General features: G+C 40.9%; 1 protein-coding gene and 1 long non-coding RNA gene across 3 annotated transcripts; one reads left to right on the forward strand and one right to left on the reverse strand.

The window, feature by feature from the left end:
* Positions 1-13,068: 13,068 nt before the first annotated feature.
* Positions 13,069-47,419, reverse strand: LOC146007303 (uncharacterized). 2 transcript variants are annotated; one of them, XR_014444325.1, is made up of 5 exons: positions 46,585-47,419; positions 41,606-41,642; positions 19,622-19,730; positions 18,661-18,757; positions 13,069-13,640 (listed from the first exon to the last, which is right to left on the reverse strand). It is a non-coding gene; the product is annotated as an uncharacterized LOC146007303 (long non-coding RNA). The 2 variants fall into 2 exon arrangements; XR_014444324.1 differs by lacking the exon at positions 46,585-47,419 and adding an exon at positions 43,218-43,314.
* On the forward strand, positions 46,122-56,512 carry TBX3 (T-box transcription factor 3). Its single transcript, XM_083145642.1, has 7 exons — positions 46,122-47,306; positions 48,362-48,629; positions 49,794-49,940; positions 51,316-51,392; positions 52,927-53,084; positions 53,744-54,393; positions 55,259-56,512. The coding sequence occupies exons 1-7, from the start codon at positions 46,915-46,917 to the stop codon at positions 55,682-55,684; spliced, it is 2,118 nt and encodes a 705-aa protein (XP_083001768.1). The 5' UTR covers positions 46,122-46,914; the 3' UTR covers positions 55,685-56,512.
* The last annotated feature ends 15,577 nt before the right edge of the window (positions 56,513-72,089 follow it).

The following is a 72,089-nucleotide window of genomic DNA, read 5'->3' on the forward strand; positions in this document are numbered from 1 at the left end:
TATTTTGAATTGGAATCAATTAGATGCCAATATATCCTTACAAGCATGCCTAACACATGCATTGCACACATTAACCCTTACAGCAATTTAAGTGCAATGGTTTCAATTAAAGCACTGACAAGCGTCCTATTAGTGAGTAATGAGTAAAGGAGTCGATTCTATTGGGTTCAGGTGTTAATGCTTGTAGTCATTAGGCGGTCCGTTCGCCTCCCGCAGGAACGAGTGGTGTCCGCAAAGCAATAGTGGCCTTTTGGACACCGCACATTTCTTCCCTTTTTGTTCGCGTGCATTCGGAGTGCTATCCGAATGTACGCCCCCCAACATAAGTGTACTCCCCCGTGTCCGCCCATGTTTCCGCCCCGTTTTGCCCACTTTGAAACTACGCCCATGTGTCATTCCGCATGACGCCCATAATACGCCCATATTTCCCGACTGATTGCGGTGAACAGTTTTGTACGGGATTTGGCCGAACAGGTACGGAGTCAATGCGTGGCACATGCGCGTGGCGTTCGCCACGCATGCGCAGACGCCGTAAAGACGCGATCCGAAAGTATGCGGTAAAGTACGCGTCAATCAGAATAAGGGCCTATATTCTCTATCACATGTACATGCGCACACAGTCACTCTTGGGTTACTTTTGTTGGAAGCCTACCAGTATATTTTTTATTGTGGGAGGAAACCGAAGTACCCGGAGACAACCAACGCAAGCACTGGGAGAATACACACACTCTCCCTGAAAACACCTGGGCACACCAGCTTCCTGTCAATCAACTTGCAAATGGCCAGCAATTTGAAAAGATGCTGAATATTATTGCATGATGGCCTTGTGCATGCCTGCTGCGAGCCGCACACATGCGCATTTGATGAATTATCACCGGCCTGCAAATTCGCAGCTGTGCGATCAGGTCTGAATTACCCCCTAAATGCCGATGTGCATGTCATTCAACAGGATGTTCCAGAGTTCAAAGACATTGTTGATCGATTTAATTATAATACCATTGTGATACAAGATGTGTGCTTATGGATAAAGGACAGCGGAGTGATAGCGGAGGCCAATTGTATGACAGCATTGGGAGTAATTGCTGCAGTGGTAGTCTATGGATTCTGCAGTAAAAAAAAACAGATGGTTTGGTAAGCATCTGCATGAGCTTGTGCAATTGAGCTCTAATTGACCACCTAACCCCTTAGAACTGTTGAGCAAGTAATAGCTAAGATGCCAAATGCAATGATATTTATCCCCACAGGATGCCAAATGTGTATTCTGGCAGATCATGCTGGGCAAAGAATCATCAATGCGCACTGCATTATTGAAACCTGCGGGTAGAAACACCTTACTCTGAATGAGCTATGGCATACGCACTGCCAATGAAGCACTCCAACTCTTCGTAGACTACCCTTGTTTGATCATTATGGATGAAATCCTCCTTTGAGGTTGCACCATGGAAGAGTATGACATGTATCTCCGTAATGTCCTCCAAATAACCTGAGAAATCAACATGTAGGTAAACCCTGACAAGTGTTGTTTCCATAGTTGTGTTGCACCTCTTCTACCCCTTGCTCAGAGATATAGACTGCTCACCTGGGTCATTCCGGTAAGCTGTCTATGTTCGGAAGGGGGTGTAAGGGGGAGAGTAGTTCATAATGCAGTGGAGAGGGGTCTCAGAACTGCACCCCCTGTGTCGGCTCCTGCAAACACTAAAGGAACCCATACATTAGTCCGACTTGTCCTAAGGACAGGTTGGACCAGTTTGACCTCAAGTAAACATAGTCAACATCTCAAGTAAATATACACAATATGGGCTCCGGGGCGTTCAAGGGAAATCGCATAGTCAAAATCATACATAGCTAAAATCTCACTGTGTGTATGCACCTTAACTAAGACTGAGTCGCTTTATGCTCAGATTAAAAAGGGACCACAGTATAAACACTAGAAGATCAACATGGTCTAACAGTAACCATTGACATGTTCATGTTAATGGTTACTGTTAGGCTACAGGGTTGTTAGGATTATGTTGGGAAGGTTTAGGTTAAACACTGATGGGAGGGTAAGATGTAGTGATAGGGTAAAAATACTAATACCCTCCTTCAGAGGTCTGAGCCAAAAGTGATAGTCATATTACTGATGGGATTTCATAATCATTACTTTGCGCCAGTGATCTCGGGTGCAAGCGCACTTAAATGACTCCTGTTGTGACCCTGGGAACATGGGAACTGTGGACCGTACATACCAGCCTTGACATGGGGCTTGTAAGTAAAGAAAAAATCAACTGAGCAACCAGTTTCACTGCAGGTTGGACAGATGTAACATGTGCAGAGAGATTTAGACTTGGGAGGTGCATGTGCAAACTGAAATCCAAATTGCAGTGTAAAAAAAACACCTATCTAACATTTGTTGGCTACATGCCAAAGCATGCAATTATTAATAATAATTATGCTGCACAGAAAAATTATAAATGTGTTTGCTCCTGTTCCAGATACAAAGTGGGGAATTCAATTGTTATCATCAGCAGTTGTCTCTTCTTCGTGCCTGAAGGAGCTATTCAATTGTTGTTTCTGGTATTGGAACAAACAATTATAAGTGGAGTCTACACAGCGCTTGTGAATGATAAATAAAAAGTAAAGGTACACGTTATTTATCATTTGTGGGGAAGGTGATCCCCGATAAGTGTTAGAGTCAGACATAGCAGCTGCGCAAGGAGGAGAAGGAGTTGTGGCCACTTTGCACTACAATTGTTGTTTCTGTTGGGCACTACCAACTGCCAGCACTTTAGCTCATGCCCCAAGGGGTGACAAATTAAAATGTGTGAAAACTTACTTGTCTGAGTGCTCACTTAGGGGCAGATTTATTAAGCTTGGAGAAGAGATAAACTGGAGATAAAGCGGAGAAAAGGTAAAAGGAGATAAAGCACCAGCCAATCAACTCCCAACTGTCTTTTTCAAACACAGCTGATTGGCTGGTGCTTTATCTCCTTTTACCTTTTCTCCGCTTTATCTCCAGTTTATCTCTTCTCCAAGCTTAATAAATCTGCCCCTCATTGTTTTGTGCCCATTTGGTCGGGTTTAGCCACATTACGCGGTTAAACCTAACACTAATGAGCATGATTATCAAGATATCAAGTCACTTTAGACAGAACAAACAACAATAACAATTGAATCCCCCCCCCCCCAAAGTTACCTGCCTTTTTTACTTTACTTACAAACATAAATCAAGCCTATAGTACACATCGGCATCTATGTATCCATCAATAGAAAATAGACCCCTTATAATTAGAGATGACCAGTTCAGATTTACTCAGTTCTTATCGCCAAAATTAGCACAAGTTTGGAATTTTCCGATGACTATTGGCTATTGGCTGTCACATGTTTTGAATAGATTCCGCTAAGAGATCCGAGTAAATCCAGGTAAAACCAAATCAGCACATCTCTGCTTATAATCTACAAAATGAAAATGCTATAAAATATTAGTTATTGGTGGACTGATCAACTTAAATTGTCTTGGAAATTGTGTTTAAAAAAAAAAAATTGGCAAGAGCTTTATTTGGAGAAAATTTCCAGTCTAGCATATTTTCTGATTTTGTCCACCTGTACTCTATTTGGGAACATTCTATAAGCTTGTGTGTCCATATGTAATGTCTATGAGGAAATGACGAGTTAGAGGAATCAAATTGAAAATGCTAGAGTCTTGAAGGGGGATGTCATTTATTAGCTTCCAGGCCAGGAAGGAATAAACATTGATTTCATTGACCCAATTAGGATGTACGTGACCTTTCGTGTGGATCCATTGAACTACACCATAAAAAGGTGAAAGATGAGCATGTGTTTACATTAACTCCTTCTTGGCTGAAACTGATCAAATCATGTAACATATATATAATTATATAATTTGGAAAGATATATTGTATAGAACTATAAAGTACATGCTTGGCTTCATCAGTGTGGTTTACAATTGGACTTTCCACGTTTTATATCAATACCACCATGACCTTTCATCCAAAAATATTATAGACACATTTTTAAAGGGATGTGTTGGCACACAGAAAATACATAATGAACAGACACACTTTAAAAAGTACATTAATATGTTGAGCAGGAAGCTCAAAAAACATTTGTATCCCAGATCTGTACACATTGCAATAAATTAATCAAATTTCATATACACTAGAATGTCCTTACAATGTTAATAATTAGATGCTAGATCCAAGTAGGCAAAAGGACTTATGATGTCACTAACATTTGACCCGCGACAGTGGGGGGAGGAGCAAGGTTGTTGGGATAGCAGTTTTACATGGGCATCTATTGGGAATAGTAACCTGCTCAAACAGTGCCAAGCAAATCCATCTAGTGAGGGTACACATTTGGGTCCCATGTTCCCACCTTGCTCCTCCCACTGATGTCATGGGTCACTTGTTTGTGACATCAGAAGTCCTTAAGTCTACTTGAATTTAGACTCAACCAATGTCAATAATACATGTAAAAGTCACATGTTCCTCATAAAATGGGATTGAATACAAATACATTTTAAATTGATTCAGAATTAAATTCAAACATGTTGTTTTCTCTATTTTCTCCATTAAAATTTAGAAGGAAATCTTCTTTACTGTAGTTGCTCAAGTGAGAATATCAATTATGTAATGCGCAAGACAGACCAAAAGAGCTTATAGGGGCACTCACCAGACTTTATAAGAATACACTTTAATCGATCATCATTGAAGACATGTTATGCATCAAACAAAGTAATCACACCTCAACTTCTTGGTACACAATCAGCCTGTCATGAGCATCTATCCAGGATCAATCCACAAATGAGGAAATTGGAGAGCCTTGTCTCAGACATCACCCTTCTAGGAGTCTCATAGATGCAGGGTTAGATCATCAACAAGTTAGTGTAGGCAACCACCTAGGTCCTAGGTAGCCCATCATCCCCCTGATTCTGGCATGTCTCTTAATCCCATTTTCTGTAGGGGAGGTGGTTGTGATCAGTGCACCGATTTGCAACCTGTACCTTGATGCATGAGGCACCAGCCATTACACATGCATATACATATGGGTCAATCCTATTAAATGCAAAGGGTGCGAGGTGCCATTCTAGCGGTTTTTAAACATCAGCAACAGCACCCGATCTCGCATGTGGTGGAGTGTGTGCGGTGGAGCTGTGGGTGTGGGAGGGCGCAGAGAAGTGGGTACAGGACAGCTTCATACATAGCCACGTGGGTCAACTACATGCAGAGAGGAGAGATGGGAATATCACGTCACTCCCTTCAGCTGGCAAACAAACTGCAAGATACGTCTTGACGCTGCAGCGTCACATGACGTCAATATGCTAATGACACCATGGGTGGGGGACGCGGCGGTGCAGTCTTTACAGTCTTTTCTTTTTTACAGTCTTTACAAAAAATCGGCCCTTCTATAAATGGGGCGTTGCTTAGCAGAGTGGCACTCCTGCAAGCCACTCCCCCATTTTTCCTGCTGTGTGCCCAACGCTCTGTAAGCCTAGTATATTTGTGGAATTTTCATCAGGTCAAATATAAAATGAAAAAGCATACCTTTTAAGTCACAACACATGAATGCCTACTCCGGAAACAGGACACAGAACCCGGCCAGCTAGCACAGATCAAATTACATCACCATTAGGTGCGTCAATCCAGTGCTCCCCCATTACCATGGATACTGTCTATGGTATACGGTCATTAGGTCGACACATATTAGGTCAACATGCATTGGGTCGACCACTGAAGGTGGACATGGCTTAGGTGGACACATGAAATAGGTGGACATGGCTAAGGTCGGCAGGATTGGAAGGTCTGCACAAGCATTAGGTCGACAATGGCAAGGTCAACAGTTAAACGGTCGTAATATTTTTCACATTTTATTTGTGCTGACAACCAAAGCATGATGAACGCAGTGGTACACTTTGACATTGTCCATGTTGAAATTCGGGACAAAAAATGTGAGAAAACTTATGTCGACCATATACCGATACATATACATATATTATATATATATATATATATATATATATATATATATAAAGCAGTGGGTTCCGGCACTCACTAAAATATATGACTGTCCATGTTGCCCTCCGTAGTTAGGAAACATGCAGTTCCCAAATAGCAGCACGGTCCGGCGGCACTCAGGAAGAAAGAACTCACAACAGCAGCCTGTGTGTAGTCAACATTTCAATAAGCTTTACTTATTTTCGTCAGGTAGTGACAAAATAAGTAAAGCTTATTGAAATGTTGACTACACACAGGCTGCTGTTGTGAGTTCTTTCTGCCTGAGTGCCGCCGGACCGTGCTGCTATATATATATATATAATGTACAATATCTCCAGAGTTTGCGCTATGCTGTGTTGGTCGCTTGATAACACTTGATCCCCTACTAGAGAGACCGAAAAGCCAATATCCAAACCAGAAGTGTTATATAGCGCCCTATATATTTAGTCAGGATATTTCCTGTCTTTCCTTTACAATATCAGATGGACCATAAACAATTTTTAAAGTAGAAAACATTTATTTAAAACTTTTAAAACAGAAACCTCATAATATCATATGGAAGGTTTTTCTAGTACAGGTGTGTTCTTTGGTTTATGGATCACAATAGTAGTCAATGGTTACCCAACGCGTTTCGTCTCTTTATGAGACTTCATCAGGGGTGCAAAATAGTATTGTAGTAGATCTTCTTAGGTCTCTTAATCAATATTTTTGTACAATTGAGGTGGTGAATGGTCCGGTTATAGACTCAAAATAGTTTACTTAATAAGTCCTTTAATACCAATAAATTAGTTGATAGGTAGTGCAAGTTCAAGCTTTTTGGCTATAGTGGAATTGAACCCAATTGTCTTTGGTTTGAAAAATTATGATCTTAGGGCAATAGGCGATGCCCAATATGGGTTTTGTAGGACTTCTATTATAAACTTAGGATATTATAACACCGTTGATTGAGATGATTAGCTCTGAATCGATGGTAAGTTTTTGAGTATGGAAATGTAGTCCCCTTATGGTATAGTCAGGGATAAACTCCAATTTTCAATAAGCGATCTCCTTGATGCAAATTAGATTATCTTTAATACGGACAAAAATCTTTGGGCAATGGGCAATGCCCGATTGGAATAATTGTAGAACTTCTAATAGAAGGGTTCGGATTTTTATATACCTTAAAGTGAAATCACTAGCTTTATATCGATGGTGGGTTTTTTTATATAAAAGATTTGTAGTCCCTTAATGTAATCAGAGATATAAACTCAAATATCCAATATGCGATCTCCTTGTAGAATACAGGAGTATGGATGTGGTCTAAGTAGGGATAAAGACCTTTCTGGCTCCTATAGGTGTGTGCTCTCCTATGTCCAAACACCAAGGCTTGGTGTTACCAAATCTTATGTGCAGCCCCCCCGACCCCGACCCGATGCGCAAGGGACCACGCATGGGGTCGGATGGCCTGTCTGCACATACGATTTGGGCCGCTTTCACTGCCCGATCCATTCGAATTGGGTGAAATCGGGCCCAAATCGCACAGTGTATGGGGGCCTTAAGTCCCTATCTGCTCCTACCTACAATCTCTACACAGCTACCTCGCTCCATATCCAGGAAGTTTGAAACATATAATTTTGGTTTCACTTTCCATTAAGGAGTAAGTTTGCACCATTGAGCGGCCTCTAGTGGTCACTGGCAGCACCTCAAAATGGTGAGGAGGATTTAGCATTTTATATATAGTGATTACAGTACAGGACGTGCAACTGCACAGCCTTAGAGTGACATTCCCATCTCCCTATTTCTTAAGTAGAACAGTCTTTGGACATTATGGGGTGAACATATCAGTGAGTTTCTGTCTGGTTGCCATGTTTTAAAGGGGCAATCATTTGAAGACAAAACCAGGTAGTTTCTTGCATTTTAAATGATTGACATTTTAAAAACATTATGCAGACTCTCAAGGAACGCTCCAATGTCTAGCCTGTACGTTTACCCCTAGGTCTTGTCTTAAGCTCCCTTCTACATTTGGAGAAGCTTATTCCAGGCATAAGTTATGTATAAGATATTATCTCACAATAATAAGGTGTTTTATGTGCTGTATAAAAATTTTATGACCATTTCAAGTTATATAAACATACCCATGATGTTAAATGCCTCCAGGACACATACCTCTCCCAGATTTTTCCAAAATATTTGCTTTTCATCTTCATTAGAAAAGGACAAGACAGGGTTGTGTTCTGTCACTTCTTGTAATGACTGATTAAACTGCTATGGGCCATGGGCAGTTCTCAAGGCATGGGCTCAATGTTACATGCATTTTTATGTGCTTCATCACCCACTTAAACAGTCATAATTCTCTCCACTACAGACCACTTGAGTTTGAATTTATATTACAACAAGCCATCCCTCACTATCCTGCTACTTTGCTGACCCGGTAGTAATCTCTTTGTGCGATATCAAACAGCATTCTGCTTTCTCAACAATACACCTACGTTGATAAGAACAACTAGACCTGCTCCATGTGCCAGGGGCGTAACTAGATTTTTGATAGGCCCCATATCAAAACTTTTTAAGGGCCCCCTATTTAGCAACTGATGGTGATAAATGTATTAAACATATTACTTGGCAGTAAATGGGCCCCATAGCAGCTGCACCCCTTGAACTCATGGTAGTTATACCCTTGCCATGTGTCTTACACCTTTGCGCAGGGTTTGGCCCTTAGTGTTGGAGTGAAACTTAAGCTTAAGCTTAACTTAAGCTTTAATGCCCCGCATGCTGGGACTTGTGGTTCTCCAAGTCCCAGCATGCGGGGGAGGCTTGCTGGGACTTATAGTTCCACAGGAAAAGACAATAGGTTTTCATCTATTTTTTACACTGAAATCAGCTCGATGCCCACCACCCAGGGGCATCGAGGACAGCACCAGGCTTCAGCCTGGTCAGGTAAGTCCTGGAGGGGGGGACCCCTTTATTGGGGGGGGGCCCCACTCCCCCCGGACCCCTGGCCAGGCTGACCTGTCAGAGGGCTGAATGCTTTGGCCGCGGGACCTTATATAATAAGTGTCCCCCGGCTGTGGCATTACCCTGCTGGCTGGGGCTGGTTCTTAAAATACGGGGGACCCCTAGTCATTTTGTCCCCCGTATTTTGGGGACCCCACGCCGTTTTTTTTTTTTTTTAGTCAAAGCTGGAACGCCCACATGGGCGTTCCAGCTTTGACAGTATAGTCGCAAGGACGGCAGCATATCGATCGAACGTGCGTACACACTGCACTTTTGTTCCGATATGAGGCCGTCCTGTCGGATGAAAATTAAACAGCAAAGAACCGTCGACCGACCGAGTATAGACGGTCAAGACAGTTTTTTGCCGTTTATCGCTCGTACGGGACAGCGTACACACATATACAATTGAACGGCTGTCCGACCCAGAACGAAAGAACGGCCCGACAATTGTATATATGTGTACCCAGCTTTACAGTTACCATCTTACACACAATGGATGGGATTCAATTGTATGTGATAGCTGCAAAGTACTTCTGGAATGATTCGGCATTTCATAACCCATATCTTCACTCATTAAGCCTAATTCAGACTTGATCAAAGGGCATATTTCTTGTCAAAATGGGCAAAACCATGAGCAATGCAGGGGGGGCAAATGTAACATGCACAGAAAGAGTTCAGTTTTGGTGGGGTATGTTGAAACTAAAGTTTAAATTGCAGTGTAAAGCAAAAATAAAGCAGCCAGTATTTACCCTGCACAGAAACAAAATAACTCTCTCTACACATTTTCCCCACCTGCAGTGTATATGGTTTTGCCCATTTTGAGAACAAATTTCTCCTGCAATCAGGTCTGAATTAGTCCCATTTTTCCTCATATCAAATAGATGCATGATGAAAAGTTAAGGTATGATGTAGAGTTGCATGTAACTTGGCTACAAGTGCAGCCAGAGTGGGCAGAATGCATGAAAGCTTTAATTAATTCTTTTTTTTTTTTTTTGCAGCCAAACCTCCAAGAATGCTGTTTTCACATGTTTGGCTGATTTATGAATATGCACAGAACAGGATGTATTCTGAAGCATGGACCCAATGGGTTACATTACATTACCCAATGAAAGCCTATGAGCTTATCACAGTGCTCTCAGAGGGATCCAATTGGACGCCTCCCAGCAACCCCTGCAGCGCATGCATCATAGGGTCTCCAAGGTCTAAAATTTTGAAATCCTCACACCACCAAGGACAGCTCTCATCAGGAGACACTTTTATTAGTAATATTTTTTGTTCTTTTTTTATAATTATTATTTTTAACTTGTATTATTTATTATTATTATTATTATTATTATTATTATTATTATTCATGATGATTGCCAAGATGCTTCGAAATTCCTGTGCTTTCATCCTATTATTGTGACTTTGTTCAGCTGTTTTTACCTTTTGAGTGCCAACATCTCTGTGAGAGATGTCCATAATATCTGCTAAAAATGCCAGCTGCCTTATCTGCCCTCTATATGTTTGGGATGTTGCTATTTTGTTTTTGTGTGCAAAAACTTCAATAAAAATTATTGAATTAAAAAAAAAATGCCAGCGCCGCTCATATTTGTTATATAAATTCAAATTAAAAATGTTGTGTAAAAAAGATCATATTTCCTATATATGGTAAGCATTACAGGTCATTATGATGAATAAAATTGTTTGCTTGGCAATTTTCACACCAATTTTCCAACTGCCTCAACTTTGATTGCCAAATTCACTTGGCACTCAAAGGGTAATGTAATGCTTTTGCTGTCAAATTGTCCTTTCATGCATCAGGTCATGTTTGGAGGTAGAATAATTACTGTACAACTTTTCTTAATGATAATATTCTCAAAAAGATGCATATTTGAACAACAGATGCAATCTTTTTAATTAAAAAATATATAATAGTTAAAAAATGCATCTACCCATAATTCTAAAGATTGTGGCAAATGTATTAAGCCTGGCAAAGAGATCAACTGGAGATAAAGTGGAAGGAGATAACGCACCAGCCAATCAACTCCTAACTGTCATATTTCAAACAGCTGATTGGCTGGTGTGTTATCTCCTTCCACTTTATCTCCAGTTGATCTCCAGCTTATCTGCTTAATAAATCTGCCCCAATGTTAGCTGCTCAGAAACAGTTCAGTTCTGATTGACAAATAATGTAGAACTAGAACTGACTCAGAGGGACAGAGCTAGGGGGCGCTCACCAGGAGTGGAGTTTCCTGCAGCTGCTTTGTAAGCAGGATAGTTGGTCCCGTATAAGGAAATACAAAAAGGACAAATAAAGCAGCGCACAAACTTGAGAATGAATAAAAAAATTAGATTGGATGTTCTTTAACAAAATTTTAATAAAACATGATATTATTTAAAAAGTATTGCACATATAACATATATAATAAAACAATTAGTGGGCACCTCAATAGTTTTGCAATAGTATCGGAGAGTCCGTTCCTATTGTACCCCTGGGAATAATGGTTTTAGCAGAAATATTTACCACCCTTAGGGTATGGGAGTCTTCCACCAGTCCCCCATACGGTCCGTCCAAGATGGCACAAATTACCGATGACCACAGGGTATGATGGTAAATCCAATCCACAGATGTATTGGTGAAGCACCTTGTGCAGAGCAGTGTTTGCTGATGAGAATGAAGGTTTTTTTTATGAGATAAATGGATTCAAGGGGATGGTTCAGACTACAATCCGGCATAGATTAACAAATTGGGCGGAGTCCAAGCAGCTTCATGACGTATATTGCGCAACTCTGGGTGGCTTTATTCATTCTCAAAATTTGTGCGCTGCTTGACCCATGAGGGGGAGTCAGCCACAGAAGCGAAATCGACGGCTTTCAATTAACTGATTCAAACTCACAGGGGAGGAGAGGTGCCCCCCTCGGGGCAGGAGCCCGGTGGGAGATGACTCCCAGAGTTACGCCTCTGATTGATATCCTTCATGCTGTCCTATGTCATTTGCAATGAGAGGAAAAAACAGCAACCATAAAAATTATATTTTTTATAATGATATCCAACACATGGGTACTTGTCTATTTACTCTCAAGTCTATAGACCGGGTTTCAGGAACACTAATTGTCAGAACAAAGGGTGAGTATATTCATTATTGCAGAGGTGACTGTCGGAGGACCTATCTGGAAACTACTTTTCATCATTAGTTATGTGTGACCTCTATACTGTGTGTGTGATTCTGGCCTTTTTCCCAAGGATCTGAATACACAATAGATGACACATTGACATTGAAATAACAATTACCATATATACTCGAGTATAAGCCTACTTTTTCAGAACATTTTTTATGCTGAAAAAGCCCCCTCGGCTTATACTCGAGTGAGGTCCCACTTGAGTCAATAAGTTTTCACATTTTTTTTGTTGTAAAATTAGGTGCCTCGGCTTATAATCGGGTCGACTTATACTCGAGTATATACGGTATGAATATATTGCCAGGACCGGATTAAGGTTTCCAGCCACCCCTCATACAGTAATTATAAAAAAATTGAAATATGTGCTCGTTGTCAGGGAGTTACATGCTCGTTGCCAGGGGTTTCTTGCTTGTTGACAGGGGGGTTGTTGCTCATTGTCAGGGGAAGTTTTATTCTTATTACTACGGGGTTCCTGCTCAGAGCGAACCAGTACTCCCGGAATCCGCATTTCCAGGAAGCGCTGGGTATGCTGCCTTCCCTTAACAGACCGCTAACGTCTGTCATCTATAAAACGGCGACCATTTTTGGAGGGCTGTTTTTGCACTTTCTATGCCATCCGCATGATATCTGCACAGATCCCTGTAGGTCACTTCACTATGAGTCTTATCCATCCCTGATTATAGCCAGACTTTCTCAAACATGATTAGTGGTAATGTGTCCCCACTGAGGTGCAGCGATTTTGACTGCACTTTGATTGCTCTAATATAAAATAAGTGGAATTTAAGGAACACACTGCAGTGCAGGTGAAGCTCACATACACAAAGAAAGCATACATGGTTTTGTGGCACACTGATTTTTCCATCCTTATACATGACACCAGTGGGTACAGTATGTATTTGTTCTGAAAATCAAAAACTCTTTTATCACATGGGTCCCAGAAGCCAGTCTCAAAATATTTTAATTACTATATGAACCTAATATTAATCAGATACATGGAATCTCCTTTGTAATAGGTAATAAAAACAAAAAACACAGAAATGTATTGGATTTAGAGTCTGTTATATGTCAAAAAGGGTTATTGTGGAGCCACCCGGTGGTTACTCTGGTTTGACTGCTCTGGTGCCTGCCTCACATATCTGTCTCTCCTGTATTCAGAACCAGGCTGCTCTCCCAGCAGCTGGAAACTTCCCTTACACTGGTTCACATTTCATTCAGCCCCTCCTCTCCAATAACGAAATGTTTTATGTAAAACAGCTGGAATGGGAGGCTTGATACATGAGTGCATTTATGCAACCACTTCCTACCCCCTTCCTCTCTCATGTGGCTTGTCTCTGTTCTTCACAGCATTTGTAGTGTTTCTGTCTTATTTAGATGTTTATCCATGTTGAACTCTGCCCAGGACATGTCCGGTTGGAAGTTTGGTAGCACTCTGGTGGCATGGAAGTGATTTCCCTTTTCGTATTTGATCCTTGAAGGATGGGATTACTTCATCTCTGTGCTGAAATCAGTCTCCTGAAAAAGAGACAAATTGCATTGACCAACAGTAAAGTCCAGAGGCTAAACTGATTCTCTAAACTATACCACAGCTCAACAATTGTGGACTTGTGGATAAAGGAGGTCATTCTGGTTGACACGCAAAGCTACAAAAATCGATATCGCAGGTCATTTTAACACCATCCGCATGAACACCCCCCCCCCCCACAAACACACACACACGCACATGCCGAATATCGCTGACCATCAAATGATTTCGCAGGTGCTCGCAGATGTAAGACAACTCTCTGGTGTCTTACATCTGCGGGTGCCCTGTACGGGAAGCGGGTGGGCAGCTGACATCTGCTGCCATCAGCTGCCAGCCCCCGTCCCCGCGTCATGAGCAAATTTACATGGGAACACGCAGCATTTTCATGTGGACACCCAAGAAATGCTGGGCATTCCAATAGGTGCAGCCCCTCGTCGCCACCCCACGACCCCCGCTTGCACTGCTAGGTGTGAACGGGATGGCGAACAAGCAGTTTGCCGTGCCCGCTCGCACCAAGCGGCTGCACATGCGCATATAGTATATGTGCATGCACAGTCGCTCACCATCTCTCCCCTGCGTGAACATGCAGGGGAGCGAGGTGATCAGAAACACCCCCATAGTCCCCCATATTCAATAATCCAATAACCGATATATTCTGAAACCAAAATGTTTTCTGCCAACTGATAAGATGCCTTTGATAGGATGACACCTTTGCTTCCAGATGGTTCAATGTACACAAACTTGTTTCATGTGCAAAATTATAAAAAAACTAGTCACCAGCCCATCAAAATGACAGAACAACATAACAGTAATGTTAGCGCCAGCAGCTGTGACACCTAAACGGAGCAACACTTGAATTGCTTTGTCGGCACCATCTAGTGGCTGACAGTGCGCATAACACTTTAATTGCCTCCATAGTGGTGAGGAGCAGAATTAGCCTTTTATTATATAGCATATGGAATAAGTCACTTTCAGAATATGGGGCTAATTCAGCTTTGGTTGCTAATTAGCAAATAAAAACACTATTAGGCAAATTTTGCTAATCTGCGCATATGCACACACTGCAGTATGCATCCGTGAGCCCTGAAACTGCAGTCACGTTCTGAAAAATGCAACCAAACTGTGTGCCGTGGCACCCTGTGGTGCCTTGGGGGAATTGCATGGGTTCCATGGATTGGTGGTTCATGACCAATTAAAAAAAAATGTATGACAAATGTAATAGGCAAATTGTGGACAAACAGAAGTGAATCCTGTCCATTACCACATAACTGACCCTAAGGATGAGATATAAACACAATTTACTTCATTTAATATTGTTTTCTGATTTTATCATTGAGAAACTTTTGGCCTAGGTGTGCCGTGACAAAAATTGTGATATTCAGGGGCGCCGTAATTCAAAAATGTTCGGGAACCTGGTCTAAGGGCTTGTAAGGGGCAAAGATGTAGCATTTTGGGGGTGTCGCACGACATTGGTGGCGTGATCCAGACAACGTACGCATGTCCAGAACACTTGCGGGGCAGGCCAAAACATGGAAGTTGTTAGGCTGCACAGGCTGCACATTACACTAAATATGCTAGTGCACAATTTTGCAATCGCTTTGTGGGGAAGGGACCCGGCATACGGTGCGGCCTTGTCCTATGTTAGGCGTCCCCTGCATGCTAGCAAAGGCAGTTGTAGTTATGATCCCTTGTAAAACTGCAACTGATGCTGAATCAGGCCCTATGTCTAAATGGTATATATGAAGCATAAATGCATATGGTGTCCTAACCTCATGATATTTCATTATGAAAATAGTCCAATATATGGAAAAATATTAAATCCAAAATTATCTGTATATGTGTGTGTGTGTGTGTGTGTGTGTGTGTGTGTGTGCCTAGAAATTTTCAGCATTCTGCCAGCCAATCAGGTGCTGCGTCTGTGGCAGCTAATGATTGACTGCCGGTCCACAAGATATATTTGGGTCACAGCAGTAGTTTGCACCAAATTCAAAATGCTGTTGGACTAACTTTCCATTACCTGGTACCTGCCTGTAAGCCAGCTGTAGTCCATCAGTAGGAGTGAGGGATGAGCCCTTCTCTCTGTCCAGTTCTTGGACACCAGTCCCAGCAGTCCCACTCAGATAGTGTACTCTCAACAAACAAATGTTGCAATTTCCAAATATAAGCAATGTGTGTACTTCGAATACTAGACTGTGCACTGGGTGTGGTATACGTTACCGACAGTCGGGATCCCGTCAGTCATTAGCCCGACGTCGGGATCCCAACTGCCCGGAATCAGACAGCATGGTGAGTGCAACAAAGCCCCTTGCGGGCTCGCTACGCTCGCCCCCTATTCTATTCTCCCTCTATAGGGGTCATGGACCCCCACGCGGGAGAATAGCAGGTGGCCGTTGGGGACCCGTCTGTCGGTGTTTTGACAGTTGGGATCCCGACGTCGGGTAAATGACTGTCCGGATCGCGTCCGTGCACTTATCTCTGTTGTGCTATCAAGCCAAACACTGTTTGCAAAATTTTTCTTTAAATAATCCTGCAGATGACTGGGGGGGGGGAAAGAACAGGCCATAGGCCATAAATGTGTGATTTGCACAATTTTATTAAAAATAATGAAAATCCTGTACAGACTATTTATTTGGGAGAGTTTAAGGGAAATCTAAAGAGATTTGTAGCTTCAAATATGTCTGCCTAGTGGATGGGGGCTTTATTCTGTTAAGGCCGCCATACACTATGCGATTTGGGGCCGATTTGACCCGATTCGGATGAATCGGGCCGTGAAATCGGGCCAAATCGCATGTGCAGACATCCCATCCGACCCGATGCGCGGTCCCGTGCGCATCGGGTCGGATTCGGGAGGTCGGACAGGCTGCACATAAGATTTGTTAAATCTTATGTGCAGCCCAAGGCGGGCAGGGGATGCAGCGTATAGTACATGCGGTGGAGGGAGCCGAGCGGGGGACTGTAAGCAGGGAGCCGGGCTAGAGAGGCAGTGGGCGCACTATCCTGGGCGGGGGGGGAATGCCGCAAATAGATACTTCCAGGCGGTGAACGCCGCAAGGGGATCAGAGACAGAGACCAGGTAGCGTAGGGGAAGCCGGGCACATAGAAATGAATGGACAGCCAGTAATTGGCTGAGAGCTCTCTGACTGAGAGAGCTCTCAGCCAATCACTGACTGTTAATTCATTTCTATGTCCGCCCGCTGCTGCCCGGCTTCCCCTGCGCTACCCGGTCTCTGCTCTCTGGTCCCCTCACAGAGTTCACCGCCTGGACCAGTGCGCCCACTGCCTCCCCTGCCTGGCTCCCTGCTTGCAGTCCCCCGCTCGGCATCTGGCTCCCTCCACCGCAGGTACTACAGGCTGCGTCCGCTGCCTGCTTGCAGCCCCCATGCCCTGCTCAGCTCCCGGCTCCCGCTGACAGCAGCTCCCGGGGGGACTGCATGTGATAAATCGCATGAGATTTATCACATGCAAAACCTGGCATATCAAGTGCCAAATCGTATGTGACCCCCCCAGGGGAGTTGTCAGTAGATTAGGTCCGACTTGTCCTTCGGACAAGTCGGCCTAATGTATGGGGGCCATCCACTAGTCAGATTTGGCCTGTTTTTTCAGATTTCAGATTCAGATGGATCTGACAGACTGGTCTGAAGAAAAAAGGCCAAATCTGAGCTTCCTCAAATTAGATGTTCTCTTGTACAGGTTGTCTTCCTAACCAATGTTTCTCCCTGTGCGGATGTCAGGTGCCTTGAATTCTACCGGGATCTTCCCAGGAATCTGATCTGATCCTGGGCTAAAGGCCCCCATACATTAGGCCGACTTGTCCTTAGGACAAGTCGGACCCAATTCTCCTGTGAGCCGCCCGGCAGCTCCCCGGGAGGCTCAAATACAATTTGGCACTTGATGAGCCAGTTTTTACATGTGATAAATCGCTTGCGATTTATCACATGTAAAACAAATGGGGAGCTGCAGGGCGGTGAGGAGCAGTGGGGGCGGGCGGCGGCAGTAGTGGGGGCGGGTGGGGGCGGGCGGCGGCAGTAGTGGGGGCGGGCGGCGGCGAGTGATGCTGACCTGGCCGGGCAGCTGTGATCAGCCAATCACAGAACGGCCGGTCATTTGACAGGAATTTAAAAATCTAATAGCCGCCACTGTGCGTCCCGTCCCATCCCGCAGCGGCAGCGCTGCTATTTGTGATCACAGCTGCCCGGCCAGGTCAGTGTGTCTGCCCGCCGTGCTCCCCCGCCCCCCGGTGTCTGCATGCATATGCCTGACAGGTGGGCAGGCATATGCATAGCATACAGGGAGGTCGGTTGATCTTATGTGCTGACCGTCCGACCTCCCTGATCCGGTCCGATGCGCACGGGACCGCGCATCGGATCGGATCATACATCACACACCTGCGATTTTGGGGCGATTTCATCCGGTTATCGGCCCAAAGTGCCGAAATCGGATGAAATCGTCCCAAAATCGTATAGTGTATGGGGGCCTTAAATTTTCACTCTATTCCCTTAAAATACATATGATCTATGATGGACCCCAGATGGCTTCAGATCAGACAAAATCTTCGGTGCATCACGAGGATTGTTTTTGTCAGATGGATCTGAGACAAATCCGCACATATGATCTGATGGAGCTCAGATTTGGCCTGTTTTCTTCTGATTGGCCTGGTGTTCTCTTGAGCAGGTTATTTTCTATGTCATTAGTTCTTCTCTCCTTCTCAACACTTTTTCTTCTTCTTAAAGAACACATCTACCATACAGTTCATTTTTGTCAGATTTCAATGACGTTGCATTTTAAAGAACACATACACAATACAGTTAATGTCTGGCAGATTTCAATTACGTTGCAGTATGTTTTTGCAATGAAAGTTGCTTGGAAGGTCTTCAGAAGAATGAATTCCATACAAAAATCTGTTACATAATAAAAAGTTGGCATTTAACTGCTATAAGTTGATCTAATTCACCTGTAAAAGACTGTATTAATTATACATTAGAAGATCATATGCACCATTTAGTCGGATACCTTAAATGACACGGTGCACATCAGTCCACATCTCACACAGGTATACTTGCATGTTTCTCTTCTGACAGGTACAATCTAGAATTAACAGCTGATTATCCTGCATGACAAATAATAATCCACAAGTTGTCACTCCAGTCATGTGCTGTTACCAATAGAACCACAAACACCTGTTCTTTCAGTTCACCAGCAGCCGCCACCAGCATATTTCTGTCTTAGGCAGCAACATGAAATTAAGACAATAGTATTATATAATTGAAATCATAATGCCCCTAAACAGACTACATGGCTGCTGTATGTACCTAGGACAAATAAGTATGGTTTGCGGTGTTTAGACTAGACATTAATGTAAAAGGTCATTGCTAATGTGGCTAAATAAACATCCCATTTAGTGTGTAACTTGCAGGTTTGAAAACATATGCAGTTCTATCATGTGTATACATCCATCCACATCCTTTTATGGAAAGATCTATTGACTCGTTGCATGCACTTGCCAGACAGGTCTCACTGTCTGAGGTTACAGGCAACCATGCTAAAAACAGGTATTAAAGGTCCGTACACATGTGTAGATTTTTCTGTCTGATCTATCTGGTGGGAACAAAATCCTGGAAATGTATGGGAGCAAATGACAATCAAAAAATTGTTCCCAAACGTTTGAAAACAGACAGTGATTAGTCAGACAAATTGTTTAAATCATTCGGATATAACAAATTTATCAAAGCATATATATTTTTTCTATATGTTTTCCTGCATTTGGGTGGAAATTTTTGATTGTCATTTGCTCCCATACATTTCCAGGTTTTTGTTCCCACCAGATAGATCAGACAGAAAAATCTGTACGTGTGTACGCACCTTAAGCCAGACACATATGATAAAGAGATAAATAGATAGATAGATAGATAGATAGATAGATAGATAGATAGATAGATAGATAGATAGATAGATAGGTGCAGTCTCAGATTACCATGTTGCAATTCATAATGGTTGTAGGCACCCGCCAGCCTATGTAATCTTGGTCAGACTGGCCAATGGATCCGGACTCTGGGGTCTAGGCAGTCTGTGTCAGACTGACCCTGTAAATGGATATTTATTTATTTACAGTTTCTTATATAGCGCAGCATATTCCATTGCGCGTTACAATTGGAAACAACAGTGATTAAACAAACTGAGTAGAAACAAACCGACATAGAGGTAGAAGCAGGGGCGGATTTAGGGATGAGGGCGCCCCTAGGCACAACAATAATGTTTACTAAGTAGGACAGTTTATAGGGGCAGTATCTGCATGTCCTATCCATATACACTCTATTTAAGATTGAATATAGTACAGTACAGTGGATATTTTGCAGTTATTGGTACATTTTGGGCTGACAGTACTATCACAGGCATCCAAGTGCCGCCCCCAAACATGTGCCGCCCCTAGGCCGGTGCCTCACGTGCCTAATGGGAAATTCGGCTCTGGGTAGAAGGCCCTGCTCGCATGCTTACAATCTATCGGGATATGACCTATAGGCCTATTGATAAATGTACTAAATGCCCATTTTCAGAGACTGATGCATTATTTAGGCATTTTATTTACCTAAGGGTATCACTATTTTCTTTTGTATATGTAGACCCTATGGTTTTGTATAGGAACTGTGAAAATATGAAATGTCCTATTTACCAAGCTTGTTTCTAGTAGCCAAAGCCATCACAATAAATGTTGTTAATCATTGTAGCATTGTAGTCTATAAGCAATCTTTTTGCCAGAAATTGATTTTTGGTTCACTTCCTGGCAGCTTTCTATTGCAGATACGTGGCCCAATGACTGTGCGTGCACATAAGCGTGCCCAGTCCAAATCCACAGCACTAAAGTGACAGTTCCAGCTATTATTTTACATTTCACTCTTCAAAGGGATGAACTCTTATCAGAGCCACTGTCCCTGAAAGAGGATTTTGGCAATAAAAAGGTTTGTTATTGCTTCAGTATGCCACCAAAGGAAATTGCACTATACAAGGCTCCACTGCAACTAAAGATTTATAGGATAGATAGATAGATAGATAGATAGATAGATAGATAGATAGATAGATAGATAGATAGATAGATAGATAGATAGATGATAGAAGTTTTTCAATAACATGTATGAGAAAAGTCTCTAGGTCTCTAGATTTTAGAATGACAGAAAATTATAATATTTTACAAAAGTAACAAATCTGGTAAATTGAGCACTTAATACTGACTTCCACAAATAGTAGTAGCTCTGTACTACTGTGTAATAGAGTTCCATGCCCTGTGTCATTTATGCCATAAGCACACTGCTGTCATACGCATACAGTATCAGTGGGAATGTGAGCGCAAAACATCACAAACAGAATAGTGTAAATCTATTTATCTATTTATCTATCTACCTACCTATCTAATTATCTATCTATCTACCTATCTAATTATCTATCTATCTATCTACCTACCTATCTAATTATCTATCTACCTATCTAATTATCTATCTATCTATCTACCTACCTATCTAATTATCTATCTATCTACCTATCTAATTATCTATCTATCTTCCTATCTATCTATCTATCTACCTATCTATCTAATTATCTATCTACCCATCTATCTATCTACCTATCTATCTATCTATCTATCTATCTATCTATCTATCTATCTATCTATCTATCTATCTATCTATCTATCTTGCTAGCTATCTTGCTAGCTATCTACCTATTTTTTTCTGATATTATTATTAATTTACAGTGATGGGGTCACTGTATTTAAACATTGAAATTGGTTTTGTAATTAAACAGCCAGAGTAAGTAAATAACAGTGTGGGTGTAGTCCTGTGTATAATGAAGGTAAACACTTATCCAGCCGGTTGATAAGAAGTGTGTTAAGTGACAAGAATAGACAATACCCAGTAAAATAACCTATAAACATTGAATTGTAATGTCTCTTTCCATAAACATAGTCCCCTGTTCAGTATGTTTCCCCGGATCAGTACACGTCCTTTTTATTGTAATATTCTCTTTGATAACTTATACCTAGCACAGGTTACTATATAAATTCCAGGCTCTTTATATAATGTGTTCTCTGTCGACAAGGCATTCTCCAGACACGCAGTTTTTTTTCTGCAGAGAAAGTTAATACCTGCACACCGGCACCCCCTCTATTCCCTTACATTCCATCCTGGATAGCCATTATTTTAGGCATGTTAATATTTCCTGATTTACCATTTTACACAAAAAAAAAAGGAAAGAAAGGAATCTTCAAACCTCTTTTATCAACCAAAAAAGCATTTTTATGACCACATTAAACGTAGTTTGCTTTTTCCTGTAAAAGCTGAAAAATGTCCAGTGTATCAGATTTTCAGTGCCAAGTTTTACTTTAACTTCTCCCAGCAAACCCCACAGCAATGTCACCTCCACCGAGTCAGTGGTGCGAGGCTAGGTTCTCCATTACTGGAGCCCAGCTCACCAACACGTCACGTTATTTGCTTTCTTTAAAGGGGCTGAAAGCTCATATATTGCTGGGATTTTATTGCCCTATCTGTCATCGCGTGGTTAGGAGGGAAGGAGATTCCAAATTATGGAGGAAAGAAAGATTCTTTTTTTTTTCCCTTCCAAAACATATGATACTCCGTAAAGCTTCCGAACTTTAGTGTATGTATATATATATATATATATATATATATATATATATATATATATATATATATATATATATATATATATATATATATATATGTATGTATGTACACATATATATATATATATATATATCAATTTATAGAGGCAGACGATATAACCAGTGTGAAATTATATATCTACATTATACATTAGTACATTAATTACGCAGACTTGTATATATATATATATATATATGCGTAATTAATGTATAATGTAGATATAATGTAATATATATACATATATATATATATATATATATATATATATATATATATATATATATATATATATATATATATATATATATATATATATATATATATAGGATCGGCGGCACAGTATATGTGAGGTGTAATCTAGTGAATTTAGGTGTAATTTAGTGAATCGTAGAACTAATTGCTAGCAGCTGTATCATACTTCCATATGAAGTTCATAAAGTCTAATTTCATTTATCAACGGTTTGGGAATTGTAACATCTCTATAGCGTCAATATATGTAAATGTATATAACTAGAAATCCAAACATTTCACTGTACAATTTTAATCTTTTTCTACCAATTTGCGTGTACACGGTTCCATCCATCGATCTGTGTATCAATATCTATCTAGCTAATATCTGTCTCTGTCTTCCCATCTGTCTATCATTGATCCGTATAAAGGTAAGAAATGAGTACTTGGACACAGCTTGGCACAGAGTAATGCAAAGTCTCTGCAATTCCTGTGTATATACTGTCAGTGGGATGATTCCAAATCTGGGGAGTTTAGATTATGATGCAAGCAGGCGATTCTCCAGTAATGAAAGCCAGGCCAGTGGAAGATTCATATTTACTCTGGCTGAGTCTGTGCTTGGTAGGCTACAGCAGCTCACTGGCATCGTTTGAAGTCCTTGGTTACATTTATCCGAGAAAGTCGCTGTTATTACCCTGAGCGTGCTGGGGATAGCCTGCCGGCTGCCGGAGCCATGTACCAACGGCTGAACGTAATCGATAGTGTATATTGCTAAACCATATGGATAGGGTGAGAGCAGAGAAGATAGAGTTACACAAAATAAGGTGATTTATCTATATTTGGTAGGAAAAAGGATCAATAAAGTTAAAGACACTATTTCATCTGATTTTCCAAAGAAAAGAGAAAAATGATGGTGATTTTATTTTATTGCAAAAGCAAGCGTGTGCATCTGTGTATCTGTTTAGTATAATATTAATAAACACACATTAATGTATAGATACATATCTAAACACGCACACTGTATATATAATAACGTGCACTATAAAACAGGGAGCATAAATAATATCATGTTGCTGGTTGGGTTGGGAGTCTGTTCCTGGGGAGGGACGTGTCACAAATAATAGCAACTGTGTATTTTGTGTTATGATATCATACAGAGCGTGTGTAGCAATGTTGATGGATCTGGGAACGCTAGCACAATAATTACTGCAGACGGGGTAATACCTAATGTTGGGCCAACATACTGTACATTGGGAAGGTCCCTTGGCGTGAGCAGGTATAAGGGATGGGTGCCCGTACAGGTTGTGGTTCTGACCCCCTCCCTGTGTGCTGCTGCTGCTGCTGCTGCACATGTTGTGTCTCTCACACCAACAGGAACCTGATAGTAGCACCACATTAGGAGAACGTGTCCAGAGCAGCATCGGGAGTGTTAGTTCAGCAGTTTTGATGGGTCCATACTTCTTCTGCCTGTCATCTTCCTATTGACAGCAGACAGTATTACATTCTTCTTGCCCTTCTGCTAGTTATGGCCCTTTAACCTTTTTCTCTATATTCTACTAAGGTATCAATCGATGGCTTAAGCACAATATGGTATCTGAAACTTGCTTAAAGAAAATCTGTCATCTGCCACTGTATCAAATACCTCGTGATTGCTGCTAATGCTGTGTCAGGGACCCTGAGTCTCTATTCCCGCAGTGACAGCCTAGATGCATGCCAGCCATCCTTACCTGAGGGTCAGATATTTGTCCCACTGTACCTTGCACTGTCGCACCATCCAGAAGCACCTCTGTCTAGTACAGCACAGTAGGCTTCTGGAACTAGACAGGCGGCTCACCCATATTCGCTGATCATTTTAACTTAAAAAAGAGAGAGAGAGAGTGAGAGAGAGAGAGAGAGAGAGAGAGAGAGAGAGAGAGAGAGAGAGAGAGAGAGATCAATTAGGCACCTATTTCATTAATGACTGTATTGTATTGTGTGTTATCCCCGTCTACACAATGTACTTACATGTGTGGGCCTCTGGCATTCTGTCTGACCTTACAGCAGAAGTAAGGAACACGTTTGTCATACTTCTAGAAAATCACCTAGAAAGTCGTTTAAACGTGAGAATAAGGAGGGTTAACATGTTTAGTTTAGGGTCAGCCTAAATATACTGGCGCCTGCTCTATAGGCTACAAATATTGCAGCCTTCAGCAAGACAACCCTGACAATCTGCCGAAAAAGAAAGACTGCTCTAGATTGCCGCTGATCAATAATTCAGAGCCTGCCAGAAGCTCAAAGTTACAGGAAAACCAAGATGACCTGGTCCTGGGGCGGGAGAGGAAAGGGAACTTGTTTTTGGTGTGGTATAATAATAATAATAGTAGTAGTAGCAATAATAGTAGTAGTAGTAGTAGTAGCAGCAGCAGCAGTAGTAGTAGCAGCAGCAGCAGTACTAGCAGTAGTAGTAGTAGCAGTAGTAGTAGTAGTAGTAGTAGCAGCAATAATAGTAGTAGCAGTAGTAATAGTAATAGTAGTAGTAGTAGCAGCAGCAATAATAGTAGTAGCAGTAGTAGCAGTAGTAATAGTAATAGTAGTAGTAGTAGTAGCAGCAGCAATAATAGTAGTAGCAGTAGTAGTAGTAATAGTAGTATTATCAGCAGCAGCAGTAGTAGTAATAATAATAATAATAATAATAGTAGTAGCAGTAGTAATAGTAGTAGTAGAAGTAGTAGTAGCAGCAGCAGTAGTAGTAATAATAATAATAATAATAGTAGTAGCAGCAGTAGTAGCACTAGTAGTAATAATAATAATAATAATAATTGTATTAGCAGCAGCATCAGTAGTAGTAATAATAATAATAATAGTAGCAGCAGTAGTAGTAGCACTAGTAGTAATAATAATAATAATAGTAGTAGCAGCAGCAGCAGTAGTAGTAGTAGCAGAAGTAGTAATACTAATAGTAGTAGTAGGAGCAGCAGTACTAATAGTAGCAGTAGTAATAATAATAATAGTAGTAGTAGTAGTAGTAGCAGCAGTACCAGTAGTAGCAGAAGCAGCAGTAGCAATAGTAGTAGTAATAATAATGAATAATAATGCATATGTTTTTTTTTTTTTTTAAATCAAATAAGAATGATGGGATATTGCAGTGCATGTCCGAAATAGTGCATGGTTGTAATTGTATAATTAGTACATGTGCTGTAGATGATATGATAAGGAGCAGGCATTGGGAAGGCTCCGGTCCCGGGACATTAGCTGTGAGTGACAAGTGTGCACACATCTGAGCTGAGGTCGGGTGCGGATTCCCTGCCAGTTATATCAAGTTAACTAGTGAGTGTCTAGAACAGAGGCTTGTGCAGCACTCACTGATACAGGTACAGAGAGATCCAGAATGAATGCTGTGTGGTTATATAAGTGGCCACAATGACAGGCAGAACTCTTCCACTTCTTCTGGAAATAGTCTGATTTTTGCAGAGTAAGCCAAGAACCACCCTAATTTGGAAAGCTAACCATTAAGTCCACTGTCTATGCCGCATGTACGGTACTTCCAGGCTGGCTGTTTATGCATCTAGATTTTATATTTTATTATGCAGATTAATTTTGCATTACACCTAGCTACATTGTAGTCAGTGGCACAGCGCAGCTTAACTGATGGTCTCCCGGTTGGTGGCCTAGACGCATCTGGTTCCCAAGGGGTTAATTCCTGTAATTCTAAGCAACGAAATGGGAATTTGCATCCAGACTGGGAGCCTTCTGCCATTTCTATGTAACCACATCACTGAGGGGGGCTGGCTTCAGGATGGAGCATTCGGTGGTTTTCTGCACCTATAATAATAATAACATCTGAATTTATTCTTTGTTTGTTTGTTTGTTTTTAAATGCACCCTTGTTGTTCTTGTTTATGTATGGCCATTGCCCATTTCATTAGCTGAATTAATGCTAATAGCGTCCAATAAACGTAGGCACTGGTATTTAAGCGGTTAATTTAGCAGGAGTCGGGATAGGGTTGTGGTGGTGCCAACACTGGGTCCTGTTAGGTAGAATTGATGGGATGCGAATGTGGGTGAGTTTGGGAAGGAATAAGCGTGTAATGGGCCCTGTGGAGACCTCACAAGCTGCTGGGTATTTGCTGCCAACTTGCCAAAGTAAATCAGCTCCCACCCTCTCCCCGGCCCTGATTCACAGCTAGCTACTATCTCACACATATAATACATAGCACTAGTCATTTACTCAGTGTCTATGGCCTATGCATAAACATAGTACAGATGGCAGATGATATACATGCCACATGTATGCACAGTACTTTTATACATACTTACATACATACATACAGTCATGTCAGGCTTTAGTTTCCCAACAAAATACACTACAGATACTAGATATAATATAACTTTACGCAGGGCCCATTTACCAAGCCGCGAAATATGTTCACAAAACATTCATATCACAAATGTATTAACTTCCAGAAATGTATCTATGAATACTATACGGCTACAAATGTTTCAGTTGATGTACTCAACAATATGCGGTGTAATAAACTGGCTGCAGCATGATACATTATTGCAGTGGAATTTCTAGTTAAGGAATATTAAGCATGACAAGATGATGGAAAGCTGCAGACGTGAAAAACAAATATTACATACAATCTGGGGTAAACCTGGTAACAGAACATTGCTGTAATCTACAGAACAAAAAGAAACTAGATATCTACTAAAATGTTGCAATTTGCACAACACTCCCAGGGAGCTCAGCCCGTGTGCTGTCATTTCTCTGCAGATTAGAACTATTGTACAGTATCTGTCCCAAGATTTCTATCGATTGTTTAAATCCCACACGAGCAGTTCTGCAGCGGATATCGCAACGTAAAGTTCTATAAAGTATTCTGAGAATGAAGCCAATTTTTAGCAAATGAATTGAAAAAGTGGCAAATACATTCGTGGCAGCACATATATGGGGGGTGATCAAGCACCCCACGCACCCGCAGAGCTGGCTCCGATGATTAATCACAAGTCAAACTTATATTCAGAATAGTCACACAAATTAATATATAAAGAAATATATAAAGTTGGTAAATGGAAATATATTAATTTAATAATACGAAAATCGTCGCTGCTCTAACAGGAGGCTGGAATTTGCTGCACAGCAATCATCGACTATGGGAAAGGATAGTGCCCTAAACAGGAGCTGGGTTTTGAGTGGGGCTGGCATAGTGCAGCTATAGATAGGGACCGGAAAAGTGACTTATAGCTATGGTGATCAGGGAAAGAGATGGGAAAAGGCCCCATACAGCAGCTGCACCGAACCCTAAACGGGAGCTGGGATAAAAAGGAACTGGTATATTGCCATAGACAGGAGCTGCACAGAGCCCTAGACAAGAGGAGAGAGAGAGAGAGAGAGAGAGAGAGAGAGAGAGAGAGAGAGAGAGAGAGAGGAGAGAGAGAGAGAGAGAGAGAGAGAGAGAGAGAGAGAGAGAGAGAGAGAGAGAGAGAGAGAGAGAGAGAGAGAGAGAGAGAGAGAGAGAGAGAGGAGAGCTGGGGTAGTGCCATAGACAGGAGCTGCATAGTGCCCTATACTGGAGCTGGATAGTGCCATAGACAGGAGCTGCATAGTGCCCTATACTGGAGCTGGATAGTGCCATAGACAGGAGCTGCATAGTGCCCTATACTGGAGCTGCATAGTGCCATAGACAGGAGCTGCATAGTGCCCTATACTGGAGATGGATAGTGCCATAGACAGACACTGCATAGTGCCCTATACTGGAGATGGATAGTGCCATGGACAGGAGCTGCATAGTGCCCTATACTGGAGATGGATAGTGCCATAGACAGACACTGCATAGTGCCCTAAACTGGAGCTGGATAGTGCCATAGACAAGAGCTGCATAGTGCCCTACACTGGAGATGGATAGTGCCATAGACAGGAGTTGCATAGTGCCCTATACTGGAGCTGGATAGTGTATAGACTGTAGCTGCATAGTGCCCTATACTGGAGATGGATAGTGCCATAGACAGGAGCTGCATAGTGCCCTATACTGGAGATGGATAGTGCAATACAAAGGAGCTGCATAGTGCAGTATACTGGACCTGGATAGTGCCATAGACCGAAGCTGCTTAGTGCCCTGTACTGGAGCTGGGATAGTGCCATAGACAATAGCTGCATGGTGCCATATACTGGAGCTGAATAGTGCCATAGACAGGTGCTGCATAGTGCCCTATACTGGAGCTGCATAGTGCCCTATACTGGAGATGGATAGTGCCATAGACAGGAGCTGCATAGTGCCCTATACTGGAGATGGATAGTGCCCTATACTGGAGCTGCATAGTGCCCTATACTGGAGATTGATAGTGCCATAAACAGGAGCTGCATAGTGCCCTATACTGGAGCTGGATAGTGCCATAGACAGGGGCTGCATAGTGCCCTATACTGGAACTGGATAATGTCATAAACAGGAGATGCATAGTGATGTATACTGGAGCTGGATAGTGCCATAGACAGGAGCTGCATAGTGCCGTATACGGGAGATGGATAGTTCCATAGACAGGAGATGCATAGTGCCCTTTACAGGAGCTGGATAGTTCCAGAGACAGGAGCTGTACAGTGTCCTATACTGGAGCTGGATAGTGACATAGACAGGAACTACATAGTGTCGTATGTTGCAGCTTGGATAGTGCCAGAGACAGGAGCTGCATAGTGCCCTATACTGGAGATGGGATAGTTCCATAGACAGGAGCTGCATAGTGCCCTATACTGGAGATGGGTAGTTCCATAGACAGAAGATGCATAGTGCCCTATACTGGAGCTGGATAGTGCCATAGACAGGAGCTGCATAGAGCCATATACTGGAGCTGAATAGTGTCATAGACAGGAGCTGCATAGTGCCCTATACTAGAGATGGATAGTGCAATACACAAAAGCTGCATAGTGCAGTGTAATGGAGCTGGATAGTGCCCTATACTGGAGCTGGATAGTGCCATAGACAGAAGCTGCATAGTACCCTGTACTGGAGCTGGGACTTTGCCATATACAATAGCTGCATAGTGCCGGATCCTGGAGCTGAATAGTGCCAGAGACAGGAGCTGCATAGTGCCCTATACTGGAGCTGCATAGTGCCATATACTGGAGATGGATAGTGCCATAGACAGGAGCTGCATAGTGCACTATACTGGAGATGGATAGTGCCATAGACAGGAGCTGCATAGTGCCATATACTGGAGATGGATAGTGCCATATACTCGAACTGGATAGTGCCATAGACAGGAGCTACATAGTGTCATATATTGCAGCTGGGATAGTGCCAGAAACAGGAGCTGCATAGTGCACTATACTGGAGATGGATAGTGCCATAGAGAGGAGCTGCATAGTGCCCTATACTGGAGCTGGATAGTGACATAGACAGGAGCTGCATAGTGCCATATAGTGGAGCTGGATAGTGTCATAGACAGGAGCTGCATAGTGCCCTATACTGGAGATGGATAGTGCCATAGACAGGAGCTGCATAGTGCTGTATATTGTAGCTGGGATAGTGCCTTAGACAAGAGCTGCATTGTGCCCTATACCCGAGCTGGGATTGTGCCATAGACAATAGCTGCATAGTGCCATATACTGGAGCTGAATAGTGCCATAGACAGGAGCTGTATAGTGCCCTATACTGGAGATGGATAGTGCCATAGACAGGAGCTGCATAGTGCCCTATACTGAATCTGGATAGTGCCATAAAAAGGAGCTGCATAGTGCCATATACTGGAGATGGATAGTGCCTTAGACAAGAGCTGCATTGTGCCCTATACTGGAGCTGGGATAGTGCCATAGACAATAGCTGCATAGTGCCCTATACTGGAGATGGATAGTGCCATAGACAGGAGCTGCATAGTGCACTATACTGAATCTGGATAGTGCCATAGACAGGAGCTGCATAGTGCCCTATATGGGAACTGGATAGTGTCATAAACAGGAGCTACATAGTGCCGTATACTGGAGCTGGATAGTGCCATAGACAAGAGCTGCATAGTGCCCTATACTGGAGCTGGATAGTGCCATAGACAAGAGCTGCATAGTGCCCTATACTGGAGATGGATAGTGCCATATACAGGAGCTGCAAAGTGCCCTATACTGGAGATGGATAGTGCCATAGACAGGAGTTGCATAGTGCAGTATACTGGAGATAGATAGTTTCATAGACAGAAGCTGCATAGTGCCCTATACTGGAGCTGGATAGTTCCATAGACAGAAGATGCATACTGCCCTATACTGGAGCTGGATATTGCCATAGACAGGAGCTGCCTATTGCCCTATACTGGAGTTGGATATTTCCATAGACAGAAGATGCATAGTGCCCTATACTGGAGATGGATAGTGCCATGGATAGGAGCTGCAAAGTGCCCTATACTGAAGATGGATAGTGTCATAGACAGAAGATGCATAGTGCCCTATACTGGAGATCGATAGTGCCATAGACAGGAGCTGCATAGTGTCCTATACTGAAGATGGATAGTGTCCTATAATGGAGATGGATAGTGCCATAGACAGGAGCTGCATAGTGCCCTATACTGGAGCTGGATAGTTCCATAGACAGAAGATGCATAGTGCCCTATACTGGAGATGGATAGTGCTATGGACAGGATCTGCATAGTGCCCTGTACTGGAGATGGATAGTGCCATAGAGAGGAGCTGCATAGTGCCCTATACTGGAGCTGGATAGTTCCATAGACAGGAGCTGCCTAGTGCCCTATACTGGAGATGGATACTGCCATAGACAGGAGCGGCATAGTGCCCAAAACTGGAGATGGCTAGTGCCATAGACAGGAGCTGCATAGTGCCATAAACTGGAGATGGATAGTGCCATAGACAGGAGCTGCTCAGAGTCCTAGACAAGAGAGAGGAGCTGGGTTACTGCCTTACAGAAGCTGAGATAGATGGGGGGCTGGGATAGTGAATTTAAATCTTTAACATTGGCGATTTGCAACTACAATGAAATACAATAGAAATCTAAAAGCAAATATTGGGATGTCTAACAGGTCATGTAATATATGAGCACATACTGTAAGTGTTAACTTACAAATCAATATTTTGTGTGATTTAAAGAAAATTGGGACTATTTTAAACTTTTTAAAGCTGCTTTGAAACTGTTAAATAAAATGATATACAGAAGTGTCATTGGGATCAATGTGATAGGAGCACCTCATCACTTCCCCTGATCCAGTGTCTGTATAGTCTCACCAGTATTTGGCTACTGTTATAGTCTATTCTATACATCAGGACACCATTGACCCTAGAGTGGACAGGTCACTGCTTCCTACATGGTCTTCACAAATGTATGTCCTGGCTGCTGTGGACGTGCTGATGAAATAAGACACTTGGATACACAAAGATGAGCTGAAGAATGAATATTGTTAAGCGCCTTGAGTCCTGTTTGAGGAAGTGCACTATATAAATAAAAAATAAAACTTACTAATAGAGCACATTTAAAAAATGCAAACTTTTAATATTGTAAAATGGGTTAAAAAAATGTGCATGAATTTGCTGGAACATTCCATAGAATAAATTGGGTACTTGTGTAGTTTCACGGCACCCGATATATTGGCTGCGATATCGGCCGATATATTGGATGCGATATAGGCAGATATATCAATGAGACCTGAAGCGATTTTTGACCTGTTCATAACCCCACTATCCACTATGCATGGAGTTGATTTTATATAGTGTGGCAAGTGCAGTAATCCGAGTCCCCTCGCGGGGCTCGCTACGCTCACCACGCTTCGGGCACGGTGGCTCGCTGCGCTCGCCACACTATATAAAATCAACTCCATGCGTAGTGGATAGTGGGGTTATGAACAGGTCAAAAATCTCTTCAGATCGCATCGATATATCGGCGAATATCGCATCCGATATATCGGGTGCCGTGAAACTACACAAGTACCAAAATTCATAATCCATTGCATAAAGCACTTGTGAGATGGGGAAGTGTCTATGTGAGAGTCGCACTTACCGCAATAAGAGCCCCTCAATAAAAACCATCACAATTGTAGGTATAGAGCAACACAAGAGGTCAATTGTAATAGGGTGTGAGAAGCAGAAAGTGAGAGATTTTGGGAGAGTTGTCCCACTTTTTTAGAGCAGCAATCATTTACATTGCAAAAAAACAGGTTAATTTTATTATAATAATAATAAAAAATGTATTTATATTGCGCTCTTTCTCCAATAGGACTTTAGGCGCTTAACAGATAGAATGAATATAATACAGAAACAGTGGAGCACAGAAAAGCTTTGCATAAACAATACTTAAGGGAATGAAGGAAATGCTTGAGTAAACTAGTAGCATTTTAGAGTGGGAGACTCTAGGACTGTGTGGGGAAGTGAGTTCCATAAAGTTGGAGCTGCATGGCAAAAAGTTTGACACCCAGATGAATCACTAGAGACAGGGCCGATACAAGGCACCGGAGCGCCCCAGGCGAGTCGGGGTGGGGGTGCCCCAGTGCGGGGGCGGGGGGTACCTGTTGCACCATCTGCGGAGCGGGCTGGGGGGGCCATGCTGGCGTCTGACAGGAGCCTGCAGTGGTGTCCTTGCCGCGAGGGTACCTGCGGCGCTGTGTACGAAGCTGGCGGCGCGGGGGGGGGTCCCTGCAGTGAATAAGAAATAACTAGCGATATGAAGCGGCGCGGGAAGCGCTTCTGTTTTGGAAACACTGGCCGCACGCTGATTGGCTGAATCTCAGCCAATCAGCGTGCGGCTAGTGTTTTCAAACCCGGCAGCGCTACCCGCGCCGTCGCATAGCACTAGTTATTTCTTATTCACTGCAGGGACCCGCCACCAGCTTTATAAACAGCGCCGCAAGTACCCACGCGGCAAGGACACCACTGCAGGCTCCTGTCAGAAGCCAGCATGGACCCCCCTGCCCGCTCCCAAGACGGCGAAGCAGGTACCCCCTTTGCACGGGGGCGAGGGGCAAACTGCCGCCCTCCAGTGGCCGGCGCCCTAGGCAAATGCCTAGACCTGCCTAGTGGTGGCGCCGGCCCTGACTAGAGATCATAGGTACTGCTAAAAGTCTTTCATCTACAGATTGCAGTAATCGGGTGGGAGTTGCGGCCGGGAAGAGGCGAGCTGCAGCCGGCAGCTCGTCACTTACCGGACGTTTTAGGCAGAACGAGCCCGACAGCTAGTGAAGTCAGGTTGGTTCTGCTGAGAAGCCTTGCTCAATGCTGTCGGGGAAGACAGCATTGAATAGGGCCCGGCGGGCATCTCCCCCGTGGGGAGATGGTCGCCGGCGATTGAATACCCCCCTAAGTGTTTGATTTTGGTATGTAATTGATTGGCACTTTAAAAAATGGGAAAACTTCCAAAATCTCTCACTTTCTGATTCTCACACCGAACTGCATTTGGCCCCTTGTTTCTGTGTACCCTAAATTTATTGAAGTGGGATTTCCCAGTACACATGCATAAAGCTTATTACCCTTAAGTTCAAACATACTGCACAGTAATTTTTACTGATTTATTACTTAAACTGTGTACACACTATACAATATATCAGATGATATTGGGAAATTGCGATCTGCAACTTATGGTGATGACTTCATATAGTATGTACTCTCAAAACCACCCAATTGGCTGGTCATATCATCTGCAGCACATCCAAAGGGATGATTCCACACCCAGGCGGCAATGTTGTTACATGCAGCATGTAAAGATAGACCACTCCATTATATCACATCACCGGGTTGCAGTTGTGTACCCAGTTTAAGAGTCATATGCACATTTATTTGGAAATTTTGCAATTGTCTGGATTTAATTATATCACGCTATATCAAGACTTGTATAGCGTGGCTCCACCACTAGATATTGCAGCATAAACAAATCTAAAAAACAGCACAAGAAAGGCAATGTAGATGCTTATATTACAGAGACACATCAGAAGGGGAATGTAGTGCTAAGTGCCAGATGCACGGGTTTCAGGCATGAATTACATGCTTCTCATTTCCTGGATTTACCACCACATCTTACCAGGCCTTTCCTGCCACTGTAAATCTGTGCAAGTCCTATTCTGCTAGTGTGACACAATACTAGTTCACACTGGTTCACATGTTCTGCCAGTACAACTTGATGCATATGTAATTTAGAATTTCCCTATTAAGCATACCTGCATGTTATATAGACAGGCCCAGATTTAAATGTTGTGCCCCTCAGGCCACTTTTTCCTGTGGCACTTCTCCATGTCATGGAAATAATACTCTGTAACTGAGCCAATGAATAAGTGTTTATAATATGTAAATTATTAATTATTAATAAGAGAAAAACATTGATGCGAAAATGGAGCAGTTTGCTGGGAACAATGTAACCTTTCCTCCAATCATAGCTGCATGTAGAATTTTAGATAGTCAGACATACTGGGGGAAATTTACATACCCTCCAAAATGACCCATTCCATTAGGTACAAAATGTTCTATTCCTGCCAGTGGCAGTTACAGAGGATTGACTGCAGCACAGTCCAATATTCAAAAAGGGGAGCCACTCCTAATGCCACTCCAAACATCACTGGAAGTTGATGTGACTCCCCCCTCTTTGAATTTTGGATTGTGCTGGAGTCCAACCTCTGCAACTGCCACTGACAGGGAAGTCCAGGAACAGAGCATTGTGTACCTAATGGAATGGGTCATGTTAAAGGGTATGATTTTACTAAGATGGGAGTTCTATTTCAGATGGGATGTTGCTATGGGCAACCAGATACTATATATTATATTCTAAAATGTGCTAAACAAAGAAGTAGATTCTGATTGGTTGCCCATAGCAACATCCCATGTGAAATACAACTACCATCTTAGTAAATTCCCCCCCACTGTGTCTGTCTATTTGTCTATCTTATAAAACACTAATAAGCCCACTCAAAGCAAATGCTTCGAAAGCTAGTCTGCTACCTTGTGATTGCCTCTGTGTTTGTGCATGTGTGAGAGAGAAAGATATGTAGTTTCACTCACTGCCAACAGATGTCAGTGTTTGGGAGACACACAAATGGACACTAGACAGATATATAGATGAAGTTGACCATTAACTACAGTTCATGAGACTGCCACGGAAGTGTCAGCACAAGAAGTCCTGTCCCAGGGAATATGTGTCCTTTTAAAGTATAAACTTAATATGGCTTTATTATGAATTTATTCTGGTTAAAATCATTGGGAACATAATGTGGATAAAGTGTATATTTATACTGTATATAAACATATATATATATATATATATATATATATATATATATGGGTGTGTATAAACTGTATATATATATATATATATATATCTAACTGTTGTGTCTCGTTGCTAGTAATACAATATGTACCCTTCCCTAATGGATGCTGTCTGGTTAAAGAGCAAATATGAAGGGTATGACTGTATAGTGGTCTATAGGTGAACTACAACACAATAGTGTGTGTGCTCCAGAAATGCACATATACACATATGTGTCCATTTGTGATTAAGCTGTAACATTGCATTTTCTTTTAGTAGGCAAAGTTATGGGAGAGCAGGTGGGTATAAGTGCATCATTTGTACCAAGTACAGGACTGTTACAAGTGCTCAATGATAATTGCAAGAAGCAAACCAAGCAAATGATAGGAGGCAGTTATTATTATTGTGCACACAATGCTAGTCTGTATACAGTTGATTTGTGTTCACCTCTTATAAATGCTCCATTCTTCATCATTCTTTCCACTACCTCTATTATTGGAGTCCATTACCTCTATTGTTGGAGTCAGCAGCTAAGTTGTACCTAAGTCATTGAAGGATGAAGAGAGAAGTGTGTCACATCCATCCATCCATCACCTGAGATTCCCCCTGCAATCACTCTACTGGGAACAAAGTGACTGATTATACCAGGGCAGGGTGGTCAGCAGGGGTGGAGGGGGGTCAGTGCTAACCGCGCATGCACAGACTCCCTGCACCCGGCTCAGCACATCACAGGCACAGACTCCTTTCGGAGCCCTGTCCCTGCGCATGTAGGATGATACATACCGCCAATAGGATCGCATTTTACAATGATATCCTGGGGGGTAATATTAAGCCCAGATCACATTTTATATGCAATCCTTAATAAATGGGCCCAAAAGTCTCATTCCCATGCCACAAGCATTAGATCATACATGCCAGTTGCATAACCTTCTTTACATGCACATGGCCAATATCAATGGCAAGTCGCTGAGCGCCCATACATGTGTGTTTAGCAGTATTACAAGAGCTACGTCTGTATTTGCCTAGGGCACCTTGAACCTTTAATCAGGCCCTGGGTAAAGTACCTGTACAGTACCTTCTGCAATGCATTCAGTGAGCTATTGGATGCAGTGGCGTAACTATAGCACCGCAGCCCCTGTGGTCACGGGGGGGCGCTGTACATGTGGGGGCGCCGGGGGGCTGCGTTGCTATAGTTAGCACCCTTCCGTCCGCCCATCCACTGCTTGCCACCCGCCCGCCCATCGCCCGCCAATCCGCCGCCCACAATAAAATGTCCGCCCCATATAGCAGACAGTTCTCTGAAACTGTCTGCTGTATGGGGGCGGACATTTTGTGTTGGTCCGTCTCCATAGCAGAAGAATGAAGCCAGCAAGGGAGCCGGGACCAGCGGCAGCAAGACAGGTAAGGCTGCTGGTAGGGGATGGGGGAGGGGGGGGTGCTGTGGAGAGGGGGGGGGGCGCCCCCCCCCATTAATGGCGGGGGGGGCGCCCAATTCATAGTTACGCCCCTGATTGGATGGCATTGTGGAACAAAGGTTAGCATTGCAACATCAACAGACATATGTGCTTGCTTCTGACCAAGAGTACTACAACAGGTAGTTTATATGTTCTCCCCAGCCTGTCTGGGTTTTCTAGGTACTCTAATTTTCTCTAATTAGATTTTAAATTCTACTGAGGCGAGGATGATGAGGATTAAACTATACTAACTAAATAAAAAATAACAATACAGATACTATGGCAGTAAGCTCAGATGGGTGCCCATGTCATCATGCATCCAATAATTCTGCATATGGTAACAGTTTTACATAACAGTGACGTCTTCATCTCTCCTTTTAAACACGGTTGGGTCACATTTATCCTTGAAAGAATATATCCTGATTTTTGCTGAATCATGGAAAGAATTGTCCGTCTAACAACTGACATTGCAATATACAAATTATGGAGTAAAGGTTATGTACAGAAATGGGTTATGTATATTGAGTGCCCATTTATTAGATTAGGTCATAGTTAGCCCCAAGACTGTATACAGTTTAGCAATAATGAATCTATGGGTAACCCCATCATGCTATACTTAATGTTTCAAAGTTTATACGCTTCAAATATGTACATCTTTTGATTTAAAAGTGATATGATTTAAGTCATACTGTTGTTTTAGACCTCTCTCTTGTGGTACCTTGTGTCTGGGGTACAGTCCACTTCACATGTATACATGATTGTTATGGGGGGTGAAGGAGAGGGTGGATTTTAAAATGCCAGCAAGCCTCTCAGCCAATACTAGAACAACTTATATCATTACATGGTCTGATGACAATATGTGTCTCTCTAGGGTTACAGATAACATCAGGTTTCTCTCATAGTTGAGGGAAATTGTTCAGAAAAAAAACATTTTTGTTCCATAATGACAGGCCATGGTTTATTTTGAATACTGTGTAGTATTTCACTAGTGTATACTTCTTCTTTCATTGCTCTATGTTTCTGTATTTTCTCATTTTGATCAATTATAATTTGGAAATAGAATTTTCAGTAACACCTCAACCCAAATCAGACACATATATATATATATATATATATATATATATATATATATATATATATATATATATATATATACCCTTACAATACTGAACAATATGTGCTGCCAGAGTACTAATGTTTTGTGGAAAATAAAAAATCAAAGGTGGGTAAACTGCCTTTGGTGACATTTTATGTGTAAATATTCATGTATTATAAGAATTACATGGTGCTTCACATCCCTCCTGTACCTTTCACTATCCAAAACTCAGTCTGTGGTCTCCTGGATGCCTTTATTCCCCTACTCCTATCATAGCCATATGGTTTGCGCAAGATCAGGTAGTGCATATCTGAAACAATATGTGCTGCTGTTATCATTCTAAATATGTGATTAGCAACAGGTTGGTCAACCACTGCCCTCCATAAAACACACATTACAAGGTACACATAAACAGAGGAACAGACTATGGAGTCTTTAAATCACACACACACACACACACACACACACACACACACACACACACACACACACACACACTCACACATATAAATAAATATATATATAAAGCTAGAGCTTTGAAAAGCTAGTCTGCTACCTTTTGTGTTTGTGCATGTGTGAGAAATAGATATAGTTTCACTCTCTGCCAGCAGATGGCAGTGTTTCAGAGACTCACGGACACTTGACGTGTATATAGATGATATACTGTATGATTGTTAGTTGCTTAACATACTTTAAGGCCCCCATACATTAGTCCGACTTGTCCTAGGGACAAGTCAGACTTGATTTCCCCTGCAGCTCCCCGGGTGGGGGATACACGATTAGGCACTTGATGTGCCAAATTTTGCATATGATAAATCTCATGGATTTATCATATGCAGTCCCCGGGGAGCTGCAGGGGGAGAGCCGGGTGGGGGACGCTGGGGAGCAGCAGGGAACAGCTGGGCAGGGTGAGCTGACAAATAGTCAGCTGGCCGGGGACACTGTTGATCCGGGCATGGGGAGAGGCTGGCAGGGGCAGTGTACACATAGGCAGCGGGCGGGGGGACGCCGGTGTACTCACGTGCTGGGCAGGACCAGGCAGACGCAGCTTCAAGGAATAAAAAAAACAATACAAAGAATGGGGAGCCAGTGATTGGCTGAGAGCTCTCTCAGCCAATCACTGCCTCCCCATTCGTTTGTATTGAAGCTGCGTCTGCCTGGTCCTCCTGCCCAGCAGTGAGCTGTTCCCCTCGCCGGTTCACCGGCGTCCCCCCGCCCGCTGTCTATATAGTGTCAGCTGCCCCTGCCAGCCTCTTCCCATGCCCGGCGTCCCCCGCCTGCTGATTATTTGTCAGCTCACCTTCCCCGGCGTCCCCCGCCCGCTGACCCTGCCCGGAGACTGCACATAAGATTTAGGAAATCTTATGTGCAGCCGGTGCGACTGCCCGACTCCGATCCGATGCGCACGGGACCGCGCATCGGGTCGGATAGGGTGTCAAAACATGCGATTTGGGACGATTTCTCAGCCCGATTCATCCGAATCAGGTGAAATCGGGCCCAAATCGCATAATGTATGGGGGCCTTTAGACTCCAACATGAGTGGATTTTCTTATCACACATAAATTTAACTACTATCTGAGATCCAGATGACTGCCTATAGGGTAGAGGAAACTTACTCTGATTTGATTTGCCTATAAATTCATTATTTCATTATTGTAAATCAAAAAGCTGCCAAACATATTGACATAAACTACATTTCAAAACGGAATACATACTTTACGCAAACAGATGGACATGATCTGGCATCAGAGGACTCCAGATCATTTTTGGCCTCCATACACTGCAATATCAGACCAGTTACCATAACATTATACAACCAGTACAGCTTTTATCCTTGGCAGATCTTTCCTATTTCACAGAATACACAGAGCTGGGGATTTCCTCTTCCTATTAGTCCTTTCCTGGATCATGGATATTATAAAAAATGATAAATGTGATTCCTCAGCATTTAGCAGTTCTGTGGCCCATCTATCTATCTATCTATCTATCTATCTATCTATCTATCTATCTATCTATTTATATTGTATAGTGTGTAGATAGTGGAAGCCTATCTCTGACAATGCTGTGCATCAGCAGCTCTGAGATCCATTCCATATACAGCATTATATACCTTATACACCTGTCTGTAATGTGGTTTATAAAAAAGGGCAGCCACACTGTCTATTATATATTTAAAACAAATAACATATATTTGTTCATACATAAAATACTATTCATAGCCAGTCAAAATGATTGCTTCTGCAATGTACTTTCACTTTGAGCAGCAACAGATTTAGCCCAAAAACTGTGCACCCTACCGCCAATCCCTATCTGCTCCTACCTGCTAGCTCTGTCTTCACAGCTCCCTCTCTCTATATCAAGCAAGTGTGAAACAGATCAGTGTCCCTGTAAAAATTGCTTTTGCTTTCTGTTATGACATTTTTAGCACACAAAGGAGTAATTTGGTCCGACAAGTGGCCTGTAGTGGTCACTGGCTGTATTTGACCTCACAGAGGTGAGGAGCAGTTAGCCTTTTTATCTGTAGAGATATTTTAGGAATAGTAATATATTTGGATGATAATTGTCACTTGTTTCTCTGCAATTTTTGCACACAATAGAACATACTTGCCTAGCTGACCCTCTCCATGCGGGAGAAAATGCTCTGTTCCTGGACTTCCCTGGTAATGTATGATTGCCATCACCTGTGGTGAAACACCTTTACCTAGCTCCCCACAGGTGCTGGCAATCATACATTACCAGGGAAGTCCAGGAACAGAGCATTTTCTCCCGCATGGAGGGTCAGGTAGGCAAGTATGCAATAGAATGTGCTGTGAGGTTACAAAATGTAGAGTACAATAGCATTGCTCCCTAGAAATACTCTATGTAAAATTATTCCCCCAACCCCAGCAGCGCATGTTTTCCAGGTCTCCTCACAATATCACAGCAGTAAGTTAACTCCAACTTTGGATTTTTTTAAATATCTCAGTGAGTAATAACTACACCTGTGCACTAGCTAGGTGATTTGGAAAACATGAGCTGTTTGAGGTCCTAAGGACTGAGTTTTAGAACCAATGCTTTACGCCAGGGGTTCTCAAACTCGTTTCTCAGGACCCCACACAGTTCGTGTTTTCCAGGTCACTCATTGCTCACTGGCACGTTTTGAAAGATCCACAGGTGGAGCTAATTATTTCACTTGATTCTACAAGGAGACCTGCAAAACATGCACTGTGTGGGGTCCTGACGACCAAGTTTGAGAACCTGTGCTTTATGCTTTCCTTGTTTTGGCCTATTAAGTAGTGCCCTATGGTGCATTATAATTAAAGAGAAGTCATTACCAGCATACCTTAGCCAAATATTTGCACCTGTATTCCAGCATATGCCTGAAAAATAACAAAATCATGAGATGTGAATGGTAAGTCATCAGTCACATTGTTATTTCGCAAAGAGTACAATCAGATAAATGCCATTAAAATAATGAGCAGAGCAGGGCTGTTTTGTCCTAGTAAGCTTTGATATTATATACCCTTGCTGGTCTTAAATAGATTAAGGGAGGTATGGATTTACAGAGATGTAGACAGGTAGAAAGCAAAGTAGTTAATTCAGCTGCATTAGAGTGTGAGGGAGAGACCTGTGTTTTGCAGTCCTATTATTGTATTCTGGGGCCTGTTGGGGTTAATGAGTTCTAGTCTTCAAAACATCTGCCCAAACCATTTCATTAGCTCAGTATCTACATAAGGCCCAGCTATGCCAATTCAAAGAAGTATTGTGGCATCAAGAAGACATGATGACCATTGGTTTAAAAGAGACACTTATTGGTACAAGTGCTGATTGATGGGATTAAATGATGACATTTGTACAGTGTCAGGGTCCACTATTGCTATATACTACACCAGTGTCTGTCACCGTGCCATGCACAGCAGTACCAAACTGGTGTGCTTACAGTCCCAATAACACTGGAAATGTCACTGGGGTGGGAAGTGTGTGAATGTTCTGTGACACTCGCAGGAAATAATGACATAAACATTTACAGACCCATGCCAAATCTTACATATTCCATATACAGTATACAATGTGTGCAATAAACTTTTAAAGACAGGAAAAAAAGATACTTGAATGAATAGTAACATGTTGGGTATTATTATTTTGGTCATACATTGTATTAACTTACATCATATATTGTGTTCATGTGACACGTGATGTTACACTATGTAAAAGTGGTGAGAATGTTGCTAGATAACATGAAATATACTTTTTCACACTGTACAACAAAGCAAAACTCATTCAGCCACTTGTAGATATGCACTAAAGAGCTTTCTGTCCCCCAGTACCCACACCTCTGGGGGACAGAAAGGGTTAGCTGCTAGGGCATGGGTGTTCTAAACAGATGTAATAATATATATTTGGATCTTTAATTAATCACCCCTAATTTGCCTAATATACCAAATATGCAGTCTCTCTCATATACCACCCAGTACATCTTGTACTCATGAGAACTATAACTCCCATCTTAGTACATTTCCCACATAGAGATGGTTCAATTCTCAAAACAAAGCAGCACAAGAAAATAATAGAAACGTTCGACATTTGTGTCATTTGTACATAGACGTCTACATACAGTATGGACACAAACGAGGGACACTGGATAGAAGTGGGACAGGAGTATTTAGATTTAGAAGAGGCACAAGCAATCCCTTGGGCAGTCACATGGTACTGAGATAGAACACGCATTAGGAAATATAGGATACGATTATTTTCATTCAAAATAGTATACCATACACTTCCAATAGTAATTCTCAGTGTGTTAAAAAGAATATAGAATTATTACGTTTAATAATTGCCCAATGGGACAATAATAAACTTGTTACAACAAAGAGTAAGAAGATAAATGTAGCATAATTTATGCTAATAGCTACTGTACAGAGGGATGGATAGAGCACAACACAGCGAATTGTTACTTGCAGTCCCCCCGTCCTGAGTCCAGACACAGCAGATCACTGTGATTACAGACTTGTGCGCCCAGGCAGAGGAGCGCAGGCTTGGGATGCTCCTGGACTTTGGTTAGTGGCTGGAAGGAGGGATAACAAGTAGCTGCCAATATTTAACTAGGATGGCTGGCCATCAGATCTTTCTTTGTTTGCTTGCAAATGAATCACCCAGCGCACAGTCGGCGCCAGTGTAGATTTATCGCACTCTGGAGGGTGAGCAGGGGCGGCCACAGGACACAAAGCCGCTTCGCACCTTCCTGCTTTTCATCCTAGATTATCGCAGCCTCCCCGGCACTAATAATAGTCTCCAGGGAGCTGAGGATGGGAGGTCACTCATTAGGGAGGGCAGGCTTACAGCTTTATTAGGGAAGGGCACAAACAAGACCTCTAGGGTGAATGGGTACAACTGGTGTCAGGGCATTAGGGCACTCCATTGTTAGCACTCGTGTGGCCCTGTCATCGGTCATGTTGTGTGATAGTATAATACACTGCAGACACAGGCAGATTTCTGAATACAAGTACTAGCAACAATATATCCATGGACGATGATGATAACTTGTATCCAAATATAAAGAATTCATTTAAAAATTCCCCTAGCATTGTATCACCCCAGCGTAATGACGCTATGACATTATATATGGCTTTATAAAACCCATTCAAGCCAGAAATGTCCTTGCCATTTAGTATCTCCTCCCCTACACAAACACTGCCAGGCTGTGTGCTTAGTCCTGCTGGGAGCTTCCAGGGTGCAGTAAGATTTGGGATATTCAGCAGGGAAGAGGCCGGGTCCATCCTTGGCTGTCCTCTTATACTGTGTTATTCTTTGCGGCGAGAGGAGGTGAAAATTGCAGCCAATTAAGTGACACACGCAGCTAAAGGCTACAGACCTCAAATCAATTGTAACCACAAGGATTTAACTACATCTCCTCTGGGACAAGAGATGCATCCAGAGTACATCATATGTATTTACATAGATAAAGTATTATTATCCTTATTATTATTATTATCCTTATTATTATCATTATCCTTATTATTATTATTATCGTAAAGCTGGATACTAGAATCCATACAATAGAATGTATAGTAGAATGCAGGACATAGGATGCAGGCACACACGAAAAGACACATACACACACATTTCTCATTATAAATATAGGCTTATTATATAAACACAGGGAAACTGCATATGCTACTAAAAGGATGCGGGCTGGCCTTGATCCCTCTTCTTGCAGACTGAGCCCCCTCCCATACAATATATCCTGGTGAATGAGAGTGATCCGAGACTCTGGCCACTAAACAGACTTGACCAGGCTGGCGCCGAATGCTCTTAAGTATGTGAGTCAAAAATGCAATGTTGGGAGAGCTAATCACTTCAGATGTTCCGCTCCTATCTCACTGCATTTAGCTCACAATGCTGCTCCTTTCTTCCTTCCCTGGCAATCTGCTCTCCCATCTACCCTCTTTAACCCTTTCTGCAGGAGGGACTGTGTGCTTAGGGAGCATACTGTATATGTCAACGCATTCAATGCCAATTTTCACAGGCAGCTTGGACCTGTTTAAGAGACCACACAATTCCTTAGTAAATATATGGCAATCATTTTATGTGCATTTAAAATGTACAAGTCTACATAGGTTTTGACTCTTATACAGTAGAATCAATATTCGTTTGACAAGTAATCAGGAAGAGTGGACTAGTTGATATAATTGTATGATACGAAGCATTAGTACCTAAATTCCCAGCAGGGTTACCCCTTCCTCACCCCCGCCCCCTCTCACCCCCCCCCCCCCCCCCCCCCTCTGAGTACAAGCAGCAGACCCAGTGACTGGACATTTCACGGTTTGTCTTACAAATGATGTCTTGATTACTGGACAGATAGGGCCGGGGTGAAGAAAGGCTACAGGGCCGGCAATCTGTCCAAGTGATCCCAGGGCGAGATATCACACGGAATTAGTGCAAAGAAGAAACAGTGCTGTCTGGGAGATTACAGGCGTTATCCCTACTAAATACACTTTCTCCAGTCCTGGGAGGACAGGGATCAAGAGATCCCTCACAATTTACCATTTACAGTAAGGATCTAGCTCAGTCGGGACAGGCACAGATTTGGGGGTCTTATTTTAATTAGGATGAAATTACCCAAAAAAAGTCCGTGAATGCGAAATATGCCCCCTTATGCAGTACAGGTGTAAAGACACACACACACACACACACATATATATATGTGTGTGTGTGTGTGTGTGTGTGTGTGTGTGTATATATATATATATATATATATATATATATATATATATAGTGTCTGTACATACTGTGTGTGTGTGTGTGTGTGTGTGTGTGTGTGTGTGTGTTTGCGTGTGTGTATACACACACACAACTCTCACACACACACACACACACACATGCAATTGTACTATTGTGTGCACATATTACAAGTGTGTGTGTGTGTGTGTGTGTGTGTGTGTGTGTGTGTGTGTGTGTGTGTGTCAAGTTTCCCTGATTCCAGTCCCAGATTTCTGTGCTGCTCGCACTTATCCTTCCTGCCATTGTACAGCAACAAGGCGATGAAATCGGATCCCCACTGAGTAGCTGTTGATAAGTCAAAATTGGAAGTGGCCAGAGGAGTGTGGGACAGAGAACCCGGAGATAGAGATGGGGTGTCAGGGAAAAGCCTGCCCTCTGTGGCCACATCCAGCTACAGGCAGCTCCCCTCCCCCCTGCACTCGCTAACTGTATGTGTTTATTCTCTGTCTCTCTTTCCTACAAAGCCACCTAGAGGTTACTGACTTTCTCTGCCAGTGATTAAATAGCCTGTTCTGTTCTTCCACCCCCTACACCTTCCTGCTCTATCCCCTCCCATCTGATCTGATCATGTTGACATATTCACACGGCATTATGTAGTAGTGATGCTTTGCTGCAACGTTACAGCTTCCGACACCTTCTTTTTATAACTCAGCCCTGTCCCCATCCACCAGACCTGTCAAAACCACGCCTATGGAGCCACACAATTGGTCCAAAAGCGTCAAAGGGCCAATCAACTAGGTCTGGACTACTTGGATTGCCACAACACATCCCTAGGATCTGGTGTAAGGAGAGAGACTACTTTCACACAGAGGATACTTGGAGCAGAGAGTGTCCTTTCTATTATTTCTCCTGTGTCCCCCTCTTTCTTTCTGTCTCTCTCTTCCTTCTACACCTTCTTATTCTACACACCTATCTCAGAATACAGGCTGCACACTGGGGGCATAGAGATCCTGCAGTGTGGCAGAAGTCAGAACGATCCTGCATGGTGGAGGAAAAGTAAGAGAAAGATACAAATACATCAGAGTGTTGCTGAGTCCTTACCAGGCTGCAGAGCTGAGGAGAAAGAGTCTGCACGGAAGCTGCTTGCAGGGAAGAAATAGAACTCTGGGACTAGATTTCCTGCCTCCTCAGATCACAAAGGTGGACTCTCCTCTTCTTGCTTGGCTGTAAGGAGCTGGGGATTTTGTCCTACACGCCACTTTTTAGGAGCATTACTTTTTCTTTTTTTTCATTGTGTGGACTGATCATTTTGCATCTGACATTTTGTTTATTACTGACGTTCTGGACGTTGTGTTGCTATTATTATGTACTTGTAAAGGTCCCTGAGCGTGGACCAAGTCCTGAGTTGTGATATCCAAAGGGTCGGTGTGGATGAATTTATCCATGAGAGATCCAGTAATTTCAGGGTCAAGCATGGCTTACCACCCATTCCTATCACATCGGGCACCGGACTTTGCAATGAGTGCAGTTCTTGGACACCAGCCTCCTTTTTTCCCAACTCTGGCTCTACCACCCAATGGGGCTGCTCTTTCTCTTCCTGGTGTCCTAGCCAAACCCATCATGGATCAATTAGTGGGTGCTGCGGAGGCTGGCATCCCCTTCTCTTCTCTGGGTCACCAGGCAGCTTCTCATTTAAGGCCTCTCAAAACTCTTGAACCAGAAGAAGAAGTTGAAGACGATCCAAAAGTTCATCTGGAAGCCAAGGATCTCTGGGAACAGTTCCACAAGAGGGGAACTGAGATGGTCATCACCAAGTCTGGGAGGTGAGTCATAGTCTTTGTTTTTATTATCTATTAATTGGCCCAAACACTAAACATATACAGAGACACAGCAAGTGCAGACAATGAGGAGCTTGTATAAGTAAAAGAAACTAATAGGCTCAATGGAAATTCTTCAACTATCGCTTCAAAGATCTGCTGTTGTCATGCCAAGGAGTGTACAGATTACCTGGGAATGAGAAGCGGGTGTACGTGTTTTCCTTCTATCCCTCTCTCTCTCTCTCTCTATATATATATAATTGCCGGATGGGGAGCTCTCTTATACGTACAATAAAATTAGTATTGCAACTATTGCAGTTAAATCATGAACACATAAGCACAGATTTATATACCCCCCCACCCCACCCCATATATATATATATATATATATATATATATATATATATATATATATATATATATATATATTGTTAGAGAGTTGTAACAAGAATACTTCTTGATTAAGTATATACTCCTAAAGCTAAAGAGCCCAGGTAAGGAGTGAACACCCCACCCTAGATACACCCCCCCCCCCACCCTCCACACACACACACACACACACCTCTTGCTTATTTATGATTGTTGTGGTCAAAGTTTTGCATCAAAGGTTATTGTGGAATGATGATTTGTTTTATGATGTCATGTGCTTCCTGGTGAGCTGCTGCATGAGATAGTGATTGTGGCCTTCTGCTAAAGTTTAATCACAATGTTACACGTCTTGATAAGGCATGTACACAATCATAGAGACGGCGCCTGTACAATGGAAATATCATGGACGTGTATCATTTCAATTCAAAGAGCAAATGTAAAAAATATTTACTGAGGCCATAAGCAGCTTACAAGTGATATTAACTCCTTCCGTGCAAACGAAGCAGCACTAACTGCAACTGACAAGGTTAAACATTAAATTGTGTCGCTTTGATCTTCCGCTTATAGCGCCCTGTTCGTTATATATCAGAAAGAGAGGCTGTATATATGTAAATACAAGTACTTTCTAGTTATAGGATGCAACCAAGGTTGACAGAACTGTATTTCTCAATCCCCTTCTTTTAATCTTTCAGGAGAATGTTCCCTCCGTTTAAAGTACGATGCACAGGCCTTGACAAAAAAGCCAAGTACATTCTGCTTATGGATATAGTGGCTGCAGATGACTGCAGATACAAGTTCCATAACTCCCGCTGGATGGTGGCTGGGAAGGCTGACCCCGAAATGCCCAAGCGAATGTACATCCACCCCGACAGCCCGGCCACGGGAGAACAATGGATGTCCAAAGTAGTGACCTTCCATAAGCTCAAACTCACCAACAACATATCTGACAAGCATGGATTTGTGAGTTGGCTCCTCATTATTGTTTATAATGCACCAAGTCATTAACTGTTGTATATTTTAAATCTAAATTAATATGATATACTATACTATTGAACAACAATTATATATATATACATATATATATATATATATATATATATATATATATACATATTTATTATACATACATATTAGTCTCAATTTTAGCATTTTACTGCTGTGTTTAAGTTTGGTGATGTGTTACCGATGAAAAAGGTGTTAGACTGAATCCTTCATGTTACCCAAAATGATTTTGTGTACCAATCGCCCCTCTTTTATTAGGGCCAGCATTAAACTGTGGACTTTTAAGCAAGTAATCGATGGCTGAGTTAACATTGGATTCCTTTTTTTCCTAAACCGGAGGGGTAGCTTTGTGACTGTAGTTGATAAAAGGGGCTTATTAATCAGATAAAATAAGTGTAATGATTGTATGAGGGTGGGCGATAAATCAAGTCAGTGTCTCCTTAAACAATTAACAAATAAGAGGGGTTATAACCAGTTTTGTGGCTCTTCACATACAAGCGCTCATATATTATTATATTAATAACTTCTTTATACAGCGGGATTTCACCTCTTTCTATTCTATAGTCAATGGTTTTTATTTGTAAGAAGCTATTATGTCATATACATTTGTGTGCATGAGATACATTTGCACAAATCGCATTATAGATTGCATATCTAATTGGATATTTGTTATTTATTTTGTACACTCAGAACAAAGTGCTTATTTCAGTTTCCATCGATTTGTTACAGTCATCTTTGTTTTGCAAACAAGTAGAACGTTTATGTCTTGGCTAAAAGGGGGAAGATTGAATAGAAATATGGAATACTTTTTAAATTTTGATTCATTCATTTGATTCCAGCCAGGCATTTAGCCAGGTTACACAGTGCTTTACCACGTACTGTGTTGCACGCCATAATGGAATAGAATTAATGTTACAATGTTAGCACCAGGAAGCCCGTACTTTCCTTTATTACACATATATATCTATTTTAATATAAATGAATGTATACTTTTCTTTTTTTAATAATATGTATTTTTAAAATGTAATTGAAAACATGGCTTATTATTCAGAGGAATCCTAATCAGCCAGATGGGTTGGGAACAGTTTCTCAGTACTGATTGATTTCTGTTATACCTTGCAGACTATTTTAAACTCCATGCACAAATATCAGCCCAGGTTCCACATAGTGAGAGCGAATGACATTTTGAAACTACCCTACAGCACATTCAGGACCTATGTGTTTCCTGAGACCGAATTCATAGCAGTGACTGCATACCAGAATGATAAGGTAAGGAGCTTCTATGGATTTATACAACGTGCTTTGGCTTTTTTCCCACAAAGATTTTTTTATTATACATTTATACTCTCCAGTCAAGAAGTGATCCCCCTCCCCCCACAACACCTTCAGCCTGCCTATCTTATCTGGTAGAGGGGTCATCTTCTATGTATATATGACTTTAGAAAATGAGTGTATGCATTGCAGTGCTGTCTAAAGAGTGGACTTTCCACTTTTGTCTGTGCAAAGTAGATCTGAAAAAGATCAAAGTGCTAATGTATGTGTTGCTTGTAAATATTTAACAATATGGAGACTAAACGATGTTTAACATTGTTATATAGCTAGTTAAAGATATCTGCTAGGGAAATCTATCCTTATTATGTTACCAGGATATTCTACCTCTAATTGGAGACATTAGAACCCTGCTACTATCCATGTAGTATCTCATATTCAATATATATTATACCTATCTACAAATGATTATGGCCCCTGCCACTTACATATTGCCAACATGACTATATTTTCAATAGTTTTTATTGAGACTATATAACTGTGTGTTGACTATGGTATTATTGCACTGTGACTGGTAGCTATGTATTCTGATTAGTAACTTAAATTATTAATTTTTTATATATATATATATATATATATATATAGATAGATATAGATATGTATATATATATATATATATATATACTGACTATAGTCACTGATATACATGTTACTGTTACAGATCCCAAATGTACATGTATTGAGCAATAGTGTGTGTACTGTATACTATGAGCTGTAATCTGTACATAAGAGGAAATCAGAGGCACTGAAATTCTGTAGATAACTAATATGAGAAATGCCCACTTGCACATTACATTATTTACTTGTTCACTAAAGGCCTCTTCGGATTCATCATTAAATAAAAGGGTTTTAGCCAACATTAAATAAAACCCCAATATAGGACTTTGGTTTAGTTCTGCTATAAGGTGAGACAGGGGAAGAGGGAGAATGGGGAGAGGGAGGGGTACAGGGAGAGAGAGAGATAAATGGAAACAAATGCTCCCAATCCGCGTCCCCTGTATAATTTAAAAAACATTTCCCCGATGGAAGTATGGGGCTTCTATAATGAAGCACAGTCTGAGCACCCTACAGCGCGATTCATACTGAAAGAAATTGAGTTGATTCGTGTATTTATTGTTCATTGGGCAGTATTCGTTAGCTGGTGAGGCTGGAAAACAGGGCAATTTAACCCGTTCTGTACCAGAAAAAATAGTAGCACTCTTTTATATTTAGATATGTGTGTAAATGGTTTAATTAGGGCAACATATTCTCATATATGTCATATATGTTTCAGCGCCCATGCCAACACGTGCTCTCCCCCTTTCTACCCTTTTAGATCACGCAATTAAAAATCGATAACAATCCTTTTGCCAAAGGTTTTCGTGACACGGGTAATGGAAGAAGGGAGAAAAGGTGAGTGTGACAGGCCTTAATTGTTTATTTAACATAGATAAGCCAAGAGTTTTTTATTTTATTTTTTTTCGTATTAACCTCCCTCAGTTTGAATTGAAATCGATCCATCCAAGGGCAAACTTTTTTTTTAATTTGCAAATAGCAAAAACGATAGCAAATTTTTGCAATTGCGGTTCTAGAAAGTTTTTGTGCAAATTACGAATTGGTCAATTTTCTGCAGATATTATGCATAATTAATAACCTAGGATTTGTTTATTCAACGACAATGACGTAAGCTGCTTCGACAGATAGCGAATTTGCCTGCGAATTATAACCTCCTTATGTATTACGATCCGCCTGCTGAAATGAGAATCAGTTCTGCTAAGGATGGAGCTGGGCACCAGCGTGCACAGCCTCGGAGTAGCGCTGTGAATAGAAAGTTGTTAATTTTACTCAAACCTCGTGAAAGTTACGAGGAAATGTTCATTTCTATTAAATTTCCAAGCAAAAGAAATACAGTTTTCAAAAACTGATCATAAAACCAAACGCAGTTAAAATAAACATGGAGGGGGGAACACTGCGTATTTTGGCTGCTCTCGTAATATGAAGGCAAATGTTATTGCACATCCAGATAAAACGCAGGGTACGGGGACATCGGATATTGGGGGAATTCTCCAGTATGTTTAAAGTTTAAATTTAGAAGTAAAAACAAAACAAAACAAAAATAATGTGCTTATGAGATTATTTTTACATAATATTTGTAGATGTAATATGCAAATATCTGTAAAGCGGAGGCTTGTCTGTAGAATTGGACAAATAGGATAATATTTGGCAATACTTTGAGGAACTTCCAGAATTAGGGGTTTTGCAGTGACAATGTGAATCTGCCTCGTCTTTTCCACATGAAATCATTTTTTTTGTCCCCTCTAAGAATTTCTTACACCTCGGATTGAAAAGGTAGAATGACACTTTGCTGTCACATAGTTTGGCCATCTGACACTGGGGGGGTAATAGAAGCCATTGCAGATGTTTGTTTTCTTACTCCAATGCTAGATAATTTTGTCTCTCTCTGTAACATTTCTCAGCTATGTGTGTGTCCACTGACACGTATAAGGTAGGTAGATAGATAGATAGATAGATAGATAGATAGATAGATAGATAGATACCTGATTTATCATTGCTAATAGCTAAAAGCCATACTATTAAAATCGTTAATTGTTAATTGATTAAAATAGTTCCCTGGTAACTGCGATGACTGTTTAACACTGGCATTGTGATATTCATAGGCAAATGGTAACACTGTTGTGACGAGTTGCATTGGTGGTTTGTTATTACATAGCATAGATTTTGGCCAATCAATGCGCAAATGTATAGTGTGAAAGTAGGAAGCTTCTGTCCCATTTTCTGCAGCCCCCATTCTCTAGAGTACTCGGGGTCTGTCAGGTCTCCAGCAGTTAGTGCTTTGTGCCAGAGGTCAGATACTTCTGTCTCCCGTCTGTTTATACTGTGTGTAGGGAATTATACACATTAACCGTGCGATTTGCTTTTTTCCTAGGAAACAACTGACCCTTCAGTCCATGCGAGCCTTTGATGAACAGCAGAAGAAGGATAATGGCAGTTCAGATGAGTCCTCCAGTGAACAGAATGCGTTTAAATGCTTTGCCCAGACCTCCTCTCCAACCGCATCCGCAGTGGGCACTTCAAACCTTAAAGGTACATTCCTAATCTCCCATTAACCCCATCACTCAGACCTCCCTATCCTCTTGAGATCACATATGTGGTGGCAGAAGTTAGTATTTGCTAATCCCTCTTCTAGTGTGCTGAATGGGGTTGCTTGGGTTAACAGGAAGAAGTTAGTACAAACTGGTGGGGGGGGGGGGGGCTCTCTACTGTGAACCCTTTCAGGACTGATTATTTAGACTGCAAGCAGTTTACTGAATGTGACCGCATAGGAGGGGCTTGTCCCAAGCCATGTTTTACGTTTTAAAATGATAGTATAAAAACAATTACATTTCAAATATAGTAATGCCCTTTCTAATAAATAAACCGATTGTTCTACTATTCAAACGATGCAGTAAATAAAGATTCTTATGAAATAAAGTGGTCTTTACGTCTCCCATATAATTATTTATCCTAATGATAATCATTGGTTTATTCCTATAAGGAAAAAATAATATTGTTACCTTTTTTGAGTAAATGATGACACAGCTGTGCTTTGTAGTACATTATATTCTAGTTTAACCCATGAACATAACTATATTCACCAATGCCCTTAGAATATGAATTCCGAACTCAGTGAGTTTTATTGATGCTGTTTAGGTCTAAATAAAGTTTCTTGAAACCAATTAGATGTCCTTTCTTCTTGTTTTAAGGACTGTGTGATAGTGAGGTTGAAAGTGATGACGATATTAAAGACGAAGCAGGACAAGACACTGGGGACTCGGCCAATATATCCACCACCACCAGTGATCACCCCAAGGAGATGAGGAGCCCACCTAAACTCCCTCTGTTTCCCCCGGACACGGGCAGCAGGGGCAGGGAGCAGGGCATCAGGACTGGCAAGAGTTCCCCAGACTCCAGGCACAGCCCCGGGCAAATTTCCTCCAGCAGCAGAGTCCTGAGTGTGGAGGACCTCAAGACCCCTTCTAGGGATTCACATAAACTGGAGGAGCCTAAGCTCTCCAAAGAGCATTACCCACCGCTCACTGTGCAGACAGAGGGAACCTCCCATCATTTAAACCAAGGTCATCTACAAAACCTGGGCTTTCCTCCTGGGTTAACTGGGCAGCAGTTCTTTAACCCACTGGGGGCATCACACCCACTACTTTTTCACCCCAGCCAGTTTGCAATGGGGGGAGCCTTTTCCAGCATGGCAGCTGGTATGAGTCCATTGCTGGCCTCAGTTTCAGGAGCTACATCAGGTGTTAACAGTATAGAGTCTACAGTAATGGCCTCATCTCAAGGACTAGCAGGCACATCCGCGCTGCCTTTCCACCTCCAACAGCACGTCCTCGCCTCTCAGGTAAAGAGTCCTATCTAGTTATTCCATTATTTCTGTCCCTTCACTCTCCATGCATATGGCCTTAATATCACAGAGCTGTACATGGTATCAATTAGCAAGAAAGTACTTATTATAATCAAGGTTTGAACAACCAGTTTCCACATCCAGTTATCTACCTTATGTTGGAAAGATTACATAAATACATGTAGTTCTGTTCTCCAATATTGCTTCCATTGCATAATAGCTAAGTATAATAACAAGACATGTATTTTAAATATTGGTTAATTTAGTGCGATTTTCTTTATCCGTTGTTAGTACATAAATAAAAGAAACAGTACTACACTTTGTCAGGTAGGTACTCAGAGTGTACTATATAGGGAACAAAGCTTAGCACTTTTATTATTATCCAGCTCATAGCATTATACTCCTCTTGTTTGTGTGTGTATATATAGTATATATTACACACACAGACACACACAGACACACACACACACACACACACACACACACACACGTACAGAGTTCTATGTCCTGTCTGCACTTCCTGGTTCTTCCTCTTTCATCTCTGTACCTTTCATAGCGTCCTGATCTGTGTGTTTGATTTATGTGTTAGATATGAATTATATATAATTTGACCTCCATTCGCTGCCAGACAAGGGCTTGTACACTGGAGAATAAAAAAGCCCTCCGATCTGTAATTTCAGTACTTTCAATTCAGTATTTAAGATTCTACAAAGCATTAATACACATTAATAATGCAGATGTACTCTGGCTTTATGTAGAGCAGTGTTTTATGGCTACTTTTATGAGAATTCGTCCCTGAATATTTTTAGCAGTTATTTCCTATTAATTTAGATTTCTTATATGATTGTATTTTATTTTCCAGGGTCTGGCTATGTCCCCATTCGGAGGGCTCTTTTCGTACCCTTACTCCTATATGGCCGCAGCTGCTGCAGCCTCTTCTGCTGTCCACAGGCACCCTTTCCTAAATGCTGTGCGCCCCAGGCTGCGGTACAACCCATACTCCTTCCCGGTTACCCTGCCCGAGAGCAGCAGCCTACTCACCACTGCCCTCCATTCCCTACCCAATGGCACAATAGACGGGAAAGGCCCGAGACTGGTGCCCAGCCCCGCATCTGCTGCCCTGGACTCTGAACTGAATAGTAGATCTTCAACCCTGTCCTCTGGATCGGTCTCATTATCCCCCAAAATGTGCCCAGAGAAAGAGCCCAGCAGTGAACTGCAAAACATCCAGCGTCTTGTCAGTGGACTGGATTCCAAGCAGGACAGATCAAGAAGTGACTCACCATGACAGGCACAGCCCCTGCTCCGGCTTCTTCTCTCATTCCAAACTCAGTTTGTCATTGCACTTTGTATGTTCCAGAAACGTACCTCCGCCATGTCCTAGTAGTCAGTGTCTGCACACATGGTCCATACACAGCTACCAAGTTGGGAAGTAGAAGGGGGTTGTTTATAAGCTGCTAACCAGATATCAAGATATATTCTACCACTATTCAGCCCCTTACACGACAAGTGCTTACCTGCATGTTTAATGAAACATATCTGTCTACTGGGTGGAAGCAGAGGTCATAGATGAGGCGTCGTTTCATTGCAGCCTAAAAAACTTGAATATCGGTTAAATGTAATTTATACATATATCTGATTTTGACAGTTCAAACGATACTTTCATTGTTTGTGTACATTATGGAAAGATATGTCTGTTTACTGTTCTATGGAGCCTTGAATGACTATCTGCATGCTTAACAAGCTGGTGCTCTTAAGTAGCCTGATTTCCCACAAGTTTTGGCTGGGAAGAGCAAGCAAACCCTCCCTGCTTGCATTAGTCTCACACACACACACACACACACACACACACACATAAACATACATACATACACAAATACACACACACATATATATATATATATATATATATATATACACACACACACATATATATATACATACATACACACGTAATACACACACACACACACACACACACACACACACACACATATATACACACACACACACACACACACACACACACATATATATATACACACATTATACATACATATGTAAACATAGATGCATACTTATATACACACATACATATATATATATATATATATATATATATATATATATATATATATATATATATATATATATATACACACACACACACACACACACATATATATATATATATTTAGATTCAATGTAATTCATACCTGGTTACTGAACACAGATGTATAGAGCAGTTGCTGTTTCATTGCTTATACAGCCAGTCCTCACAAGTCATAAATGCAATAACAGTATACAGTAATGGTGAAAGGGAGGCAGTTCTAAACAGAAAGAAAAGTATTTATGTAATTATTTGATATCTCCTGTAAATAAATCGGAATACAAATTCTGATTATTAAACTTTAATTTATTTATATTGTACATATTTATGTAAATACGTCTCCATTGTGTTTATTTTCGCGTGTGTTTAACCTATTAGGTGCCAAAGGGACAGCATTACACTGCGTGGCACACAGTCATTTCCATTTCAAACATACACGAATTGATTCCCAGTTGTCATTATTTGGGGGGATGAGGGAATTCTGAAATTGTTGGGATCATTTTCTGTTGTGTCTAAGCTGTGGGAGGAGTTAGAGGTACACTGGGCGCACACCAGGTAACTGTAGGAAAGCGTATACCTGGGCCGGCCAGTGCTCCCTGCCTGCGGTGTACATCTGTATAAGATCTCCCCACATATCAGCCCTCTACATCACTGAGCAATTCAACAGACAAAATGCCTGTGTAATAGTCACCATAGAACCCTGTGTTGGATATGCCTGATGGTATGTGTACAGCTTTTCCTGAGCTGTGTGGCTTATAATATATGAAGGTATACATACATACATAAATATATATCTATACGATGTAATGAATGTTTCATTGGTAATGTTTCCCCTGTATTTCTTTATTTTCAAAGTCTCTACAAGTTTCAATAAAACATTTTTTATTGAATTGTACCTCATTTCTTACTATGGTCTCAATATGTAGCTTATGTAAGTACATGAAGTGTATATATTTTATATGTATATGTCGACAACTTTATTGAATAATACAAGTGTCTGCCTATGTGTGTGTGATGCACATACCAAACATTTAGGGCCAAAATAATATAATAGAAATGAACCATTGGTGGTGATCTATGCCCATGGTCTTTATAAATGATATATGTATACACACAGATCAAGTGTATTTACTATATATATATATTATTTTTTATTAGATTATCATATACTTGATACAACTTGCAGGTATAAGTTTGGTACTTTTTTCTCCGGTGACATAAACATTTGCAGGGTACAGGAAGACAGCAGAGACCCGGCTGACTGTCAATAATACACTGTCCTGTGTTCTGCATTAAGTAATGATCCAGTTACCAGCGGAATAACAGAGTAATCTATGCAGAAAACAGCTGCTCTTTGTAACTCCTGATAAGTCACAGAGTAGACCCCTCTGACAGTTGTGTTGCATTAGAGAAAAGATACGTTTTCCCTAAAACACGGACCGATATCTGTATTATTTCTGTCCAGGCGACAATTTCATTTTATATATATATATATATATATATATATATATATATATATATATATATATATATATATATATATATATATATATATATAAGCAACGTAGATTGAACTATAGAAATGATTATTAGACTGTGTGTTTAGCAAGTGACTTAACGTTTCCTGTTCATAAAGTCAGATTTAAAGCAAGAGATTTGGCTCAGATGGAGGAAAACTTTGCCAGACTGCAAATAGCAATCAGATGAAGAATTCCACTTTTATATCTTGATAGTAACTAGTTTATTGAAAGTTTAATGATGTGGGTTTACTTTTCGATAAGAATGTAACATCAGTAATATATCTGTTTAGCTCGTGTAAAATAAATTGCAAGTTACGCAAAACTAATTTAGCAATAATGTAATTTCTTTAAAAAAAAAAAAAAAAGAACATTTCAATACAAGGCAGTGCACCAGTCAGAGTAAAGCAAACAATGATCCAATTTTTACCTGAGTTAATAGGAATATCCGAAATGCAGGACTATCAAATGTCATCTGATTTCTCATACTATACAAGGAAGGCTCAAAACTCTAATCATTTATTAGTACTTATGAATATATGTGTGTGTGTGTGTGTGTGTTATATGTGTGTGTGTGTGTGTTATATGTGTGTGTGTATATATAGATAGATAGATAGATAGATAGATAGATAGATAGATAGATAGATAGATATAGATATAATCATATGTGTTTGTGTATATATGTGCGTATATATATATAGAGAGAGAGAGAGAGAGAGATAATCATATGTGTTTGTGTATATATGAGTGTGTGTGTGTGTATATATATATATATATATATATATATATTTATATATATATATATATATATATATATATATATATATATAAATATATATAGAGAGATAGATAGATAGATAGATAGATAGATAGATAGATATATTAATTGCATATTGTATTACATTTTCACTGTCTAGTTTTAATGCTGTATTACTAAGTATCAGTTATCTAAGGATCAGCATATACGTTGTATCTCCTTATTTTGCTGTGTCACTGATTACAGTCTATTCGACAGTTAATTTTACCAACGGGCTCATAGTCGGATTATGTATTCATTCATTCATTCATTCATTCATTCGTTCGTTCGTTCATGTTATCTGTAGTATAAAGGTAAATATGTCATATACATTTATGTAAATACGATATATAAATAAAATGGGTTTCATTTAAATGATCCTGATGTAAAACGTTTTAGACAACGTTGATAAAATAGTGTAAATTTGCAAGCAGGACCCTTCTGCCTTTATACTATCACCTAGCCTTGTTTTAATACTAGCTAGTGCTATGTAAGGAACTTCTGTTATTATTATTATTATTATTATTATTATTATTATTAGCAATTATATATATATATATATATATATATATATATTTAGTAAGACACTAATTAATAATGGCTGTGACATCATTTATGTATATTTAGTATATAAAATAACTGCTAATATAAAGCAGAAATGCAAACAAAGCTGAACAATCGAGAAAGCTTTCAATTACATTTAGTCAGGTTTTCACCCATATATTTTTTATTCGTTTTTATATGTCCAGTAGAACTCTTGTCTCCCCACATTACTAGGTAGACTCCATACTGTAGACCACTACTCACCGCGCCTCAGCCTGGAACCAATATGTCCTATTAATGCACAGGACAAGTGATGCAGATTAACACGTGATATAGTTTATCTATCTATCTATCAATCTATCTATTATAGGAAACAGAATGATAGATATTTTAATTAAAACAAACACACGTACATTTTATTTGTTTATTTTGTTTGTCGGTAGCAAATAGAGAGTATCCATTTTTGTTTTGTACTGTATTCGTGGTTTCATCATGTGCAATAAAATAAAAACAAAGACTTTTCCTTTCAGGTTCAGAATAGTCAGGGGGAAAAAACAAAACAAATAAAAGAAAGAAAAACAACCAATATCTACTTGAGAATGTGCCCTACAGGTAGAGGTCGGCTCCAAACGGGTGTCACTTTATTGGTATATAGTAACGTTAATGAGTAACCATTCTGGCGCTGGTGGGTAGGAGTAAAGCGAGTCATATATCTGGATTATCCTGTGTATTACTCACCTGGCGCCTTGCTTGATATCTCCAATCATTTTATGGCTCTTCCTCTTGTTGAAAGCTGGAGGGGAGGATTAAAGTAATGTTAACTGTCCCTCACTGCCACCTTGTGGTAAATTGTGGTATTATTTCAGACAAAAGGGTTTTCTTGAGCATAAATCTGGAGAAAAACCTCACAGGAGATATTTGTGAAAATACACTGTTCGGAAAACCGCCGAGGAAGATAAAGAGAAACAATAGCAAAAAGCAAACAAATAAATAAAGCGATTTTCTATTCCAGAAGAAATCCAGAATGCTGCTGTCTGGGCAAGACAGGCAGCAATAGACAACTTACTACAGGAGCTATTTATATTGTGCAATTGAAGTGCCTTAACCAGCATTGCTAGCATTGTTTCTCAGTATTATATCTTCTGGATATATATATATATATATATATATATATATATATATATATATATATATATATATATATATATATATATATATATGTATATAATGAGTCAGATTTCAGTATTTATCGCAATAGTTGCATTGTATTGTTATTGTTATTGAAAACTACAACTTTTACAGGACTTGTTGGGTGATGCCGTTTAATACAAGAGGTAGCAGTCAGCTTCATACATAAAACATGTAGTAAAGTTTAATACGCTAATATAGTCTAATACATAAAACATGCTACGAAGCTTTGAACGAAATGTAAAATGACTTAATACATGTAAACCAGCGTGATATAGGTGATGCCGTTTTCTACATATGACATGGGATGCGGTTGAATACATACTGTATACCAATGACTTTATTGCAAAAGAAATAACATGTCGTTTAGTACATACAACATGCTAAAGAACAGAAGAGCTTTAATGCCTAGTAATACATACGGTAAGTTAAGAAACTTAGTGCACATGATATGTAATGCAGTCTAATACATCAGCCATGTAATTGAATGTAATGAATAAGACACAGCACAGTTTAATACGGGAGACCAGTAATGCGTGCGTAGGTCAAATCTATTACTCCCAGCTCAGCACCACTCTCCTGCCCCCAGTGAGCGCCTGACCTTATGCAAGGTCGCCTTCAAGAGTGCCTCCTGTACTGGATGTACAAAGGGCAATACAGTATGTCATGTCACCTATAATTGATTTGAATTATAATTATCAAGATGATAATTACATTCACTACATTCACTGTATAATTTATGGGTATTTTATAATACATTCAATTATTCAATTGTGTAATTGCATGCGCATTTTATCAAACAGTTGTTTCAGTGGGCAGATAATGTCTTTCCAAAGTATACCCTGTACCCCATAAGTAATATGGGGAGGATTATTACGTACAGCAGAAGCCTGGTGCTAGGACGGTGTATTGTCCAGAACAGGGCAGGACACCACTGTACACTATATTATGTTTCAGTTCTTCTATCTATTATAAGCTATGGCGTTATGTTCCAGTACAAGTGATTAATAAACTGATTTTACGTTTATATGGATTATAACCTGTATGCATATGTCATTAGTCTTGTACTCGTTGGCGAACGAATGATCAAATTAATAGATAAATTCATTATTTTTACTCGGAGAAAATGCATATATTTATAGCAGCAAATCTTATCTTCGGAATGTCTCAAACTGTATTCACTCACTTGTTTTATATATATATATATATATATATATATATATATTTATCTATATACAGATATATATCTATATATAGAGATATATATATATATATATATATCTATATATATATAGATATCTCTATAGATGTATAGATAGATATAGATAAACACACACACATATTTATATACACAAATATATATACACATATACACACACACACACACATATATATATGTGTGTGTAAATATATATATGTGTGTGTGTGTGTGTGTGTATATATATAAATACACACACACACACATATATATATACATATATATATATATATATATATATATATATATATATATATATATATATATATATATATATATATATATATAGCCCTTAACTCGTACGTAGTCCTATTGGTATACACATCTTTGGCCTTATGATTACTACATATTGTATAAGTATATATTGTATACAGTGGTCCTGACCACAGCTAGACTGAATGCATGCCTGCATGCCTTTCTCCTAATGCTGTACAGTCTTAGTGCAGGCGCATTAGTGCTCTATGCAATCAATCTTTTGAATTCTTTGATAAATGGTGCGCTCTGACCTGTGGGTCTAGGGGTAGATGTAGAGATAGGGCGCAGGAGCCTTGGATGGACACATAGAGACATTACAGCCTCTCAGGGCAGGCTCCTGTGCGCCTATCTGTCATTGTGTGTGTCTCCTGTGAGCAGCGACTGTCTGTAGTGGAAGAGGGCGCTGGACAATGGCAATGCATAGCGATCTGATAAACATCTAATGCCAATAACACTTTCAAAATTACTCATCCTTTTTGCGACTTCGTGAAACAATTAGCATACTCTTCCACAGCTACACATACACATCTGCTATTTCTTATTGCCATGATCTTAGCTTGCTTTATAGACGTTTATTTAAGCATTTGTGGTGGTGGTATTTACTAATAAAACGCACAAGAGAGATCGGGAGCAATGAAAGCGATCCCATGCCAAACGAAGTCCTTAATAAATAAAACAGAAAAAAGATCGTTAGTTTTTATAAGTTTTTATAATTTATAATTATTTGAAAAAGGAAAAAAAACCTCCCCCTCTCCCAAAACGATAACAACTTTCCCAATGTCAGTATCGGCAGAGAATTTGGCTGTGTCTGAGTTGCATTCATGATGTAGGAACTTGCAGAGAACACTGAAAATAAAATACAATTTCCCTTTGCCCTGAGACACCCTACACCCTATCCTGCTGTTTCTTCTGGACTGTATCAGTCTCCCAATTTTTTTATTTTTATGTTATTATAATTCCACGTTTAAAGAAAACGGGAGTATCTAAAGTCTGGTTTATTTCCTTATTAAATAATGAAGCGACATTGAGTCCTGCATCCTCTTGAAATAGAATCTGTCTTTTCCCAGCGAGTATCCCCCCCATTATATGTGACCGGTAAGCACAGAGGAGAATGTATGGGAGCAGGCTGTGTGGAAGCTCACAATCACATACACAGAACACATATACAGTACAGGATCTCACAGCTCTGAGGATGCAGTTGCTCGGATTTGATGGCAAACATGGTGCATAGCAATGTCTTGATTTGAGGGCTAGAAAATGTCCAATTGATCTTTCCAGCAAGGCAGATAATTGGTGTCTGGTACACAGATCTGCATTCTTCTGTCCCAGGAAATGTAAAGTCTGCTATCAGAGGCTAGTATGACAGATCTACCTTTCCTCATTACTTGTACCAGACAACAATGCTAGCACCTCCAGTATGTTTGTTAAATGGCTGGAGCCTACTAGCTGCTGTTTGCTCATATGGACATATTGTCAAGCCTCATTAAAGGGGATAGAATGCTACTGTAAATACCCATATATACACTCCGGCTTCCCTGCCTCTGTGCACTGCAAACTGGAAACTTTAACAGTCATGAACTCAGACAAGTCCACAGCTTGTATCGTTTTCATAGACTAGAAGTCACTTTCTGGATTTCCGAAGCGGCACCAAAATGACGCAGGCTTCCCCTGGATATAGCCGCGAGGCGCAGAATTGCGTTATTCCCAATAAACACCGACTTGCACACATCTTACAATATTCCCACACCCGTTCACGGTCTTTACCATTCTGATGTGTAATATGAAATACATCTGAATAATTTCTCCAATGATCTGTGATAAATATATTCATGTCCATGGAGCAGAATGTTAAAATAAAATAAAATAAAACAAATAGGATACGTTTGTAGGATAAATATTATAGCGCTGGTATTTATAGATGTACAATTTATTCAGTGCACATATTCTGCTAACTCAATATAAAACTTGTGGTGCAAAGAAAATCTGTAATTAACTTTCTAATCTAAACGGGTTTTGTTAGTTGTTATAAAAATTGCTTTTATGAGCTTTAATATCTATATATCTGTTGTTGTTGTTGTTGTTGTTTATTTATATGGTGTCACATAGTGCCTATCAATACATAGATGAGCAAAAACAAAAAATAACCAATTACAGTACAAGGCAAATTAGTACAAGTACATAGTAAGTAAAGAGACAGTTACATCAGGGGACAGGACACTGATGCAATTATCAGGGTGACAGAGGTATATTCTAAGAAATCTATCTATCTATCTATCTATCTATCTATCTATCTATCTATCTATCTATCTATCTATCTATCTATCTATCTATCTATCTATCATAGATCAAATAAACATGTCGACATAGGCGCAAATTGAAAGACTTGAGGAATCGACTATATATATGTATACACACACACACACACACATATATATATATGTATGTAGTATGTATTTGTTACAATGTTCGAATACTGAAAAAGTACTTCTTAATCTCTCTCTCTCTCTCTCTCTCTCTCTCTCTAAATTTTGAGTCTTGCTACCATATTCGAGATATAACGCTAGCCTCTTTAAATTATTTTTGTTGACCTGTGCAACATTTGTGCTCAAGTGTGTGTATGTATATATATATATGTGTGTGTGTGTATCTATCTATCTATCTATCTATCTATCTATCTATCTATCTATATTACACACACTCAAACACACATATAAACACACACACACACACTTAAACAAACACTCTCATATATATATATATATATATATATATATATATATATATATATATATACACACACACACACACACACACAGAGAGACACACACATATATATATATATATATATATATATATATATATATATACACACACACACACACACACACACACACACTCAAGCTCACAAACATATACTCACACAGTTTTCTATCTATCATCTATCTATCTATCTATCTATCTATCTATCTATCTATCTATATCTATATAGATTTAGACACACACAACATACACACATAGATACACATATATACATACATATTTATATATGCACATTTAAACGTAGATATACATACACACATATGTATATAGATGTAAATGCACACCATAGTGTTGTTGAATAAACATAGAGGTTTATTTAGTGCAACGCAACTTTGTCCAACACTCCTTGTTCCAAGTATTGGACACCCGAATTTCGCAATGTTCTTCTCGCTCTTCCCGTGATACATTGCTGGCACCCATCTCAGGTTTGGTAATTTATGGCAACTACTGACAGAACATGTTTTTTAAAAACGAAATGTTCTTATCGTGATGTAAATTAGTTCTGAATGCATTTCAACATTTAAATAAGCGTCGTTTTATAGGAACGTTGACCTGGATAACTGTAATATCAAAATGACTAAAATAATGAGAATTGTCAAAGTCTTTTCCTTGAGTTTGCTATGAGGCGACGAGTCAGTTGCTCACCTGTTTGAGTGACACTTTAATGCTGTAACACAGGTTGTGCAGCCAGAGAACTTCGATAGACCGGACTCTATCTAGTGTTCAGAGGTCGCCATCTGCTGGAGAACACGCACATTTGCAGTTCTGAACAGTTAAACAAGTTTAAATAATCTGCGTAAAATCAGTAGCATTAGTAACTAATTCATAATACATATCGTTTATTTACAGCAGTTTCTTAATTACTTAGTGTCTGGTTAATCTCTATATTTTCAAAATAATATATACAAGGTTTAACAATCATAATGAGTCCAACATAAATAGATGTCCACAAGTTTATTTTTATTGTACCCCTGCATGTGCTGCACATTATTTATTTATAGTTTCTTATAATTTACATTTTATACAGGTAGCGCGCACATATTCCACAGTGCTTTACAGAGAATATGAACATTTACATCAGTCCCTGCCCCAGTGGAGCTTTCAATCTATATTCCCTACCACATGTACACGCACACACAGACATTCTAGGGTTAATTTTGTTGGGAGCCAATTAACCTACCAGTATATTTTTGAATTGTGGAAGGAAACCAGAGAACCCAGAGGAAACCCACGCAAGCACAGGGAGAATATACAAACTCCGCACAGTTAGGGCCATGGTGGGAATCAAATCCATGACATCAGTGCTGTGAGGCAGTCAGGGCCGGTGTAAGGCTTCTCAGCACCCTAGGCAAAACTTCAACCTACTCCCCCCCCCCCCCCCCCTCCAAAAAAAAAGGTGGGCAAGTCCCTTGCTTTCCCTGGATGTCATGTGCACCCTCTCCTTTGCCACCCACAACAGAGTACAAGGAGTAAGGGGTAGCAATGTAGGGAAGTATGTCTCAAGAGGAAGTATGGAGGTGAGGTCTTAGAAGTTCCACAGCCGCCACCTGCAAAAAGTACAAGGATCCTCATAGACAGCCTTAATTTTTTGATTTGCACACCCCCCCCCTCCCCAGATCCCAGCGCCCTGGGCAGCTGCCTAAAGCTGCCTAATGGTAGAGCCGGCTCTGGAGGCAGTAATGCTAACCATTACACCATCCATGCTGCCCATTCTAAAACTAATAGGGTAAAATGTAATACAGTATAAGGTGGGACACGTTCAGCTTTCATGGTCTAATGACAAACTCATTATTTTGTCTTAGTTCATTTCTTAGTATGAATAACCTACACTACAATGTGATAACATGCAATACTAATTCATTGGAGTGCACATAAACCAAATTGAGGTAATTCTGCTCCAATGAATTTACAATTAAAATCTGTAATGCAATTATGTACAGTACATTTCAAATATTTGTCCAACCAAAATTCTGGTATACAACATGCAGCCTAAGAATCACATTCTCCACTTCCATAGCCCAGTCTTCTGCAGCTACACACTAACTACACTTACATAGTATTTATGTAGGGACACAGATTACACAGAAGATCCTATTTGTCAAACGTGAAAATAATTTTGAGTAAACATGATCTCAATATTATCCATATGATCATATATAATAGAAGAAAAGTAATAATAATAATAAAAAAAATATCCTACTTTCCTTCTTCTGGTTGTGTCAGTGGTTTGTGTAAGTACAGGTTTTCCTATTTGTATCACACAAAACAAACAAACATACATGTGCTAAACACAGCCTTTCTCTTCTCAGCAGCTGATTGCTTGGGATTTCTGGCAATGCTCAGAATTACTTTTGCAAGCAGACTGGGAATATAGTTTAGCTAATCCTGTGTGCATGCATGCCTTACATGGAACCGATGGTTACTGCAGCTGTGGGAGGACTTGTGTCTCAGTAGACTAAGCAGTCATACTCTTATTTGCTACGCTATTGCTAAACTTTCCAAATACACAATGGGAGTGCTACATGATAGTGGTGAAAGAAAGGTTAGTGGTGGGTAAAAATATGATAAGAGGCCGGCTTGCTGATGGTTTCGCTCCTTGGCGCCATATTCCGGATCCTGAACGAGGCCGAACATCCAGGCCCGGTACACTGATATCTAAGGGCCCTCCCTAACCACATGCCCTTGAGCAGAACATTTTTAGTATACTGCATATTAAATGTGTTTTTTTTTAATGTTACAAAATAAACATAATTCATAATCACTAATACTGGAGGGGGGTCCGGGTGAGTACCATTACAGGAATCCAGGTGGGTGCCTTTATAAACCATTGCTTACAGTCACTGAGCCACTCCAAACTTTTGGGGCCCGTTACCGGTGTCCCCTTTGACCCCCCTGTCACCTGCCCTGCGAACATCATCATCATCTTGCTGTTGGATTCTTGCAAGACTCGAACTCTATATAAGTCCCGTGATCATCACCATCTTCATTCCACATGTGAGTTTCAGACAACATGGACGTGTCCATGCTGTCTCTGAGCGGGGCTTGGGGAGGCGTGCAGCACCATTAGCATATGGGAACGCCCAGCGTTTCATGGGCGTTCCCATGAGAACGCTGGGTGTTCTTATGCTAATGAAGCCATGAAGTGGGTGTGGGGAGTGGGCAGCTGACATCACCCACTTCCCCCCGAGCATCCACGCATATATTAGTGACTTCAGAGTCACTTTTATATGCCTGCGCCTTCACCATCATTCGATGGTCACCAAACATCGAATGATGTGAGTGGATCCCACAAGGCTGCGAATGGCACAGGCCCTGTGAGCAAATCGCCCTTGCAATAGGGTGGCGCCAGCCTTGCGAATCAACCAGAATAACTCCCATGGGATAGTGTTACAAGGGGCTGCTGTGACAAGGTTCTGTGTGACAAGGGGCTGCTGACAAGGGGTTTCTGTGACAAGGGGCTGTGTGCCATATAATTCATGGGATGCTGCCAAGCATGCAGTGTAATTAATGGTGTGCTGCCAAGTGTGTCATATAATTCATGGGGTGCTGCTGTGTGTTGTATAATTCATGGGTGCTGCCAAGTGTTCTGTATAATTCATGGGGTGCTGTTAAGTGTGCCATATAACTCATGGGGTGCTGCCAAGTGTTCTGTATAATTCATGGAGTGCTGCCAAGTATGCCATATAATTCATGGGGTGCTGTTAAGTGTGCCATATAACTCATGGGGGTCTGCCAAGTGTACTAAGGAGGACTACTACTATGGGGTACTACTAAGGGGGTTCCTTTAGTTAAAGAAAAAAAAATATATATATATTTTTTTTTTTACTGCAACAGTGGTGCCAATTGTTCTGAATAATTCATGGAGTGCTGCCAATTGTACTGTATAATTCGAGGGGTGCTGCCAAGTGTACCATATAATTTCACACATAGATGGGGGTGAAGAATCTTGCCTATGTAGAGCCAGTTTGTGCAGGGAGAGATCATTGTCAGCTTATTTTGTGGGGGCCCAAACAAACCAAAATCATTTCAGTCACAAGTGTGGCAGTCCCTGTCATTGAAATGATTGGTTTGTTAAAGTGTTCATGTCCTGTTTATACAACGTAAGGGTGAGTGGGAGGCACAATGTTAATTCCATCTTGTACCTCTTGTCTTTGCAGTATGTGTTCTTTGGAGCATTTTTTTTACATCATTTATAAAGCTGACTCCGTCTGCCACTGCAGTGCCGCTCATAGTGCCGCTCATAGATGAGCCATGTGTTTGTGCTGCCTACTTGTGTAGCTTAGCTTAGTCATCCAGCTACCTCATTGCAAACCTTTGGCTTATAAACAATATTGTGGGGTGTGAGGTATTCAGAGTAGACTGAAATGGAAATGAAGGTGATTAATGTTAATAATACAGTAGGAACAACCCCCCCAAATTCGGTGATGAAAAAAATACAGATCCCAAACCCGAAAGGATGGTTTTGCAAAACCAATCCAAATCCAAACCACGAAAGGAGATCCAGATCCAAAACCAAAACACAAAACCCAAAAAGTGCCCGGTGCACATCTCTAATAAAAAGAGTGTCAAGACCCCCAGTAGGTTTCTCAGTGTGACTCAGACTAGGGGCCAGATTCTCTAAGCTTCAAAAGTGATAAAATGGAGAGTGAAAAACAGCCAGCCAATCAGCTGCTGTCTGACATTTTTCAAACACAGTCTGTGACATGGCAGGTAGGAGCTGATTGGCTGGCTGTTTATCACTCTCCATTTTATCACTTTTAAAGCTTAGAGAATCTGGCCCTAGGTCAGACCTAGCAAGAGGATCACCCTGACTTGTACTAGAGCAGTGTCAGCACTATAATTGTACAGATCTTCAAGTCCTGATGTGAGGTCAAGACTAATTTAATACTCACAAAATTCTATGACTCTGCCTTCCATTAAAATCAGGGCCACTGGAGGGCGGCAGTTTGCCCCTCTCGCCCACCGTGCAAAGGGGGTACCTGCTGCGCCGTCTGGGGAGCGGGCAGGGGGGTCCATGCCGGCTTCTGACAGGAGCCTGCAATGGTGTCCTTGCCGCGCGGGTACCTGCGGCGCTGTGTATAAATCTGGCAGCGGTGGGGGGTCCCTGCAGTGAATAAGAAATAACTAGCGCTATCCGCCGGGCTATGCGGCGGCCCGGGATGCGCTACCGGGTTTGAAAACACTGGCCGTACACTGATTGGCTGAGATTCAGGCTCCTGTCAGTCGCCAGCATGGACCCCCCTGCCCGCTCCCCAGACGGCGCAACAGGTACCCCCCGCCCCCACCCCCTGGCACCGGGTCGCCCCCACCCCCGGCACCGGGGTGCCCCCACCCCGACTCACCTGGGGCGCTCCGGTGCCTTGCATCGTCCCTGCATAAAATAAACCTGTCTACTGTCACCCTGAGGTGCCACATGTACCCTAACACTGTAACAAAATTGCACAGTATCTGCACCACAAAGTAGCACTCAATTAGTTGGTGTCTCCCTGCTTATAGCAATAAATAATCACTATAGCATAACATCAGCGATCCCAGAGCTTCCACAAGTACTGGGTTCTGGAGCATATTAAAATAGTCTAATAAAAGAGCACTTTATTTACAAAGAAAGCACAGTTCAATTTCAGATATTAGATCAATAAAAAGCATTACATACTGTTGATAAATGTGTTTCTATTTTAAATTAATGATCTTACAGCGAATTACACTTATTCTAGTATAGGGGAAAATGCGTGAAATACAGGTCCAGGATCCAACTAAGAAATGATTCCCGAGTTAGACACAAAGCAAAATGATCCCAATAATTTTATCAGCCCCCCCTCCCCCTGAGTTATGACTGCCTGGATGGCATATAATCAAGGATTCATGCCAGGACTTCCATGTTTCTTTTAGCGCTAAATACAAATAACTACATTATTTCCTATGTGTATCAGTCATATGAAAATAGTTCCATTAACCTATTGTTTCTGGTGCTCTGGGGCTCTCAAATCACACTAAACTGGTGTATATACTTCAAGTGCATTTCTAGGATTTTGGAAACCCCTAGCTGTAGTAGAAATATAATTTTTTTGTCAAAAACAGATATAGGGCCAGATTCTCTAAGCTTCAAAAGTGATAAAATGGAGAGTGATAAACAGCCAGCCAATCAGCTCCTACCTGTCATGTCACAGACTGTGTTTGAAAAATGTCAGGCAGGAGCTGATTGGCTGGCTGTTTATCACTCTCTATTTTATCACTTTTGAAGCTTAGAGAATCTGGGCGATAATATGATAATGCATACTTGCCTACTTTTGAAAACTAGTTGGTAATAGAATTTTGCATTGAGGGGGCGTGTCATGCTCCACCCAAAGGGCGTGTCTAGTTCCATATATGGAGAGATTGTGAAAAGAGATTGTGAACGTGGCACCTAGAAGTGTGGGTGTGTACTGCTACATCTGAGAGGAATCTTCTTAAATTACTTATATCCAAATGTAGATGAGCCCCAAAGCAGTTAGTAAGCGCTACTATACTTGCTAAAGTGCTAAGAAATGGTGATGATTATTCAATGTAAATGTATCTATCTCTCATTCAAATTTCCCCCCCAAAATATAACAGTGTAATGTGGGCTAGTGGAAATGAGGGAGATTGTTAGACTAATGAGGGAGAGAGGGAGATTGTTGCTATTTTAGGGAGTCTCCTGCAGAATGCAGGATGGTAGGCAACTAAGCGATAATGCTTCTGACCTTTTCTTATGTTCAGTAACAGCTTTTAGTCAGATAGCTGTTTGAAAACCCTTGCTGTTTTTGCTGCCAGTTAAACACCTTAAAGGGGGAAATTTACTAAGATGAATTCGTAGAAAAAATTCGTATTTTCTTAGGAAAATACTATTTTTTTTGGCGTATTCGTATTTTTTGGCATTTACTATGCTTTGTATTCGTATTGATGGGAAATTTGTATTTGTATTTACAAATACCAATGAATACACCATCAATAGAATACGACAGAAATCTAAGTGGCCATATTGAAAATATGGCCGCTAATTGGTGTAAAATGGTCGCGAACAGCCGGCCAAATACGGCAGGAAAATACACTTCATTTTTATGTCGTATTTGGCTTTAGCCTGCACGGATCAGTCAGATCCGTGCAGGCTTCAGTGTTTAAAAAATAGAAAAATAAATAAATAAAAAAAACAGCGTGGGGTCCCCCCCATGGCCGTAACCAGCACCAGGC

The sequence above is a fragment of the Crinia signifera genome, chromosome 1, assembly GCF_055691185.1.
Source record: "Crinia signifera chromosome 1, ASM5569118v1, whole genome shotgun sequence".
Taxonomy (NCBI): domain Eukaryota; kingdom Metazoa; phylum Chordata; class Amphibia; order Anura; family Myobatrachidae; genus Crinia; species Crinia signifera.

Bases quoted from the DNA above. Each gene is read 5' to 3' on its own strand.
- TBX3 (XM_083145642.1), top strand. From the start codon at position 46,915: ATGAATTTATCCATGAGAGATCCAGTAATTTCAGGGTCAAGCATGGCT. The intron at 49,941-51,315 runs GTAAGGAGCTTC...CTACCCTTTTAG, and splicing joins CTGCATACCAGAATGATAAG to ATCACGCAATTAAAAATCGA. The intron at 53,085-53,743 runs GTACATTCCTAA...TCTTGTTTTAAG, and splicing joins GGGCACTTCAAACCTTAAAG to GACTGTGTGATAGTGAGGTT.